This window comes from Oncorhynchus nerka, linkage group LG15, assembly GCF_034236695.1.
Source record: "Oncorhynchus nerka isolate Pitt River linkage group LG15, Oner_Uvic_2.0, whole genome shotgun sequence".
NCBI classification, from domain to species: Eukaryota; Metazoa; Chordata; class Actinopteri; order Salmoniformes; family Salmonidae; genus Oncorhynchus; species Oncorhynchus nerka.
The window spans coordinates 53,657,797-53,729,885 of record NC_088410.1 but is presented as its reverse complement, the minus strand read 5'-3'; the positions used below and the strand labels follow the sequence as shown (position 1 = coordinate 53,729,885).

General features: G+C 41.2%; 1 long non-coding RNA gene across 1 annotated transcript; it reads left to right on the top strand.

The window, feature by feature from the left end:
- The first annotated feature begins 60,214 nt into the window (after positions 1–60,214).
- Positions 60,215–62,675, top strand: LOC115143649 (uncharacterized). Its single transcript, XR_003865683.2, has 5 exons — positions 60,215–60,294; positions 60,411–60,497; positions 60,751–60,787; positions 60,899–60,971; positions 61,178–62,675. It is a non-coding gene; the product is annotated as an uncharacterized LOC115143649 (long non-coding RNA).
- Positions 62,676–72,089: the final 9,414 nt, after the last annotated feature.

Sequence of the window (72,089 nt, the reverse complement as noted above, 5' to 3'; positions counted from 1 at the left end):
TACTTACGAGAGCCATGTTTCTTTCCAACTCTCCCATCAATCAATAATCAGGCAGTGGAACAAAGTAATTCGACAAAAAACGTTCAAAAAAATCAGGGATGTCGAGCAAATATTGTTTTTCCTTTTCTAGAAACCTAGCATCAGCTACAGCGATGATGGTGGGAGGTTTCCCACAGCAGTTTCATTTGACAGCAAGCTAATGGCATTTATATAAATCAATCAAATGTATCAATCAGATGGTTAACAAGCAAATATATTTGCCCTCGCATCTGAAGCTGCCGGATAAAGCTCGCCAGTTAGTAATGCTAGGATGCCAGCTAGCTAATGTTAGCTGCTGTCAATGGACTTTGTCTGAAATGTACCATTATGTTTCACATGATAAACAAACTACACTCATGCCTTTTCCCCCAAAAAATCTATGTAAATATACACTGACCATACAAAATATTAAGAACACCTTAACGACACAGACTGACCAGGTGAATTCATGTGAAGCTATGATCCCTTATTGATGTTACTTGTTAAATCCATTTCAATCAGTGCAGATAAAGTGGAGGAGCCTTGAGACAATTGAGACGTGGATTGTGCATGTGTGAATCCAGGCTGCATCACATCCGGCCGTGATTGGGAGTCCCATAGGACGGCGCACAATTGGCCCAGCATCGTCCGGGTTTGGCCGTCATTGTAAATAAGAATTTGTTCTTAACCGACTTGCCTAGTTAAACAAAGGTTAAAAAAATAAAATAAAAATTGGGCTTGACAAAAAATATAAGTGCCATTGAATGGGGTATGGTAGTAGGTGCCAGGCACACCGGTTTCTGTCAAGAAATGCAACACTGCTGGGTTTTTCACACTCAACAGTTGCCCGTGTGTATCAACAATGGTCAACCACCCAAAGGACATCCAGTCAACTTGACACAGCTGTGGGAAGCATTGGAGTCAACATGGGTAAGCATCCCTGTGGAATGCTTTCGACACCTTGTTGAGTCCATGCCCCATCTTGTTGAGTCCATGTCGCAACTCAGTATTAAGGTGTTCCTAATGTTTGGTATACTCAGTGTCTAAAAGACATGAATACCTTCAAGTTGATCGTTTTATTCTAGTACTTCAGGCCGAGGATTAACATCGTTACTTTGTAGAAATTAAGTCTTGTCTCCTCTTCAAGCAACTTCCTGAGATTTGATTGGAACAATCCAGCCAACTGTTGAAGCATTAAGCGGCTGTGGTTTAGGCTGATTGTCTGGAGTAAAAGGTCCTGCCCCCAGAACTGAAGATCTCATACAACGCTGTGTACTACTCCCTTCACAGAACAGCGCAAACGGACTCTAACCAGAATAGAAAGAGGAGTGGGAGGGCCCGGTGCACAACTGAACAAGTGGACAAGTACATTAGTGTCTAGTTTAAGAAACAGACACCTTACAAGTCCTCAACTGGCAGCTTCATTAAATAGTATCCACAAAACATCAGTCTCAACGTCAATAGTGAAGATGCGACTCCGGGATGCTGACCTTCTGAGGCACCTGTTTCTCAAATTAATGGACAAAAAATGTCACTTACATTTCTAAGTGACCCCAAACTTTTGAATGGTAGTGTATATGTGATTGTATTCTATATATTCTACATATTGACGTGTATCAGACCTGGGTTCAAACACATGCTTAAATAAGTAATAATGCATATTATCTGTAAATTTGAGTATATTAAAATAATGTGGCCGAATCAACTACCTCTATTTGAAGTATTTTCAAGTAATTTCATATAAATACTATTTGTAACTACTTTTAAATAGTTGTTTCCAAATACATTTCAAATACCCCCAGGACCAAACACATCTGGGTTCAGATGCATGGAGTACTTACATATTTATATTAGAAAATACACTTGTCTGTGTATTTGAGTATTTTCAAATACATGCCAATATTGTATTTTCAAGAAATGTTTTCAAATACTTAATTTCAAATGTATATGAAAGTAATTGAAATACAATAAATATTATTTGTAACCCAGGTCTGACATGTATAATATCTATTTCCTACTCAGATCTTGAAATAGCAATAACATTGTATTTTGACATTTTGGTAGCCCTCCTTTACTGTTTTTGAAGCACATTCTGTTGTTGGCACATCCCACCTAAAAATGTAGAATTACCTATTTACTGTACGTAGAAAGGAACCACCAACGTAAAACAATATCTCTACCTGTAAGGGCCAGAGTTATTATTATTTGTAGTAGTAGTAGTAGTAGTAGTATTAAGTGGAGGGTAGCTAAGTGTGCCTTTATTTGCCCATCTGAACTGTTGTTTCCAGCCCAAGAAACCTGCTTTGTTCCCACCCTCTAGCATGTATCCAGGCTAACGTGCTAAGGCTTTTTGCATCTGGCATTTAGTGTATACTTGCACATGGACCGGGCCTCTAGCTGACATTTTCACCCATTACTCGTCATTAAGAAAACACTGTTTTCTCTCTGCAAGGTGCTAGGCAAATACAGCACAGTGAAATAAGAAAATATGTGCTCTCTCTAAAGCAATTTCCTCAAGCACAGCTTCACTCTTGAAGTGGCGCGATGGAACTTATTAAAGAAAGAGAATTATACTCTTCGATGCTTTGAGAAGGAGATTTGATTGACATGGGTTATTTAAAAAACATTGTTGGGTATATCGAGTTGTCAGGGAGGTCATTGAAACGAGTGAGGCGGAAAATGAGAAACAGTTTGTTTCACTTTGACAGCTTGTTTGTTTGTATTCACAGACAGCAGATGGGTTGTGTTAAAAGGCCTTAGTGGAGTTGGAGTCTGACTTTCCTATGGAGGCACTATGCAAAAGTCAGCGAGATTATTTCTGTTAATATAAGGCTTCACCTGATACTATGAATCAGGTGAACGTCAGGACAACAATTTGATAGATTGATACAGCCCACCAGGCAGGTGAGACGCCCAGGTCCAAGGCTGCTTCAAACTGGCCTGTAAACACTTTGTCTCCTTCAGTGGTCATCCATCATCGCCCTCCTGCAGCACAGCACTATGGGAGCCTCACACACGCCATGGTAACCTGGCCTCTTCTTCATGCCCATTCAAAACAAACAACAACAATAACAGTAGTCAACCCCTTGGAGCAAGAACAATAACCCAAAACATGTCAGTGGGCAACAAGAGGCTAAACAGAGGGCATGTTCCTGCATATTGGAACACTGGCAGCATTTGACCGTTTACCCCCTTCAGACTAATTGTACAGTCCGTAAAATGTACAACACATTTGTGCTGCCTCTTTCGATTTAGCCGTGAGCAGCGACAGTAGTATGATGATGGTGTTGAAATGGTGGTGCAAGGGCCTTCATGAGACAGTAGTCTCATGTAGGCCCTTGCACCACCATTCCATCCCACCCTAGTTCACTGTGTTATGATCATTGCAGTGTGTAAGTGATAGCATTTGTACATATGGGGGAGCCCTCTGGGCCCTTCGAGGCCCCTATGCTGCCACTCTATTCCACCCCTGCTTGCAGGGCTCTTCTATTCTCCATGTCTTTGGGCCCTGGGCTGTTGTGACTCCCTCACAGGGTCTTATTGGACAATATCCAAGGAATCCATTCTGGGCTTCTCAGCTCCAGCAATAGAAAACAGATGGCGACCAGCACAATAAAGCCCTAGCCAGCAGGAAAGAGAGTGGGAGAGAGGGTGTAAGTGGGTGATGGAGAGACGGAGAGAGAAAGAGAGGGAAGAGTTAGTGAGAGAGGAGGTTGAGGGGGCTGGGATGGTGCTGTGGTAAAACCACTTGTGGAGCAGGCCAACATAATTTGTCTTTGTTTCATTTTTGGACTTGCAGGAACCCCTCGCAATTGGAGATGTTTAGTGAAAATGGCAGCCACAGGAAAGAAGGTAAAAGAAAGGACTTCTTTCAGGACGCTCGTGATTGACCGCTAACTTGTGAGGGGACGACCTGCTCTGAAAAGCTGACTGCTACCCAGGGAGTTAGCAAAGGGGGCTGTGCATGTGCTGTATAACTGGGAGGCGGGCCTTACTGCTGCACCTTCATTCATAAACTGCTCTAATGGGGAGGAAGCTTGCGGATTACAGTAGCGCCTTGTTATCCCAGTGGAGTGTTGGAGCACTACACACCTCACTGACACTCATTTTAATTTGAGACGTAATTAGATGGGGAGGAGTTGTTGGACTGCTGGCTACATTTCTTGCTTAGTCTACGGATGCAGATGACTTTACCTGCATTCTAACTGTTCTAATAGAGTTTGTAGGTCGTGTCTGTGAAACATAGGTACATCTTGGAGACTGCTGTTGGACTTCTGATCTGATATGAGAGTCTGAAGAACTCGTCCCCACGGCATAATACACAATAGACATCAGTCTTTAACAGGAAAAAGGAAGTAGTGAATCAGAACAGGCTCGCCTTTCCAATAGGAATAATAAAAAAAACATTTAGGACTTTTCTGGCACCAACAATCACATACAACAACAGTCTTTAGGTCCTCATAATGATACAGACAGTGTAACAGGTAGGAATCAAACCCATCACTGGCCTCTGCCACAGGCTTTTGCCTCACCTTCGGGATGAAGGTTCTTGTCAGACAAACGCTAAAAGAAGGCGGAGGGCATCCAAGCTCCCAACATCTGGAATGGGCGTGTTCAAGCAGAGGTGCTGATTCCAAACTGAACAGCCGATCATGTTCACTGGTGCCCATGTGGGGTAATGTCGTTACAACCAATTTACACAACACGAAAACAAATATCCGATATTTAGAAATTCAGTCTACTCACAGCCAATGAGCCAGCAGCCACTCACAATCAGCACTTCACTTCATAAGTTATTTGCAAATATGAACTTCCCCAAGCTTTCGAGAAAAACGTGAGCGAAGTCTTGAGCCGAGGGGTTGGATGACAACATAGTGGGGATCCAACATTGACCCTGTGGTGGTGGGGGTTACACTAAAGAGTCCTCCCTGAATTGAAGAATTCCTTAACAGGCTTGCTGCTTGCCTCCTTTTAGCTGATAATTTTAAAAACATTTGCAAGCTATTCTTAAAACAGTTCCAGCTGGAGTGCAAGCTATTCTTAAAACAGTTCCAGCTGGATTACAAGCTTGGCTATTGCTCAGTCAGGTTAAGGTAATAATGAGCTCAGATCAGATCCTATAAACAATTTGAATGTATTTGAATCACTCACTTTACAAAGTCCTTCCTGGACTTAGAGAAGGGCTTTTACGACAGGCTCTCTCCCAGGTCCCGGTTGTAACACTGCACTGTCTTGTTTTCAACCCCACAGATCCTTTTCATGTGAACATCTTTCTGTTTGTTTATTTATTCTATCGCCAAATGATTTTGATTATGGAGAACTGTCCGTTCTCGGGTGAGTTCCATTTTCCTACGACGTATGGCTGCAGCACGATGCCCCATGTGGAATGTGGTTGTTAAACACTAAAATAAACACTGTGTCATTGGGTTTGCCAAGCTATTACAGCCAATTTTATTGCTTAGGTTGCATGCGGCATGTACAGTCACCTCATTATTTTGTCACTGGTGCTGGGGTATATGTTGGTGTATATTACCAGAGCACTCTCTTTCTCTTGGATTTAAAAGAGCTGTTTTCTTTAGTGTAAGTGAAGGTCAGCAGAGTAAATGTCTCTGATACTCACCTACTGCAACCATGTTTTGCAGTATGTGTCATAGGTGATTCAGACAGGTCCTGACTGAAAGCAGCCTTCAACGCTCTAATCTCATTCCCTTGTCAAACACAATTTAGAGCAAAACAGACAATGAGAAGTAAACAAACCAACATTCCTGCACTGGAAATCCGGTAATTAATTCAAGACAGCGCTCTCCTGTGAGACAAACAACCTGTAGGCTTTAACACAGACGTGTGCTTGGTCAGGGTGAACTGAACACTGAGAGAAATAAAATAAAAATTTAAGAGGTGTACAGGAAGTATTTTCCCTCTGTTTCACAAGAATCACTTTTCCTCATGGCTTCTTTTTGACATTCATATAACTTTTTCTCGTCTCTGTATATCTTTCCCTCTTCTAGAAAAGTCTCACACGTTTAGAGGCATTTAAGTGTACTTTTCATCAATAATGGGGCGACGGGCCTAAGTAAGTAAGTACGTAAGTAGGTAAGTTTCATCAATGGTGCAGAGTTACCCTCCAACTTTACAACTTTCTGAATGTTGTTAAACTGTTGGGGTTGTTGTGCAAGAAAACGTCATTGTATAATAGGCAGCCATTTGTTCAATTCTTGGTAGTTACCTCTGTACTCTCCTACAATCTGGTTATAATGTCAAAACAGGCTTATTAAAAGCCTAATGGCGTAAGGGGCATTCATGAGGCCTTTATAAACAGCAACAAATGTCCACCGAAAGAAATGTTACCAGTTGTATTTAGAGTCCTTAATAAGTGCAAAGTGCCCACAACTCTTAATCTGTCTGCCTCCAAAATCAATTCATTTAGAATCTTTACCTCCCTTTTCAGGGTGATTTTCACATTGAGCAAGGCTTCAGAGACAGCTTCTGTCACCGGGCACTTCAAGTTAACCAGCAGCCAAACCAGAGCCCTTCCCCTGGAGCACGTGTCAAACACATTCCACAGAGGGCCGAGTGTTTGCGAATTTTCGCTCCTCCCTCGTACTTGATTGATGAATTAAGGTCACTAATTACTAAGGAACTGCCCTCACCTGGTTGTCTAGGTCTTAATTGAAAGGAAAAAACTAAAACCAGCAGACACTAGGCCCTCCGTGGATTGAGTTTGACACCCCTGCCCTAGAGAATCCTGCAGGTAACTCAACACACCACATGAACTAAACTTTGTCACCCCTGGCCTATTTGCCACGGATTATGACCAAGCAGGCCCTTGCTGTTCTCTTCCCTGTTTGCTTTCAGAGAGGCAGATTAATGATCCTCCTATGAATGACTTGCCCCATGAAATAAAGGATACACTTTCACTTCAGCAAAGAAAACAAGTAAAAAACACTGCTTTTCCCTGTCATGATGTCATTGTCCGTCTTCTCGGCTTAAGTTATCAGGGTCTTTTTATGACCCGATTGGCGAAGTGAGTGCCTACCTAGGCCCAATAAATCCTGACAAGGTCTGTAAAATAATTGGATGGCGTTTTTACTTCATGACAAAGAATTTTTGCCACCTACTGTTTTTAAACTCATGGAAACAAGAGACTTGGACCAATAAGGAGAAGAAAAGTTGTGTGACAGGGATTGTGTTCTATTTGTATTTTATTAGGAATCCCCAATATCTTTTCGGTGCTGTTAGCAAGATGCTTGGAAAGCCTCACTCAGCACAAATCTATGTGTCATGGACAGTTTTTATTTACATGATTACTTTGTTAAAGGAACTACCAAGTCGTTGTTTCTTGGACTAAGTTAATATTGTTCATATCTGTGACTTACGTAATCAACAACAACAAAGTGTGGTGAAGAAGATGCAACAGTGCCTCTTCAACCTCAGGAGGCTGAAGACAATTGGAATGTCACCTAAAACCCTCACAAACTTTTACAGATGCACAATTCAGATCATCCTGTCAGGCTGTATCAACGCCTGGTAAGGCAACTGCACCGCCCACAACCGCAGAGCTCTCCAGTGGGTGGTGCGGTCTGCACAACTCATCACCGGGGCAAACTACCTACCCTCCAGGACACCTACAGCATCCAATGTCACAGGAAGGCCAAAAAGATAATCAATGACAACAACCACCCGTGCCACTGCCTGTTCACCTGCTACCATCCAGAAGGCAAGGTCAGTATAGGTGCAACAAAGCTGGGACCGAGAGACTAAAAAATTGCTTCTATCTCAAGGCCATCAGACTGCTAAACAGCCATCACTAACACAGAGAGGCTGCTGCCTACATAGAGACATGAAATCATTGGCCACTTTAATAAATGGATCACTAGTCACTTTAATAATTCTACTTTATTAATATGTATATATCTTGCATTACTCATCCCATATGCATATACTGTATTTTATACCATCTATTGCATCTTGCCTATCCCGCTCGGTCATTGTGCATCCATATATGTATATGTATATATTCTTATTTCATCCCTTTATTTAGATGTGTGTGTATTATGTCGTTGTTGTGGAATTGCTAGATTACTTGTTAGATATTGCTGCACTGTCAGAACTAGAAGCACAAGCATTTCACTACACTCGCAAGAACATCTGCTAACCATGTGTATGTGACCAATACAATTTGATTTGATTTGAGGTGAGTATCATATTCTAAAGGTAATTTGGAATACATAAGAAAGGCAAAGTAATATTTGACATAATTGCAATTCCCTTTAAATGGATTAGCTTCTTCGGGATAGGGGGCAGTATTCGGCAGTTCGGATGACTGAGGTGCCCAAAGTAAACTGCCTGTTACTCAGGCCCAGAAGCTAGGATATGCATATAATTGGTAGTATTGGATAGAAACCACTTGGAGGTTTGTAAAACTGTTAAAATAATGTCTGTGAGTATGCCAGAACTGATATGGCAGGAAAAAAACAGAGGAGAATCAATCCAGAATTGTTTTGACTGTAGTATTGTGGCACGCGTGGATGAGGGCGCGCACTTTGTAATTTATCTCCGGTATTGAACATACTATTCTCCGTCTTAAATTGTATTGTTTATATAAATATTATGGTACTTGAGGATTGATTAGAAACATTGTTTGACTTGTTTGGACAAAGTTTATTGATAACTTTGAATGCATTTTGAACGAGGGAAACAGGTGGATTACTGAATCAAGCGCGCCAACTAAACTGACTTTTTTGTGATATAAAGAAGGACTTTACCGAACAAAACAACCATTTGTTATGTAGCTGGGACCCTTGGGATTGCAAACAGAGGAAGCTCTTCAAAGGTAAGTGATTTATTTTATCGCTATTTCTGACTTTCGTGATGCCTCTGCTTGTTTGGAAAATGTTTTTAATACTTTTGTACTCGGGGCGCTGTCCTCATGGTATGCTTTCGCTGTATAGCCTTTTTGAAATCTGACAAAGCAGCTGGATTAACAAGAAGTTAAGCTTTTAAACGATGTAGGACACTTGTATTTTCAGGAATGTTTAATATTACGAATTTTGTATTTTGAATTTCGCGCTCTGCAATTTCACCGGATGTTGTCGAGGTGGGGCGCAATCCCAAAGAGGTTTCAATGACAAGACACCAAAACAACTCATTGAGAAAGTGAGAACATGACTCAAATTTAACATCACTTGCAATTCTATTGTGTGCGGGGGTTGTTTGCAACAGTTGAATACGCATCAACTATGGAGAGTATTAGTGTCTCAATGATAGCCAGGAGATAAAGTTTCCGACTGTTTGACTTCCACTAAGGACTTCCACAGAGAACATTTGGCACTTGGGACATGGACTTTACAACAACTTTACAACAGTTTGGGGAAAGAACATATATGAAGCACAATGTGCACTCCTCCTAATGATTTTGAGGCCGGGCTTAAGCTTACCCATGATACTCCAAGCTCTTAAGATATACTGTATGTCGGAGCACATTTGTGTGTATGCTTGTATTTGCCTTGAGGCGGAGAGCAAAAGCCCTCTAATGTCTTTCTAATATCTTTCTCTTGACAGCACTGCTCAGAAAGATAACAGTGACCTCACATCCACCAATGGTCCTGCCCTAGCCTCCCAGCTTTCTATTTCCCAACTTTCCAGAGATTTTTCTCCAGTTAAAATTTTGAACGGTTGACCCAAAGAAAACAAAAAGCCCCTGCGTTTACAGCCTGGCCCATTTAACAGCTTCCTCTGTTCGTATGGTCAGCCATCCTCTTGCTCATAGCATTCTTGCGTCGGACCCGGGGAGGGAGTTGAGAGAGGCAGGAAGCGGTTCTTTCTCTGTCACTCTCCTGCGCTGCCCGGCCATGTTGTTGTAATGGTTAATTTACGAGTGGAGTGGCCCTTGAACCTTGTGTGCTGACATCACTCACCAGGTCCGTTTTACGGCACCTAAGCGTTGTTTATATGATGGGGATGTTTTACTATCAAAACCCACTATTAGATGAGAAAGAGGCCCTTGGCAGACTGGCGTTTTACTAGTTGCAGTTTAAGTTTTCAGTGATTTGGGGAGAGAATTAACAACATTTCAAATGGGCAGAAACGAGCAGTAATGGTAGGGTTTGTAGGGGCCTGGCGAAATGGAGTAGGTGGGGGCAAGACTGGATAACAGAGCTGGTTGATTGTCCTCTTCAGGAGCTGAATTGTCAGGCATGAGCGTAGGGGAGCTATTGCTGCTGCCGTAAAGAGTCAGATGGGACACTCAATGAAAACCAGGCTGCTGCAATAAAACAGCTGCAAAACAAGGAGCCACTGAACAGACCTGGCCCCCTACTAAGACTCCAATGGCACAAAACTCCCCAGTCCCACTGCACAAGCATATAGGACTTCAACAAACAGTAAACACACTTACCATCATTGAGATGGCAGGGAGCACAAGTAGCATTCTGTGAGAACATGTCAGACAGAGATCAGTTTCAGCAAAATGGTGAGGCGAGGATAGAACCTGACTCAACCAATTAAAAGAGGCAGGGACTTGGTCAACAGCACCCCTTGCTGTTCCAAATAAAATACAGCAAAAATGCAAATTCGGTGATAATGTAACAGCATCTCAACATATATAGTGTAAAACACATCTCGATGTATAACACTCCACCAGACATCTTATTTGTTCAGACAAATCATCTAACTTTAAAGTCAGGCCATTTATTGTGTATTACCTTTACCTTAGCCTAAGTATAGGTTTTTAACCAAATAAGTAGACACTTATAGCTTCTAATTAGCAGTGAGTGAGTGTTACAGACCCCTGGGTAGGCAGGCAGATCAACAGGTTTCCCTTAGCCTGTAAATTGGTGTTGAACATTCGGGGAGTGATTATATGTTAGCACAAACTTTAAAGATATGAGGTCACCACTGTGTGATGTGTGTTGGGGCCTGGGAGGTGGTGCCAACCAAAACATTGCTTCCACTCCTTTGCCCGTCTGTGTTCCCAGCAACTCACAAACACGTGCCCAGGCCTGGCTGCATCCAGACTGCTCAAAACGGACTGTAGGATGTATCATATGCCGTTGTTACACAGCCTTGGAGTTGATGTACATAAACATCATATCCCGTTTAACAATAACCTGAAAAATATTGTATCCCGGTAATGCGAAATCCTGGGAGATACTGATCTAAGACAGAATACTGTGGCATGTAAGCATCCATTTGCTGTTGTTTTTGCAGTCTGCGCAGGCTCAGTTTCAGTGGGGTGTGATGATGTTTTAATCTGATGTTTTAATCTGATTGCCAATCAATCACTTCAAAAAGTAGGCTCCCTGTGCAGTTCGATCCAATTTATGACATTTGGTAGGCCATATTATAATTTATGACATTTGGTAGGCCATATTATAATTTATGACATTTGGTAGGCCATATTATAATTTATGATATTTGATAGACCATTTGTTTGTCAACTATAGTTTGATACATGCAGCTTAACTTCTGTCATAACTTGTTGCCCCAGAGGACTAAATAAAGTAGTGCTCACCAGAATAATGTCTAACAGCGATGGAATAAATGCATTAATAATCTAGTTAACACCGGTAAAGTTGTCTGTTTCATTGAAAGACCGGGGAGAAAACGCAATAACTCCAAAACATTGGGAAGATTGGTCCTGTGCAAAATGTCAACAGTTTGATCGGTTTTAAGGAAATGAAAAGCTGAGAAGCCTACAAAACACATTTCTGATAAGACTTCAGTTAGTCTTGGGTGCATATTTTATGTGTTTGAAATACTGTCTGCTTACATAAGTGTTACACGCGCATTCACATTTTATGAAGAAATACTGAAAGATATCAATCATATTTCTCCTCTTGTTCCCGAGAAAAAATAAAAAATTGTTGTATAGTTCTGCAGGAGTTCATATTATATTACTCTACATGTGAGATGTTATAGGCCCACAGTCAGTGTCCGTATTTCATTTCAAATGTAATTTAACCCATATACTTAAATGAGGAATATTCTGTTTATTCATGGGTACAGGGATACTCATGAGCGGGATATCAAAGGTGCATGTAAACAGCTTATCCTGAATAAGACTGTATACACTGTGGCATGTAAACGTGGTCAGTGTTTTTTGTTGGCCATGTTATTCATGTCACAGGAGCAGATTCCTCAGGGGACTATGTGACCGTGTGACCCCAGGCCCACCAGTGGCCCATGTGTCCATAATGGCAGTGTTGCTTTTGGCTGGGGTTCTGCTATGCTTATTATCAAGGGCGTCTCTGACATGTCACAGTTTCCCCACCTAGGCATGACCTGCCCTCAGCCAGGAAACACTGAACAAATGCAGCAGGACGTGTGTGTGCGTGCGTGCATGCGTGTGTGTGTGCACCAATACATTTGTGTGTGTATGCTCCACCAGTAGGCATGGCCTCTTGCGAATGACTCATATTTTCTCCCTGTAATTCCCGCAGCCCCTCTCTTGCTTGCCTAACCAGACAGCAATCTGTCACCCACCACTGCAAGAGCAAAACAACATCTCTCTCACCCAGTTACACAGGACCACGTCATGTGTATGGACAGCAACCTCAATAACTCTCTCACAACATGTCCTCTCAGCCCATATGCTTTTAAATCATTGCTAGGCCCTCAGTCCTCAGCCACCATTCCTTTCTATTGTCCCACATGGAGAAAAAATGCATGTAAAATATACAGAGCATTTGGAAAGTATTCAGACCCCTTGACTTTTTCCACATTTGTTATGTTACAGTCTTATTCTAAAATGGATTAACTAAATGTTTTTCCTCATCAATCAACACAAAGCAAAAACAGATAAAAAAATAAAATAAAAAAATAAATACCTTATTTTCATAAGTATTCAGACCTTTTGCTATGAGACTCGAAACTGAGCTCCGGTGCATTCTGTATCCATTGAACATCCTTGAGATGTTTCTACATCTTGATTGGAGTCCACCTGTGGAAAATTCAATGGATTGGACATGATTTGGAAAGGCAAACAACTGTCTATATAAGGTCCCAAGGTTGATGGTGCATGTCAGAGCAAAGATCAAGCCATGAGGTCAAAAGAATTGCTCATAGAGCTCCGAGATAGGACTGTGTTGAGGCAGAGATCTGGGGAAAGGTACGAAAACATTTCTGCAGCTTTGATGGTCCCCAAGAACACAGTGGTCTCAATCATTCTTAAAAATGGAAGAAGTTTGGAACTACCAAGACTCTTCCTGTAGCTGGCCTCCCAGCCAAACTGAGCAATCGAGGGAGAAGGGCCTTGGTCAGGGAGGTGACCAAGAACCCGATGGTCACTCTGATAGAGCTCCAGAGTTCCCCTGTAGAGACGGGAGGACCTTCCAGAAGGACAACCATCTCTGCAGCACTCTACCAATTAGGTCTATGGTACACTGGCCTATGGCCCACTTGGAGATTGCTAATAGGCACCTAAATGACTCAGACAATGAGAAACAAGATTTTCTGGTCTGATGAAACCAAAAATTAACTATTTGGCCTGAATGCCAAGCGTCACGTCTGGTGGACACCTGGCATCATCCCTGTGGTGAAGCATGGTGGTGGCAGTATCATGCTGTGGGGATATTTTTCAGCGGCAGGGACTGGGAGACTTGTCAGGACTGATGGAAAGATGAACAGAGCAAAGTACAGAGAGTTCCTTGATGAAAACATGCTCCAGAGTGCTCAGGACCTCAGACTTGGGCGAAGGTTCACCTTCCAACAGGACAATGACCCTAAGCACACAGACAAGACAAGGCAGGACTGGCTTTGGAACAAGTCTCTGAATGTCCTTGAGTGACCCAGCCAGAGCCCAGACTGGCAAATGTGATATTTTTTTATACATTTGCTAAATTTTCTAAAAACCTGTTTTTTCTTTGTAATTATGGGGTATTATGTGGAGATTAATGAAGGGAAAAAAACAATTTCATCAATTTTAGAATAAAGCTGTAACGTAACAAAATGTGGGAAAAGTCAAGCGGCCTGAATATTTTTTTTTTTCGGGGTGTGAAATATATATATATATTTTTATAAATTACAAAATATATTACTGAATTTATTTATAAAGATATGTCAAATGTATATCACAATATGTGTTAAATTCATAAGAAAATATATTTAATGTATTTCAAAATACATTCTGAAATACTTGAAAGAATGCATTTTAGAATATGCTTTCATATGTATTTATCAATATATTTGAGAAATATATTTTCCAATGTATTAAGAAAAGTTTCATAGAATATATTCCAAGATGCATTGAAATGTATTTGTATTTTACCACCTTTTTCTCCCCAATTTCAATCTTGTCTCATCGCTGCAACTCCACATCAGGCTCGAGAGGCGAAGGTCGAGTCATGCATCCGCCGATGACCCGCCAAACCACTCTTCTTAACACCCGCCCGCTTAACCCAGGAGCGAATGTGTCGAAGGAAACACCGCTCAACTGACAACCGAGGTCGGCCTGCAGGCGCCCGGCCCACCACAAGGTGTTGCTAGAGCGCGATGAGCCACATAAAGCCCCACCTGCCAAACCCTCCTCTAACCCGGACGAGGCCCACTCTATGGGACTTCAGTTCACGGCCGGTTATGACACAGCCTGGGATCAAACCCAGGTCTGTAGTGACGCCTCATGCACTGCGATGCAGTGCCTTAGAGCGCTGCACCACTAGGTATGCCCAGAAATATATTTTATCTAAAAGAAAATACCAAATCATGTTGTAACGAAATGGTGACTTTCTTAACAATGAAACTTTAATATGCTCTTTGGTGTCACATGTGCTTACGTCAGTCTCATTAAGACTGCAGAACTGGCAGTGTACAAGCTTAACCATTCATCACAGAAGACAGCATAACACAAATGCAGAAATCGCTCTGCTGTTCCCTGGTTGCCAAAATTCTAATAGTTAGCTTAATTTCAGTTTATGTGACGAAACAAGCAGTGCAGAGAATCATTGTACCATCTAAACTGCTGTGAAATATCTTTACAATAACCCCAAACATTGTTTGAAGTTGGTGTACAAAACCGAAAGTAAAATAAGCAAAAATTGAACGTAAGAACAAGGAAGCATAGAAATAGAACACATAGGCCAGATCTACCGCTGCTTAGACTCGCTTTGAATGAGAATGACGGATCTATAACAAACATTTTCTGTGTGAATTTGGACAGGTCGCCTAAAAAGTTACATGTTGCAACTTTAACTGGCATTACAATCCGTCTTGTGGAGGCCAAAAAGCACTAAAACAAAGCCATGCCCCCCAAAGCCACAGAACATCATAAAAATAATGCCTGAATGACACTGAGGGGCATTGTTTTTACAACTAATGCCGGTTTGCCTGAGGCTGATGCCGTGCAGGTGTTTGTACACATGCATATACACACACTCTCATTCAAATAAACACATACAAGAACACACACATACATGTAATAGTGCCAGACATGCACACAAACATAGACAGTTGGCATTGCTGTTATAATTTTAGTTGTAATTTTTTGGGTAATTTTAGTTGTAAGTGTTGGGGTGTAGTTGCTGAGCGGCTTCACTGCAAGTAAGTATATTATATTATATTCAGATATTCAATAAAAATAAATAAAAAGCCACACCCCCAACAAGCCACGCATCCAGTCTACAATATATTTGTATTGTACCTGACACACACCAAAATCACTAACATGCATTTAAATGACAACAAATTTGATAGATTATCAGTCATGTAATGGCTCTATGTCTATCATGTGCATATCACAAATGAGAAAACAGACTTGCCAATAGCATTGCAACCAACATTCAACGGGCACAACTTAATGTGTACTGGGTCGTTGCACGAAATGAGTGCCTTTTGAGTCCCGTTGATATGTTTAGTGGAAGTGATGCACCAATATTGCATTTTAAAAGCCTGTTATATGAAATGAAGTGCCCTTTAATATAAACCACATGGGGAATTTAATAAATCAGATTTTCAATATGAAAAAATACTTACTAAATTGCCAAAGTTCAGCATTTCCCTCCGTGCACCCTCTGTGGCTTCTAGTAAAATTTCAAACCACTAAAGAAATACTCCAAGTTTTCACCATCATTGTAAATTGATGTTTGTTGCTTAAGTAAAGTTATTTCAGAAGATTATTATTTCTTTAATGTGGTTAGTGATTAAATTATGTCTGGTCAAGGTCAACCCTGTTACGTAAACTGAAATGTCATTTTCTTATGGTAAAACTACTCCTTTTAAAATATTTATTTCAGAAGAAACATTGACCATCTAATAGTCAAATCATAGTGTAAAAGCAGGTGAGTTGGATCCACTCTTTTGACCATGTTCTGGTGTTTAGTAGTGAAAAACTGAGCAGGTCGAGCGTAACACGTCAATCCTGTTACCCATACATAGAGAGGCTAGAAATGTTTTAACAATTACATTTTTTTTGCAAATCTTGCATTCAATTACCCCTCGCTGTGGCACAAATCTTCCATTCCCCCTGCCACAAGGGGCTGAATGAACTAGTAATTACCAGTTGGAGGGCCATTCAAGTGGATTTTTCACAGATGTGATAAATTCCCACTTCCCACTTGGTTACGAACGCACCATAACACCGCAAACTATCCACTGTAGAGCTGTATAATACTACTCATTGGAAGCACTAGATCTAGACTTGAGCTTTGTACGATGTATAGTTTTTGCTTAAATTAATAAAAAATCATATTTAAATAACCCACTAAAAACAGCCTAGTGCCCGATTCTTTTAATTATTTAATTACGTTGAAGAGAAGCACTTACTATAGTAAAAAAATTAAAAATAATTAGTAAGTAAAACTGAAAATCTCGTAAGTTAAACTGAAGATCTCGTACAACGCTGTGTACTACTCCCTTCACAGAACAGCTCAAACTTGCTCTAACCAGAATAGAAAGAGGAGTGGGAGGCCCCGGTGCACAACTGTGCAAGAGGACAAGTGTATTATTTTCTAGTGTGAGAAACAGATGCCTCACAAGTCCTCAACTGGCAGTTTCATTAAATAGTACCCACAAAACACCAGTCTTAATGTCAACAGTGAAGAGGTGACTCCGGGATGCTGACCTTCTAGGCAGAGTTGCAAAAAGAAAGCCATATCTCAGACTGGCCAATAAAAATAAAAGATAAAGATGTGCAAAAGAACAAAGACACTGGCCAGAGGAACTCTGCCTAGAATGCCAGCATCCCGGAGTCGCCTATGGCTGATTAGAAATGTATAAAAGGGATAGGATTCAGGGCTATATGCTAACTACGAGCACTACAGGAAAACTAACAGTTAATTTACTCACAGAGTGGTGGCCAATGTTCGTTCGGCTCTTTCCGAGCAGGGTTCGCTCGACCCGAGCAGGGTTCGGCTCTTCTTCCCCCAGTGGTCGTTAGGCAAAGGCTGGTCCGGTATTCAATTGCAAATCGCCGGCTGTCCCTCACCGACCCGGCTACGAGGTAGCGTTGGGTGTAGTCTCTCGCAGTTGCGTTGGGCGTGTTGCGAGGGACACAAAACATTGAATTAAAACATTTACTGGCAAACAATTGGAGTCACACTCACACGTTCGAAACAAGCACTTTCCTTTGGTAGTGCTATAGAGAGCATTGTGATTTGTGTCTTGTTCCCACAGCAGGCAGACAGGAGCAACAAGGTGTCTGTCGATCGAGAGGTCCCCGGTCCAAATGGCACGCTGAAGGTGAGTTCCAGTTCCTTTTATCGATTGTTCTGGGCCGTGTTTAGCAATTTGTTTGTGGAGGGAGAAGGTGATAAGAAATTGTCAAAACTGTCTCAAATCAATGTTGTACACCCCGATCTGAGGGATCACAGCACACCATGCAAGCAAGCAAATAGTTCATGGAATTCAATTTCACACTTGAGAATGTCAGAAATTCAGTAAAAGGAACTTGTTTTAAACAACACACAGCACATGTGATTAATAAAATACACTCATAAAGAGGCATGATATAAAACAATAAGACCTGCTGATATGTAATATAAAAAGACAGGCAGTGTCTAGTGTAGTAAGAGTCAGTGTCACTTGTGACATACAGAATGTGTTTACAGAAACATTTATGGAGTCAGCACATGGAGACTTGCAAGATGCTGTGATGAAGTCCATACTGACAGACGGGCTTGATACTGATGTCTCTAAATGGCACTCAGCATAAACATTTTACGAGACAACTTTTACTTGTAATTCCTTTTTCTATTATTGAAATGAATGCCATCAGTCAATGTGGGGAGAGAAAAGCCTTGTGCACCAGGATCAGTAAACTCCTGTTGTATAAGGGACACCACATAGGTAGGACCACTCTGACATGCTTGCCAAGGTAGCGCCATTAGCACCAGACAAAATGCCTGTAGGCACAGTATCTGCATCGGCTGGGAATGACAATGAAAGGTGAAAGGTCCACATTGTTATATTAGCAGAACACTGCTTCTATGGTGTTATGTTAAGGGTTGTTTATTCTCCATGGACCTGTCACATTTCAAAACACTTAGTTTAGAATATCTACATAACGTAATATTCAGCAATTTCATTCTTCTCACATCACTCTGTAGGCTACTGACCTTTTCAAAGCTTCCTCCGGCATCTGCCTGTAATTATTGAACTCAACCTGCAAGTTCGTTTGTTGTGATTGAGTCGAGGGAAACAGCTGCGGGTAAGTTTCTGACAGATGGTTGTGTAATTGCCACCAGCATTTCTTGAGGAGCAAGCCAAAACACGAGGCCAAATCAGCAGTTCCCCTTTAAATTAAGCCAAGGTTTTGGCTTTGTGGCCCAAAAAAATGATCTCTATTGATCAATACGTAAAGAGTAATTTCAGAAGCCGAATAAAGAACCACTTTGGCCACACTGTAGATTCGATGACATTGCCATGCAATATATTGTCAAGCATTACATGCATTTTAGTAGATCATTTATTCTGGTATTGCCACTATGTAGCTTGTTTCTGGTCACAGGTTCAGGAATGGTTAAAACAAATCACAACATTCACTTTAAATTAACCTTACAAATAGCGGTTTTGGGCAATTTGAAAAGCCATATAGTAAGTCAATAAATAATATAATAATGCTTGTAGGAAAGGTTTTCATCTTTTGCTCTCAATCTGTGGATACTATTCGATTAGAAAGGTTAAAAATGTATGGAAAACATCACAGCACAATTGAAAAATATATGGCCCATGAAAACCAAACGATGGTGGTCTATGGTGAGGTGGTCTATGGTGAGGTGGTCTATGGTGAGGTGGTCTATAGTGAGGTGGTCTATAGTGAGGTGGGATGGCTGAGGGGTGGGATTAAAGTCCTTATGTTTGGAAATGTATTATTGTTATGTGACTGCTTCATGTAAAAGTACCATGTATGTATAATGTGTATGTAAAATGTGTACGTAATATATATATGTAAAATGTATGTATATGTAGCAGGAAAGCTGTAAAAAAACACAAAATATATTTGTCCTCTGAAGAGGGTGGTGGTGGATGGGTTAATAAAGAAATTACCAAATGTAAGAAAATAAAAAGGAGGGCGTGCTCATTCTTCTGGTCATTGTGTGTTAAAGTATGGTACCTAGTTTTGTGAAATACCCTATCAATTTGTTACTTATTCTTCTTCCTACTCCTACATAAGATGACTAGCACGAACAAGTCGGTGGAGGCTGTCACGAACAAGTCGGTGGAGGCTGTTAAGCCGGGTTCGAGTTCATGACCTTGCCCACAGTCATGCGGTTTCACCATGTCTTTGAATGATACTCACGCGTGTTCTCTTGTACAGTGCATTCGGGAAGTATTCAGACTCCTTGCCTTTTTCCACATTTTGTTACATTACAGCCTTATTAAAAAATGGATTTGAAAAAATCCTCATCAATTTACACACAATACCCCATAATGACGAGTCAAAAGTTTGGACACACCTACTCATTTGAGGGTTTTCCTTTATTTTTTACTATTTTCTACATGTAGTAACCAAAAAAGTGTTAAACAAATCAAAACATATTTTATATTTGAGATTCTTCAAAGTAGCCACCCTTTGCCTTGATGACAGCTTTCTACACTCTTGGCATTTTGACTGGTAATGTATGTTTATGAAATACATTTTACGTGACGTATTTTTTTTCCGTATGGGGTAACATGCTCCTACTGTGCCAATCTACAGGGGCTTCCATGTTATAAAAAAAAAATGTGGTACACATTCTTGCAGTGGGCTGAAACCAATGGTAACCCATACCCCCGGTACCTCACCCGAGGGCTATTTAAACCCCTAATAAAGACCAGCTTGCCCGTCCAATGGGGCCTCTCCTTCACACCTTGGGACAGACTGCATTTTGATTGCACCTCACTCAGTCCTTTAGAAAAATACACAGAGACATCAGATTACGCTCGCGGCTCTCTCTCTAATAAAGCAAACCAAACAAGAGGCCAAAATGTCAAAAGAAAAGCAAAGACGTCAGGAGCCCGATATGGCCAACTCCTGAAAAAGGACAGGGTTGGAAAATTCTTATGTCTCACGCCATTTACCGGGAAACATGTTTAACACGGTGTCTGTATTTCAAAGCCATAGGATCAAGTACAATGCTTCAATGCAGGGGGTGCTAAGGGGATGGCCAAGAGACATTAGTGAAACTCAGACCTGGATTTCATTGCATTTTTCCCCGTCGGCGGTGCACTCCGTGTGGATGAAATCGTAATTAAATGCTAGTTTAAGCAATTAGAAGCTTCTTCTTGACTGTAAGCTTCAACGCGTTCTTACCAGAGCTTCTCAATGTAAATGTTCACATAAGATTGAATGTCAGTGCAACAGTAAGGGTCAAGGCAACTAGTTGTACAGCAGTTATATTGAACGTCTTCTGTGTGTCATTTCCCTCCTCTTTGACCTGTCCATTCTTTAATTGAAAAAAAAACACCCTCACACTCTGGTGCTCTGAATCAACCTGCACAGCATTAGACTTGTTCAGCAGTGTAAGACTTGTTCAGCATTTTACTCAAAATCTATCAGGATCGGTACTTGAAGGGTTTTAGGACGAGCTCTCATGAGTGTAATAACACTGTCATAAATATGGTATAATAATGCAACTGCTGCAAGGTCATGGCAAACAACACACAGAGTTATGTCGTGTCATGTCAAGTTAAGCTGTGTTATAGCTGTCCACAGTAAGCTTTTCACACGCAGCGTACAGTCACATGTGAAATGACAGCCAGATTCAGGGTTTTGTCATCAGTTTTCACAACTGCTTTTAACATCTCCGAAGGTCAGTCCTAAAATGTGTAACTTAGGGGAGCTCCAGTGAAGTTTTACCGTAGCCTATTTAGCTTGTCATAGATGTTGTTTCAGTGCTAAACGTCCTCCATGTTACGCTCAGGAAATTGCCATCTCTGACAGCGTATCCGCCTCCACCCTCCTCACTTAGTCTCACCTACTTCTCAGAGAGGATTTATTTTTTCTAGGCCTAAGCGGCAAAGACATTGACACTAATTGGCCTTCGGTTTATTGTTTCATCAACTGTAAGTCAGTTGGATAGAATATACAGTGAAATGTGCCATCATTTCGACCTCTCATTAAATTCTTGCCACTACAACATACAAACAGAAGCATTAAGTGCTTGACTTACCGCCTTAGTGGAACAATGCCACCAATTCGTGATAGCAGAGTTTTTGTTTACGATGTACGAAAATAACGTAGATGTTGTATAATCATTCTACATCTTTATTGCTGTGAAAACATACATGTGTGTGAAAAGGATATGCAAAAAAAACAGGGATTTTCTCATACATATGAAAATGCGAAAAATGTTAGTACTCGTCTGACGTTAGTACTAGTAGCTAGTAGCCTCGTCAAGGATGCGTCAATGCAATATTGGCACACAAGATTTTATTAAAGACCAACGAAGCAAAAGTAAACCTTGAATTTGGTGGTTTAAAATATCCATCTGTTGGCCAGGGTTGACCTATTTTAAGAAATGCCATTTGTTGGTGGATATAAAATCTAAGATTTTTGACAGGCTGATGCGGAATTTTGCTCCAGGAAATAATCACTGTTATCTGGTGAGGTTAGTATAGAGCTAACATGTGCCAGGTTATCTGATGGGGCGACCTACAATGTAGAGTTCTACCACGTGCAAGTAAATTTACTATTTTAATTTAAACTGTTTTTAATGCTTGCAAGTATGCCCCCCATGGGTTTATACTGTGTTTTTGAGGAGTGACAGAGCCACCACTCATTTGTGTGTGTGTATATTGGTATACATGTGAGACCCATGTTTTCTTTGCCTGGCATCCAATGGGATGCGGTAAGGGCAGGGTGAACAGGATAAATGAACCTACGCCCACTCCGAAGAATTCCTAACCAGGATCGGCGCCTCACAGTGACACCCTTTATTTATGGCTGCTTTCTTTCCCGAGGTTTCTCACAGGAACAGAAGCAGACCAGGAATCCAATGTTTCCTCTCTTGTCTTCATTAATCACTCTTTATTAAGCCACACACCCAACAAAACAAAAAAAATTCTAGGGGAAAGAGCTGTCTATTTTCTGAGAGAAAGTGTTTCGCTTTGTCATCAACCAAAGTTTTGAACTAGCCATAGTTGATTAATGGATTGATGTAAAATGTTAAGAGACTTGTAATGACAAAGCATAGATGATTAATGAACACATTTTCTTCCTAACAAACCACCAGGCTTGAAGGATGTAGATTTTTCAGTACACACTTTAAGGGTTACACAGTGTTGATTTCAGAGATATTTTTACAGGGGAGCTACAAGGGCGTTGAAGGAGTAGTTCCCAGTTCCCTTTCAGTGGGTCAACTCAGTACAAAACAGCTATGGGGAGTTTGTTTCAGGGAGCGTTTGATAGTGATGAGTGGAGGTCGTTTGACCGCTGACCCATTACGGATGCAGGCAATGAGGCAGTGATCGCTGATATCTTGGTTGAAGAGAGCAGAGGTGTATTTAGAGGGCAAGTTGGTTAGGATGATATCTATGAGGGTGCCCGTGTTTACGGCTTTGGGGTTGTACCTGGTAGGTTTATTGATAATTTGTGTGATATTGAGGGCATCAAGCTTAGATTGTAGGCTGGCCGGGGTGTTAAGCATGTCACAGTTTAGGTCACCTAACAGCACGCGCTCTGAAGATAGAGTGGGGCAATCAGTTCACATGTGGTATCCAGAACACAGCAGGTGGCAACGGTGAGAGACTTGTTTTTAGAGAGGTGGATTTTTAAAAGTAGAAGTTCAAATTGTTTGGGTACAGACCTGGATAGTAGGACAGAATTCTGCAGGCTATCTCTGCAGTAGAATGCAACACCACCCCCTTTGGCCATTCTATCTTGTCTGAAAATGTTGTAGTTAGGGATGGAGATTTCAGAGTTATTTGTGGTCTTCCTAAGCCACGATTCAGACATGGCTAAGACATCCGGGTTGGCAGAGTGTGCTAAAGCAGTGAATAAAACAAACTTAGGGAGGAGGCTTCTAATGTTAACATGCATGAAACCAAGGCGTTTACGGTTACAGAAGTCAACAAATGAGAGCACCTGGGGAATAGGAGTGGAGCTAGGCACTGCAGGGCCTGGATTCACCTCTACATCGCCAGAGGAACAGAGGAGGAGTAGGATAAGGGTACGGCTAAAAGCTATGAGAATTGGATGTCTAGGATGTCCGGAACAGAGAGTAAAAGGAGCAGGTTTCTGGGGGCGATAAAATAGATTCAAGGTATAGTGTACAGACAAGGTATGGTAGGATGTGAATACAGTGGAGGTAAACCTAGGCATTGAGTGATGATGAAAGAGATATTGTCTCTAGAAACATCATTGAAAACAGGTGATGTGTCACGAATACCACCCGAAGGTGGCTCCCCTTCCTGCTCGGGTGGCTCTCCGCGGTCGTCGTCGACGGTCTATTAGCTGCCACCGATCCCTTTTTCCTTTTCGTTTGTTTTTGTCTAATTGTTTTCACCTGTTCCTTGTTGGGGTTTTGGGATGGGTGTTATTTAGTTTGTTTTGCCCGCTGGTGTTTGTGCGGGCTTGTTGGTTTGTTACGTTTGGTGATGCATCGGGATTGTTTTGGGTTTTCGCTGTCCAGTGTTTGTAACTAGGTTTGCGTTTGTTTAGCATCAGTGGTTTAGGGCATTCAGCCATGTTTTGGACCTGTTACGTTTTGAAGGACATTAAAGCGTTTTCCCCGTTCACTTCGCTCTCTGCATTTGACTCCTCACTCATCACTCACCCGACGTTACATGATGTTATCGAATATGTGGGTGGTGGAACTGAAGGGCTGGATAAGGTGTAATGAGCAGGGCTAGAGGCTCTACAGTGAAAGAAGCCAATAAACACTAACCAGAACAGCAATGGACAAGGCATATTGACATTAAGGAGAGGCATGCTTAGCTGAGTGATCATAAGGGTCCAGTGAGTAGTGAGGTTGGTTGGGGTCACGTCGATTCAGACAGCTAGCCGAGCCATGGGTAGCATGCTAGCAGAAGATGGAGGTCTGTTTTTAGCCACCTCGTGCGTTTCCATCTGTAGATCAGTGGGGTTCCGTGTGGTAGAGGGGACCAATCCAATTGTCAAAATAGTTATAGTTATAGTGGCCCAAGAAGATTGTTCGATAGATCTGTTCAGATAGCAGCCGATGTGCACAAGACAGATAACTATTAGCGGGCGGCAGATGGGCGTTCAGGTTACGTCTCGATGGAGGGGCCAGTTGAATAACTCCCTCGGGCAGATAACGTTGGTATTCCAGTCGTGAAGGCCCGAAGGGGCTCCGCATCAGCAGTAAAACGGGTCCCGATAGGTGATTGTAGCCCAGGAGTGGCTGATGGAACTCTTCAGCTGGCTAGCTCCGGGATAATTGGTGTTTGCTTCGGAATCGACGTTAGCCAATAGTCAATAGAATGTCAAGAGTGTAAAATGCTGTCTTCAAGGCAAAGGGTGGCTACATTGAAGAATCTAAAATCTAAAATATATTTTGATTTGTTTAACACTTTTTTGTTTAATACATGATTCTATGTATTATTTCATGTCTTCACTATTATTCTACAATGTAGTAAAGAGTAAAAAATAAAGAAAAACCCTTGAATGAGTAGGTGGGTCCAAACATTTGACTGGTACTGTATATATATTTTTAATTGACCATATTCAATTATAATTATAATTGCGCATATGTTGATGTCAGACGTCCACCTACCCCAATGACATGTTGCTGATGACTGGGATGAATGCAGGAGCAGATTTCAGGAGCAGGACAAGACACCCTCTTTTTGACTGATGTATGTGATAGGCCTTTCTGGCTGATATAAGAGCATGTATGTGACAGGCCTTTCTGGCTTATATGATTATGATGGTCATAATGCTTCTTGGCAGTTTCATAAAGTGTATTTTCATAGTTCAAGTAAAGTGACACAGGGTGGTCATAATTCTTCATGACAGTGTCAGAAAGTGTATTTTCTACACGTTATTTAAAATATGATGAAAAATCATGACTGTAAAGAATTAATTTCAACAACAACAAAGGATTTAAGAAACAAACTGTCAAGCGAAAGGAAACTTCTTGGCACATCATTTTTGGGGGGAATAAATGTGGGTTTTAACACTTATGTAGGTGTCATGACCAGCCATAAAATAACACAATATACAGTACATCAGAACAGGCGTAAATATATGGTCATGACAGTATTATGACCATATGATGACAAGTTAATGTCAGCTGTTATGACATACAGTGTTATGACATTGGGTGTCAAGTAAAGTGTTACCATATCTTTCAACTGTGTTAGTGTCATGCATATTTCAAGGATATAAGACAATGAACTTGAATGTTTTCTTATGATTGTGCAGTTTGATTTCAATTATAATATATTGTGAGTATTTCAACAGTGACAAATGTTTGGTTGTTTTGGTTCTGTACTTCACTTTGGATTTGAAATGATACAATGACTATATGATTAAAGTGTAGATTGTAATTTTAAATGTGAGGGTATTTTCATCCATTTCAGGTGAACTGTTTTTGAATCGTAAATAATGATTATTATTTCAGGATTATCTGTAATCATGGTACCATTCACATGAATGTAGAAGTGTTTAGAAACATATTATATTCTTATTTACATTAAAATTGACTCAAATGACAATACATTATTTACCATTCATTTCTATTGTGCACAAACTGATCTGAAACAAAACAAACAGAAAATGCATTCAACAAATTTGTAGTCAGATTTACACGAGTCCCAGATGCAGACACAGGAGGCAGACAGATCGAATCTCAGATCTTTATTGCAAAACAGGGGGCAGGCAAACGGCAAGTCAAGGGCAGGCAGAGGTCAGTAATCCAAGGCAGCATCAATCAGGGACAGATCGGCAGGCAGGCAGGCTCAGGGTCAGGCAGAATGGTCAGAACTGTGAGGATTAGAAAACAGAAACTAGAAAACAGGAAAACACGCTCGTAAGACTTGACACGTCAAGACAACCTGGCAACAGACCAACAGAAAACGCAGGTATAAGTACACAGGGGATAATGGGGGGAAATGGGAGACACCTTGTGGGGGGTGGAGACAAGCACAAGACAGGAGAAACAGATCAGGGTGTGACACACAAGCTTGATGTAGTCATTGCGTGCTGTGAATATGGGACCAAATACTTGGATGACCAAACCGATATGGATGGAAATACTTTGAAATTAAAGCTGTCAGTCGGCACTTTAAGCTCATAGTCACTGTTTCATTACAGATCAAACGTGCTGGAGTACAGAGCCTAAACAACAAAAAGGCAGCTTTCTAAACATAGCCAGGGACAAGTTAAGATAAGTTAGCACTTGCTTTCGTAGCAGTTTGTATGAATTTGAATGGTTACGTACAGTACATGTTAAATGGCTACGAGACAGAGATAAGGCAACAGAGATACGGAAGGTACCACTGAAGGCCCCAGTAGTCAGTCAGGCAGCTTAAAGCGGATGTGTGTCACCATCCAGGGTCTTGTTACAGCATAGTGGCCTGACAGGGATATGACAATAAATAAATTATGTACCTTTCATAACCAAAGCCGTGTTAGCATGTACTGCACATGTTGCTGAACAATCCAACCATTTTGTTAGTGTCATTGATATAAATGGAAATTTCACATACAATATCTAGTTCATAAGTGTAGCACATTGGGATGTGTGTAACTTAATCCTGACACTCCTCAGCCGTGACCCGGAGCTACAATTGCGCTGGGATTGCTGTTGAGTAAGTTTGAGGGGTGAATGTAGCACATGGGGATGTGTGAAACGTACTCCACAGCCTGAAGTGTCCCCATTTGCACCAGCGAATAGTTAGATTTCCTCGTGGCGCCGACTGGTAAGACACTACAGGAGGGTGGACACGTGTGCTAGCAAGGCAGAGGTCCCGAGTTTGCACCAGGTATAGGCCGAATCGGGAGGAATTGGTACTACCTGTGGTGGTCTGGCAGAATGTTGCTTTCTAGTGATCGTACTCCCTCTCCATATGAAAGTAACTTGCTAACTAAGCTAATTAAAACACTCATGTAAATGTGCACATCAGCCAAATTATACACAACCAATACGGCCTAGTAGTCTAGTTGCAGTGAAATTGTGAGGGGCATTTTCTTTGCCAACTTTTTCAGTCATTCTGCAGCAGAATGAAGTTGTCTGACAAGTGTACAAAAGTCTGTAATAAGTCTTTACAATATAACTAGCAAATGTAGTTTGGAAATCCAGAGGGTTTTTCCATTTTTCTTGGAATAGAAACACCATAATATTAATCAAATGAATTAAGCAATATAGTCCCATATACTTTGTTCTTACAAAAAAAGTTTTAAATTCTCTAGTTCAGCCACTATTGAAGGCTATCAAATGCATCTCAAAGATGCCCTCTGGTGGTCAAACTAGCACTAACTAGCATTAATGGGAGCAGTGGCTGACAATTAAATAACGTGCCATAGAGTTCTGCGGCACCATGCATGCTGTGTTGCAGTACACTGCAACTTTTAAAGGACAAACCACTGTAATATCATTTTAAAGTATGCAAAGGTGTCTGTAATAGAATAAATGTGTCAAAAACAAATGTAGACACCTCCCAAAAGTGGTGCTGCGGTCTAAGGCACTGGCACCTGGTTTGACCCCAGGCTGTGTTGCAGCCGGCTATGACCGAGAGACCCATGAGGCGGCGCGCAATTGGCCCAGCATTGTCCTGGTTAGGGGAGGGTTTGGCCAGCCAGGATGTCGTTGTCCAATCGCGCTCTAGCAAGTCATTGTGGCGGGCCGGGCGCATGGACACAGACTTCAGTCACCGGCTGTCAATCAAATCAAATTTTATTTGTCACATGCACAGAATACAACAGGTATTACCGTAAAAGTCTTACTTACAGGTCCTTAACCAACAATGCAGTTCAAGAAATATAGTTAAGAAAATATTTACTCAATAAACTAAAGTAAAAATATATATTTTTTAAGTAACACAAGAAAATTACATAACAATAACGAGGCTGTATAGAGGGGGTACCGGTACCGAGCTGTATGGTGTTTCCTCCGACACATTGGTGTGGCTGGCTTCCGGGTTAAGCGAGCAGTGTGTCAAGAAACAGTGCTGCTTGGCAGGGACGTGTTTCGGAGGACGCATGGCTCTAGACCTTTGCCTCTCCCGAGTCTGTACGGGAGTTGCAGCGATGGAACAAGACTATAACTACCAATTTGGGAGATAAAGGGGTAAAAAATAAATACAAATGTAGACATTAATAAATGCATTTCTATAGCTTCCAAAATCTTTTTTTACAATTGAGGAGGAGAACCAAGATGGCTGCGAGGGGGCGTCAATACAGTGCCCAGTCAGTCTTCCAGGGTTTTTATACATCATTGGATCCTACAGATTTACCGTGGTTCCGGTGTTTTCTTTGATTTCAAGCTGCTTTCAAACACCAACTTCTATTGTACACCATACTTACAAATATAGTTAGGACTTTGAACATATACTGTAGTTTCAGTACCTGATAGCTTATTAGGTAGAGTAGGGAACTATAGAACAATCAGGGACTTGAGGGTGTGAGGTCAAATCCTGTTGAAGGCACAATATTGAGAATTTATGAAATGCTGAACCATACTGCACCGTTGTTCAAATAATTTGTTTTTATTTAGTATAGTATAAGCTTGTCTTAAGCATCCTTAAATGCCATAGTCTTTTTTAGAAAAATAGTCAACTTAAAGGCAAAAAAGGGAAGCATGATGTAAGATGCAAACCTGGTATTAAAACAGACTATAGGCTATAGCTGCACCACTGAGTTCTTATTGCTGACCAACAGATGTCACTAACGAAGCTCCGAGTAATTAACTGTTTTTGGCACAATTTGGTGGAAGCTACAAAGCATTCAGAAAGCCTTGGTTTCCCATAACTACTGCCTGAAAGCTAGCCAGCTCATAGTAAAGCTAGGATGAATAGAGGACAGATAGCTAATGCAATAGTGGCTGTCAGTGCACTGGCTGGTCTGGAGTTAATCTGAAATGTACCATTATATTTCACCAGTGGTGTAAAGTACTTAAGTAGTACTTTAAAGTATTTTTACTTAAGTAGTTTTTAGGGGTATCTGTACTTTACTATTTATATGTTTTTCTAATTTTACTTTTATTTCACTACATTCCGAAATAAAATAATGTACTTTTTACTCCACACATTTTTCCCTTACACCCAAAACTACTTGTTACATTTTGAATGCTTAGCAGGACAGGAAAATGGTCAAAGTCACACTTATCAAGAGAACATCCCTGATTATCCCTACTGCCTCCGATCTGGTGGACTCAAACACAAATGCTTCATCTATAAATGATGTCTGAGTGTTGGCACATCGGCTATCTGTAAAAAAAAAAATACAAAAAAATTGTGCCATCTGGTTTGCTTAATATAAGGAATATGAAATTATGTGCTTTTACTTTTGATACTTAAGTATATTTTAGCAATTACATGCACTTTTGATAGTTAAGTATATTTAAAACTAAATACCTTTTGACTTTTACTCAAGTAACATTCGTATTTTACTGGGTGACTTTCACTTGAGTCATTTTCTATTAAGGTATCTTTACTTTTACTAAAGAATGTGGGTACCTGTATTTCACATGATAAACTACTGTCATGCATTTTCACACACAAAAAAAAACCTTCAAGTAGATAGTTTTGATTTTATTTACCTCATCTCTTGCTTGTGTGGGTAACTACTTCCTGAGAATTGATTGATGGAACAATCCAGCCAATGGTGAGGCGGCCATGGTTTTGGCAGAGAGAACTGAATGAGCTTATGAATTTTGGGGTAAAGTGACAATGACAGAACTCAGAGAATGCACAGATTCAAAATCTGCAAGTGTATTTTTTGATTCACTGCAGATTATCCATACTAAATGGATTTGTAATAATTCAGAAAACAAATTGTAACTTGACATTTGAATACATTCAATAAGACTTGCATGCATAAGTTTGCGACCATTGTTAAATCTTTCACACATGATACAAGCTTGTGAAAATAAATTACACATTTGCGAACCACGAATCTCAATGTGTGACCACAAAATTCTAAATACAAAACTCATGTAGTTCTGTCATCCTTATAATCTCACATGAATAGATGCATTAGTTATTTGCATTAATGAACACAAACATCAGTGTTGAAGTAATGCATAAAAGTTGAGAAACTACTGTGGCAACACAATTCTTCCATCCTTGCACAAAGAGGAAAATAGCAGCAGTTATTCCAATACAAAAAGCATTAATATATGGAGGACCAGACCGGCTATAATTAGAATTTTTTATTTATTTATTTATTTATTTAACTAGGCAAGTCAGTTAAGAACAAATTCTTATTTACATTGACGGCCTAGCAAAAGGAAAAAGGCCTCCTGCAGGAAATATATATTAATATAGGACAAAACACACATCACGACAAGAACTTAAAGTAATAAATAAATAAATGCACATGTAAATAGATAAATATATGAATAAAGAAATTGACATATAAATAGATAAATAAATAAAAGCACAAGTACATAAATAAATGGGTGAATGAATGCACATAAACATATAAATCATTATTTAAATAATGAATCCCACTTTCTTTTCTTTTATTAATTTAAATTGTTTCTTCATGTATTTATTCCTCCAATATCATAATGAGGGGGTGTCAAGAAAACATATGTCGGTAGTGTCTAAAACACCATTGATTGATCAATGCCACGGCGCGATGCTCGATTGCATTTGTCTGGGCTGCGTTCACAGTATGTTGGTGGTATCTAACATGTTCAATGTTTAAAGGCCATGTTTCACATTAGCATCCCCTAAACAATAATGTGTAGCGCAAATAGCTATGTATCAATATGATATGTCACCTTTGGGGTGGAAATTGGTGATAAAAATCTGTTATATGCTGCTGTGCCGCACACACACACCATAAAAACACGCAAAAAGAACATTGTCCTTGCTTGAGGTAAAAACAGGTGAACAGTTTTGGAACCCACCCATTGACTGTCTGCCTGCACCAGGTGGCTGTGTTAGGAGTGGGTGGCTTTTGAAATAAGGCAGCCATCATTTTTAACCTAGAAAAGACCAAGGGATGGGTGTAGGCAAGGAGTCCACACAATTTCCTGTCCTACATCCCATACTCCCCACCTCCCCTTACTAAAAGCATCCCAACTCCCTTTACCAAAGATCGAGCCCTTTTGCCCGGATCAAGGACTTGATATCCCTTGCTGCCCAGTGGGACCTGTTCTCCAATCTCTCCTCACAGCACTCTTAGCCACGACATCAGCCTTCTCATTACCCTCCAGACCCACATGGGCAGGAACCCAAGCAAAAGCTTACCACCACTCCCATCCTCTCCACTCCCATTAACAGCACCATCATCTCCACAAACAAGTCTCCCCTATCTGACCAGCCCGTCTTCACACTACTCAACACTGAAGCCGAATCAGAGCAAATAACCACTCTGAGTGGTTTCACCTCCTCCACCCATCTCAAACCTATAATCACGGCCATCAACTCGGCCGCATACACGGACACAATCAGTTAACCACTTACATACTCTTACATTTAAATCTGGGATATACACCCCTGCCCCCACCCTACCACTGACTGGATCATTTGAACCATCTGTATATATCCTTAAAAACAAATAAAAAGATAATCTATATCTCACCACACACTTTCTCAAGTCCTTACCCCATTCTTTTCTGCCCTCAATCATGTCCACATCTACACTTGATTTCGGAAACAACCACAGAGGAACTTTCCCCAATGCAATTGCCGGCCCTCTCTCTCCCCAGTCCATATTCTACCACCTTCTGACCAATTGTCCACCCGTACGTCCTCTGCTTACCCACTTCTCGCTCCAAGCATTACCAAGTTGCCATGACCGTAGGATGTCCTTCTGTACTCAATTTCAACCTCGCCCAGTAAGGTAAGTTTGTCCCGCCTTATCCTCAGTGGCAGTCTCCCACTATCCACCTGCAATGCCTCAGGTGGATAGTGTCGTCCTGAAGCCATCCGCACACAATCTCAGGGCCCTTGACTGTATCCTATCCAGGTGCTGAAGTATTGTTTTGGCTGCCGATCCATGTACAGTAGAAAACACCCATAATCAAAAGATGACCTGATCAATGCCTGGTACATATACAACAGTGTTAGTCTATTCGACCTCCCATCATATCCTGCTACTGTCCTCATGAGGTTCAGAACCTTCCTACACTCAATTTCATTATACTGAACATATCTATTCCACGTAAGCCTCATCAAACCACATACCTAAATACTTCAACTCAGACATCCTACCTACAGTTGGGAGAACAAGTATTTGATAAACCTGCAAAATTGGCAGTGTTCCTACTTACAAAGCATGTAGAGGTCTGTCATTTTTATCATAGGTACACTTCAACTGTGAGAGATGGAATCCTTCTTCCTCCAAACAGGGCGAGTGGAGTTTAGACCAAAAAGCTCTATTTTTGTCTCATCAGACCACATGACCTTCTCCCATTCCTCATCTGGATCATCCAGATCGTCATTGGCAAACTGCAGACGGGCCTGGACATGCGCTGGCTTGAGCAGGGGGACCTTGCATGCGCTGCAGGATTTTAATCCAGAACGGCGTAGTGTGTTACTAATGGTTTTCTTTGAGACTGTGGTTCCAGCTCTCTTCAGGTCATTGACCAGGTCCTGCCGTGTAGTTCTTGGCTGATCCCTCACCTTCCTCGTGATCATTGATGCCCCACGAAGTGAGATCTTGCATGGAGCCCCAGACCGAGGATGATTGACCGTCATCTTGAACTTCTTTCATTTTCTAATAATTGCGCCAACAGTTGTTGCCTTTTCACCAAGCTGCTTGCCTCTTGTCCTGTAGCCCATCCCAGCCTTGTGCAGGTCTACAATTTTATCCCTGATGTCCTTACACAGCTCTCTGGTCTTGGCCATTGTGGAGAGGTTGGAGTCTGTTTGATTGAGTGTGTGGACAGGTGTCTTTTATACAGGTAACGAGTTCAAACAGGTGCAGTTAATACAGGTAATGAGTGGAGAACAGGAGGGCTTCTTAAAGAAAAACTAACAGGTCTGTGAGAGCCGGAATTCTTACTGGTTGGTAGTTGATCAAATACTTATGTCATGCAATAAAATGTAAATTAATTACTTAAAAATCATACAATGTGATTTTCTGGATTTTTGTTTTAGATTCCGTCTCTCACAGTTGAAGTGCACCTATGATAAAAATGACAGACCTCTACATGCTTTGTAAGTAGGAAACACTGCCGATTTTGCAGGTTATCAAATACTTGTTCTCCCCACTGTATATGCTAACTGCATATTTACAGTCTAACATCTTAAACCTTCCTCCTAGAATACACCATAAAGCAAGAATTGGCCACAGATACCCTACAACCCCATGTTAGAGACCAATCTTCCACAACTTCTTGCATCTTTCACATCTCTCTTCCAAACAGCCCCATCATGGGCATACAAGTTCACACCTGCTCCCTTTTCCCACCTCCTTAAATCTGTAATCTATCATCAGGGTTGTCTTGTTTTTCACTCTTTGTACAAAATAATAAAATGCATTACGACAGATATTTACAAACATAGCTCTTTATTAGCTAGCTTTAACTGACATGTTCACGTGTCTCATACCATGATCAACTGACCATGACCTCACCACCTGGGTGGTCTTAACCAATCATAGTGCAGTATGATACGGCGGTAAAATGCATTAAATTACAATTCAGTATGTTTACACATATGAATATTACATCCCCCTCCTTTATTAAATCAAAAATAAAAATGTTTTACATATTCTAAGGGTTTCTTTTGAATACATGCTCTGTAGTTTGAACTCATGGTAAGTAACCATTTATACTGCATACTGCACCAACTGAATCAACATAACAGACTCTGAAACAACGATTCAGCATACTGTTACTTTTAGAACGAAGGATTCTCAGCAACTCAGCATTCACTGTAGCAATGACATCTTAACATTTCAAACAAATACAATACCAAAGCATTTCTAGTCAACTTTTTAATAACAAGTTTTACAGTCTGGAACTCTTTTAGGGCTGTGATCCGCCTACACCCTTTGACATTTCACAGGTCTAGGACAGCTCTGGGCTTGAACTCGCTTAGCTCTGGGCTTGAACTCGCTTCCTGGCCTTGTGTGATATGATGCGGAGCATGCTTCTGTGTAGGTCAACCGTTATTGTGGTGTTGCAGGTAAGTATGGTGTATGTTGTGCTGTGTGTGTGTTTAGTCCATCAAGTTTCAGGGGAACAGTTCATCTCGTCAGTGTGTTGTTCTTTTGTGTTCAGTAGGTGACGACGATTGCGGCGGTACACCGCTTCTTCTGTGGTGCGGACGTGATATGAACTTTCAGTGTCAGGTGGCTGGATGACGACTGTTGGCTTCTGGATTTTAACTGACTCTCCGTCTTTCAGTGGTGGCAGTGGTCTCGCTGACCTGTCTTTGTATCGCTTTTGTTGCTGTTTTCTCTGCGCATGTTTTTCATGCATTTTCTTGTAGCTGACGACCTCAGCTTGCAACTGTTGGTTGGTGCTGGGAAGGATTGAGCGAAGTCGGCGTCTCAACAACAGCTGGGCTGGTGATTTGAAGTTGTCAACTGGAGTGTTGCGGTATTCAAGGAGACTGAGGTAGGGGTCTCTCCTGTCTGCTTTTGCTTTGTCCGTGAGTGATTTAGCAATCTGCACAGATTTTTCAGCAAGGCCATTACTTTGAAGGTAATGTGGGCTTGCAGGGACATGTGAACTCCCATCCCTTTGTGAAGGATTCAAACTCATTTGATTTGTAACAGGGGCCTTTGTCAGATATTACAGTCTCTACAATGCCATGCCTGGAAAAGATTGCTGCAGATGTGGTGCTGTGAAGCTTGTCGAGTTCAAAGTATCTGCTGTAGTAGTCCACTGTTATGATGTAGTCCTCGTTGTTCCAGGTGAACAGATCGATTGCCACAACCTGCCAGGGTCGGTCTGGGAAACATTAAGGTAACATTGGCTCTTTGATGTTTAAGGAGTCGTCGCTCAAGACAGGTGCCATATTTACCAACAATGTCCTCTATTTGTTTGCACATTCCGGGCCAAAACAAAATGTCCCGTTCTCTCTGTTTGCACTTTTCCATGCCCATGTGTCCAGCATGGATCTTTGTCAAAATATCTTCTCTGAGACTGGCAGGAATGATGATTTTCTCTCCTTTGAAAACTATTCCGTTGATCTGTGATAGTTTATCACGATGGTTCCAGAACTCTCCAGAACGCTCTGTAGGCACTTTCTCCTCTCCTCAGGCCATCCATCCTGTATGATTTTCCTCAGCTGTGTGGGTTGTGAGTCCTTTTCTGTTTTCCTCGGATCTCCTTCAGCCCTAATTGGTAAGTTGCTGTACACAGTGTGCACTTGCATGTCCATGCCTTCACTGAGGTTGCTGTCCTTGTAGGTAAGACACTTCCTGGATAATGTATCTGTGACAGGGACATCTTTGCCTTTACGGTGAGTGATTGTGAAGTCATATTTTTGTAGTTGAAGGATCATTCTCTGTAGCCTTGGTGGGGCTCCGGTTAGCGGTTTCATCATGATTGACTCGAGGGACTTGTGGTCTGATTCCATAATGTCTTGTCATCCATATACAGTACGCACTGATGGAAACACATCAGAACAGAATGGCGTACAGCTCCTTTTCGATTTGAGTGTAGTTGATTTCACAGTTTGTGAGAGATTTGGAAGCGTAGCCGATGGGCTTTCCTTCTTGCAGTAGCACTGCACCTAGTCCATACTTTGACGCGTCCACTTGGAGTCTGAGCTCTTTGTTGTGGTCGTAGTAGGCAAGCATTGGTCCTGGTTCTCTCGTGATCAAGTCTTTCACTCTCTGGAAAGCAGTGTCGTGTTGCTTGTCCCAGAGGAACTCACTGGACTGCTTTAGCAGTTGACGCAGGGGTGCATTACCGTTGGAGAAGCTGGGTGCGAACTTGGCTAAGTAGTTGACCATGCCATGCACTGTTTCCAACTCTGCACGGTTCTTTGGTGGCTCCATTTCCTTTACGGCTGAGATCTTCTGTGGATCTCGCTTGATTCCATTCACTGTGAGAAGATGTCCGAAGTAGCTGACCTCTGTAGCGCCCAACTGTGCTCTTCTCTGGATTGAGCCGGACTCCTCTCTCGCGGGACCTATGCAGCATCAAGCGAAGGTTTCTGTCGTGTTCCTCTTTGGTACGACCATTGACAAGGATGTCGTCCACAGTTGCCACAACTCCGTCGAGGCCCTCGTACACTTTGTTGATCTTTCGCTAAAACTTGTCTTGGGCCGAGATAATCCCAAAAGGCAGGTGACGAAACCTGTAGCGTCCAAACGGTGTGTTGAACGTTGTGAGCTTAGATGACTCTTCTGTGAGCTTGATAGCCCATAGCCTGATCTGGTGTCCATGACACTGAAGTAGCGTGCTCCTGCCTTCTTATGTGTGATGCAGTCTCGTGTCGGTAAAGGGTAATGGTAGCCTTGTTCAAGTCTCTTGGGTCGAGATATACTCTGAGCTTGCCTGTGCCTGGTTTCTCCACCACCACTAACGCATCTACCCAATCTGTCGGTTCTGTAACCTTGGTGACTATGTCAGATTGCTCCATGCTCTCCAACTCTTTCTTCAGACAGGTGCCTTTTACTGTGAGCTGTTCACCACCATAACCAGTCAGTCTGCGCGTGGTGGGCTGTAGCTCGCACTCAGATGTCAAGGGTACTTATTCAGAGGAATAGTGTTTATTTGTGCACCAGTGTCTAGTTTGAACTTTAGCTCTGTGCCTTGTGTTCCTATCTCAATGTCAGCAAAGGTTTGCTCTGTCTCTGATATTAGATTTTTCTGTGTCACTGAATCAGTAAACAGTTCATCAGCATTTGCCTCTTTGATTGACATTTCATCTTCACTCCACTGCATGTACTGTATTTTCACAGTACACTCTGCACACTTTTGCAAAGTGATTCAATTTCCCATATTTAGTACACTGTTTGTCTTTAGCTGGGCAATTTCCATGTTCGCCATGCACTTTGTATCCACAACATCTACATGTTTTGGGGCGTTTAGAGTCTGTGTTGCTCTGTTTTGGAGCGTGCTCTCTGGGCGCCAGAGGTGTGATTTGATGTCTGCCTGACTGCATGCACTGCTTGTTCATGTGATGCCCTCGTGCTGCTGCCCGACATGGTTTTCATCTAAACCAGTGCTAGCTTGTGAGATCTGGCTATGTCGATAGCTTTGTCCAGCGTTAGCTCAGACCCAACATTCAAAAGTTGTGTATTCCAAATACAATACGGTCCCTGATGAGTCCTTGTTTGCAAAGTCACAGTATTTCACAAGTAGATGCAGCTCAGGTCACAAACTGTTCAAACAATTTGCTAGCTTCCTGTACTTTCTCATGGAATTTGTACCTAGCGTAAATCGTATTGGTCTTTGGAACAACATATACTTCAAAACGGTCGTAGTATGTTTTCAGTACCTTTTGATTCAACCTCGGTACGTGTCCATGTGTTGTAAACACAGGAGCAGGTAGCTGCATCTTTCCTCTTCTCCTCTATAATTCAGTGGACCCGTGAACATTAGCTCCACATTCTGTTTGAACTTATGCCATGCTTCGGGTAAGTTTGTAGACTCACAGTCCATTCGAGTTGAAGGAACTCCAGCGAAATACATCTTTTAGTCCTTTTACTCTAACACCATGTCTTGTTGTGCATGCTTTGTACAAAATAATAAAATACGATATTTCTAAACTTAGCTCTTTATTAGCTAGCTATAACAGGCATGTTCACGTGCCTCATACCATGATCAACTGACCATGACCTCACCGCCTGGGTGGTCTTAACCAATCAGCAGTATGATATGGCAGTAAAACGCATCCAATTACAATTCAGTATGTTTACACATATGAATATTACAAGGGCGAACAACACCGGACTAACCACACTTCCCTGAGGAGTATCATTGTCCACTTCAAACCCATTGACAATTCTGACCCCACCCACACCCGTATTACTCGATCAAACAGGAAGTCCATGATCCAGTTATACAGACGTCCGACAATGCCCAATGCACTCAACTTGATCAACAACCCTTCCCTCCACATGGTATCGTAAGCCTCTCAGTGTCAAAATAAACAACACTCATCACCCCTTTAATTGTCAGGGCTTTCGCTATCTCTGTACTAACTGTCACCAGGGCATCCATGGCAGACCTCCCTCGCCTGAACCCACACAGTACTACGCTCATCAAACTCCTAACTTCCAAGAGACACAGTGTATTCGGAAAGTATTCAGACCCCTTCCCAACTTCCACATTTTGTAACATTACCGCCTTATTCTAAAATGTATTAAATATATTTTTTCTCAATCTACACACAATAACTCATAATGACAAAGTGAAAACCGGTTTTTACATTTTTTTTAACAAATGTATTAAAAATTGAAAACAGATATCTTATTTACATAACTATTCAGACCCTTTGCTTTGAGACTCAAAATTGAGCTTGGGTGAATCCTGTCTCCATGGATCATCTTTGAGATGTCTTTACAACTTGAATTGAAACCACCTGTGGTAAATTCAATTGATTGGACACGATTTGGAAAGGAACACACCTGTCTATATAAGTTCCCACTGTTGACAGTCCATGTCAGAGCAAAAACCAAGCCATGAGGTCGAAGGAATTGTCCGTAGAGGTCCTCGACAGGATTGTGTCCAGGCACAGATCTGGGGAAGGTTACCACAAAAAAATGCAGCATTGAAGGTCCCCAAGAACACAGTGGCCTCCATCATTCTTAAATGGAAGAAGTTTGGAACCACCAAGACTCTTCCTAGAGCTGGCCACCCAGCCAAACTGAGAAGTTGGGGAGAAGGGCCTTTGTCAGGGAGGAGACCAAGAACCCGATGGTCACTCTGACAAAGCTCCAGTGTTTCTCTGTGGAGATGGGAGAACCTTCCAGAAGGACAACGATCTCTGTAGCACTCTACCAATCAGGCCTTTATGGTAGAGTGACCAGATGGAAGCCACTCCTCAGTAAAGGGCAAAAAAGAGCCCACTTGAAGTTTGCCAAAAGGCACCTAAAGGACTTTCAGACCATGAGAAACAAGAGTATCTGGTCTGATGAAACCAACATTAAACTCTTTGGCCTGAATGCCAAGCATCATGTCTGGAGGAAATCTAGCACCATCCCTACTGTGAAGCATGGTGGTTGCAGCATCATGCTGTGTGGATGTTTTTCAGCGGCAGGGATTTAGGAGACTAGACAGGATTGAGGGAAAGATGGTGCTTCAACAAAGTACTGAGTGAAGGGTCTGAATACTTATTAAGTAAAAGTTATATTTCATTTTTTTATTTGTAATATATTCGCTTAAATAAAAAAAAGTGTTTTTGCTTTGTCATTATGACGTATTGTGTGTAGATTGATGAGGGGGAAAAAACTATTGAATCCATTTTAGAATAAGGCTGTAACGCAGGGGTGGGCAATTCCAGTCCTCGGGGGACCTGATTGGTGTCACAGTTTTCCCCAGCTAACACACCTGACTCCAATAATCACCTAATCATGTTCTTCAGTTCAGAATGCAATCAGGCTCCCGAGGACTCGAGTTGCACACTCATGCTGTAAAGTGTCTCCTGACCCCTCCTGTCTCAGCCTCCAGTATTTATGCTGCAGTAGTTTATGTGTCGGGGGGCTAGGGTCAGTTTGTTATATCTGGAGTACTTCTCCTGTCCTATTCCGTGTCCTGTGTGAATCTAAGTGTGCGTTCTCTAATTCTCTCCTTCTCTCTTTCTTTCTCTCTCTCGGAGGACCTGAGCCCTAGGACCATGCCCCAGGACTACCTGACATGATGACTCCTTGCTGTCCCCAGTCCACCTGGCCATGCTGCTGCTCCAGTTTCAACTGGCCTGGGCCCTAGGACCATGTCCCAGGACTACCTGACATGATGACTCCTTGCTGTCCCCAGTCCACCTGGCCATGCTGCTGCTCCAGTTTCAACTGTTCTGCCTTACTATTATTCAACCATGCTGGTCATTTATGAACATTTGAACATCTTGGCCACGTTCTGTTATAATCTCCACCCGGCACAGCCAGAAGAGGACTGGCCACCCCACATATGCTCTCTCTAATTCTCTCTTTCTTTCTCTCTCTCGGAGGACCTGAGCCCTAGGACCGTGCCCCAGGACTACCTGACATGATGACTCCTTGCTGTCCCCAGTCCACCTGACTGTGCTGCTGCTCCAGTTTCAACTGTTCTGCCTTATTATTATTCGACCATGCTGGTCATTTATGAACATTTGAACATCTTGGTCATGTTCTGTTATAATCTCTACCCGGCACAGCCAGAAGAGGACTGGCCACCCCACATAGCCTGGTTCCTCTCTAGGTTTCTTCCTAGGTTTTGGCCTTTCTAGGGAGTTTTTCCTAGCCACCGTGCTTTTACACCTGCATTGTTTGCTGTTTGGGGTTTTAGGCTGGGTTTCTGTACAGCACTTTGAGATATCAGCTGATGTACGAAGGGCTATATAAATAAATTTGATTTGATTTGATTTAAAGTAAAAAAATGGGGAAAAAGTCAAGTGGTCTGAATACTTTCGGAATGCACTGTACATCATCCTACTCGCTATCATATTTTCCGTCAATTTACACATGTTGGATGTCAGTGCGATAGGTATATAACTGCCCACCCTAGTGGGATCTTAACCTGGTTTTACGAACGGCAACACCACTGCAAGTTTCCACTTAGCAAGTATCACCCCAGTCCTCCACACCTTATTATACAACCCTAACACTGCTTCCAACACACTGTCCGGTGCATGCTTAAACATCACATAACACACACTACACTATCTTCTCCAGGAGCAGACTGCTCGTAGCTCTCCAACGCCCTTGTCATCTCAAACATAGAGAACTCTGCAACCATAGGTTCTCCTGACTCCCCCTTTCTCTGTAAAAACATCTCCACGCTCTTTTAACTTTTCCCTACGTCTCCTCTTACTCTCATCACACAGGTGCTCACATCAATGAACTGGTGCAAACACACCACCTAAGACATTTGCCTTTTCTTTACGTGATACAGCTGTGACGTTTCCTTCTACCAACACTAGAATTCCAGCAGTTTTACACTTCCCTATCATTTTTTGTAACATTTTCCAAAACACACCAATTTTGGTCCCTCTACCAGTAGTGGAGCAAAATACCTGCCATGCCTCCCTTTTCGCTGTCTTAATCGTTCTTCTCGCTATCACTCTCTTCCTTTGATACATTTACATTTACATTTAAGTCATTTAGCAGACGCTCTTATCCAGAGCGACTTATACTTCATGAGATTCTTTTCTGTCAAGCCATTCTTAAGTACCCGCAGTGCTATATCTCTTTCCCACACCACTTTCGAGCACTCATCTGTCCACCACAGCACCGCCTGCCATCATCCTCCCCCATACCCACTGGAACAGTCACATCTGCATCTGATGTTATTACAGACATTACTGCCTCAGCGCACTCGTCCACAGACCCTTCCCTTGATAACTTTTGTCCTGCTCGCTCGCACAGGTACTTGAACATCTTCCAGTTAGCTTTCCCAAAGCACCACCCCTATGTCTCTACTCTGCACACACACACATATTGACCTTTCGTCTAACCGTAAAATTATTCCAGAACCACCTATGTGAAGCTCGCCACAATAAAGATTAGCCACAATAGTGGAATTTGCAGTTCGCCTTAAATGTAAAAGCATTGAAATGGATACAAATAGTGGAATCATGCCATATTTGGAATAGATATGTATCTATTTATAAACCCTTCACAGTTTTGTTATGTGGGTGTCACTGAGTAGTCTGATACCTCATTCCATGGACCCAAGATCCATAGGTAAGGCTGTACATTGCAATTATGAATGTTCAATAGACAGTAGGTTGAATGGTGAGCTAATGAGGCTCATTTCACAGTTGTGTCAAAGTACTGGCAATAAGAGCTAATATTTTGTGTAAACTCTTCACAGTTTTGTTCTGGACTGATCGGATTTCATGGACCCACAGTTAAGGTTCTGCAATAAGAGCTACAATGCTTTTATTATGCCGAAGTCGATGCCTCTCCTTGTTTGGGCGGTGCACGGCGGTCGACGTCACCGGTCTTCTAGCCATCATTGATCTAGGTTTCATTTTCCATTGGTTTTGTCTGGTCTTCTAACACACCTGGTTCCAATCCCATTCATTAAGTGTTGTGTATTTAACCCTCTGTTTCCCCTCATGTCCTTGTCAGAGATTGTTTATTGTTATGTTCATGTTTTATGGATTGGTGTGCCGACGGGTTCTCGTACCCACATTTAAGTTATTATGGACTTTGGTTTTGGAGTTTGTTTTAAGTTATTAAAATACTCCAATTATACCAAGTTTAATTATCCTGCGCTTGACTTCCCTGCCACCTACATACACGATGTGACAAATATTTGCGCAAACTCTTCACAGTTGTGAACATTTCATGGACCGAAGATCGATAGTTAAGGCTGTACATGCCCCAATGCAATTCTGAAGTCTAATACACCCACAGTGCGATTTCAACTGATAAAAAAAAGTCTAATTAACAAATGATTGTCTTTTGATGAATTTAACATTTTACACTTGTTAAGCATCAACTAGTCCAAATATGGCATGATTCCACTATTTGCATGTGTTTGCCTCAGTTTCAATGCACACTTTTATTTTGAAGGTAAACTGCAAATTATACCATTGGCTGGCTTGACATAAGTGGTGCCAAAGCAGGCAAAAGCAGTCCAGCAATGCATCGTGACACTGATCAACCAATGGTGTGTTTGATACGACACACAGACATACCACCCGATGATTTACACCCCCCCCCCCATCCACCCACCCCCCATTATCATATTGGAGGAAGAAATACAGAAATAAATATTTACATTAATTAAAGTATGAATAATTATATAATACATAGATAAAAAATTAAATACATACAGATATGTAGAGAAAATTAATTTTATTCTGTATTTTTGTATTTCCTTGCTCATTTATTTAATGATGTGTTGAGTGTTAACCTAGAAAGAAGAGAGGGGGAGAAGATGGCAGAAACTGAGGTTTTGGTTGAAACCGCTAGTGAGTTGGGTGAAGCTAATAGTACATAAAGTGAGAATGGGTGGGGGTTACATTGGTGAAGAAAAGGGGAAACGATAAGTAAAACTGTGGTGGAAAATAGGAATCCACTAGACTCGTTTTTTGTCAGAGTGAGGGTTTTGGATCAATTCTACTTGGGAAATCCATTTAACATCTCGAGAAAAATCTAGAATGTGTTGGAGAAAAGAAACTGTGGAGTCGGAGTCACAAGAAGTGGTCTTATTTTTTTTATTTTTTTTGTCTGTGGAGCAGAAGAAACGTGCAAAGACTCAAAAAGATATTGGAGTGGAATGTTTCCTGTATGGATTTGCATATCAGGGCTCCTATCAAGGGGGTTATTTATGGGATGGCGCAAGAAATAAAGGCAGAGGATATAACTGAAGACATTGATTAAGGGGTTGGTGCACGTTTCTCATACAAAGTTAGGATTCATGAGATACTCCGTAAGAGCTTTGTACACAAGCCCCTCAGTGTCATAAATGTAAAAGATTTGGTCAGATTAAGTGAAATGCTACAACTGTGGAGGTGAACATGCGCCTAAATTCCTGGAGTGCCCTGTTAGAGTGAAGGAGTAGGTGGCCGCAAGCTTAAGGAGTGTCCAACGTGTATCCTATCTGGAGGCGGTGAGAAGATTGGAAGGAAAGTGTGTTGGGGAAGAACTGAGGGATAGTGAAATGCTACATGGTAAAAAGGAGGACTTTGTATTATTTATTGCTGGTCATAAACTGTACAACACAAGCTGAGAAGAAGTGCTAGAGAATTTGAATCATTGTGAATGCAGCTGAACGTTTTTTGGCTGTGATTTCACAGCCGAGGCCGTGCAAAAAATCCTGTCTGTGAATGTTCCGCCATTACAGGTGCCTGTGTAGGGATGTCTTTTGGAGTGGACTGTGATTTTTTTAGTTGACATGTTTAATTTAGTCTTTTGTATGATGTCATTTCTCCCCTTTCCCAAAATGTTTTTTTTCGTTTCTTATTCAATTCCCCATCCAGCTGGTGGCGGTAGTGCATCATTAACATAGGATGCCAACCGCCGTTAAACCCCATCGAAGAAGAAGATAACGTGATGATTTATTTATTTATAATTTCATTTAATTGTAATTTATGGCAGGTTTGGTCCCCCATATCAATAGGCAAACAATGTAATCCAGTTGACTATCTAAAATGTGGTTTTTCTTATGTGTTTCTTTATCATCAGGCAAAATGTATGTACGTAACGTTACACTGTTTCAGACCGGGCAGCATTCGTGGTAAAACAGATTCCTTTATCATTAACTTTACTTGTGGGAGGAGTAGGGTCCGTATCAGGGTTACAAAACGTGAAGATTTCATTGAAAAAACACTCTGATTCCTGCTTCTTAGTTGGAATACTTACATATTGTAACTTTTGGAGGAGTGATGTATCGGCGACAATTGCAGTCCATCGTAAGGAACATTATAAATGTGTCAGCATCAAGAGCCACCCTCGGAAAGGTAATTGAAGGCTAATGTTAGCTAACGAGTGTAGTTTAACATTAGCTGGCTAATGGCTTTAGCTTAATGTGAAGTCGCAACATTTATTGGTAGCCAAATTAAACAACTCTAGCGAGCAAGTCACGCGCACTGTGATTGGACAGTAAGAATATATAGTTGCCTTACTCTATTGAGTGTTCCAAAAACATAAGATAAACATGATCTAACGTTAGGCTTTATCAGCTAACATTGATTCCAACCCAGGTGAACTTAAACATGACCAGACTCACTAATTTATACCGCGTTCAGAAAACTGGGAACTAAAAGTACCCGTACCCGTTGACTTATTCCACATTTTGTGTTGCAGCCTGAATTCAAAATGGATTCAATATTTTAAAAATCTCACCCGTTTACACACAATACCCCATAATGACACAGTGAAAACATGTTTTGAATTTTTTTTGCAATTTTTGAAAATTAAATTACAGAAATATTCACGTAAGTATACATAAGTATTCAATACTTTGTAGAATCACATTTGGCAGGTATTACATATGTGAGTCTTTCTGGGTAAGTCTCTAAGCGCTTTCCACACCAGGATTGTGTACCACTTTTTAAAATTATTATTCAAGCTCTGTCAAATTGGTTGTTGATCATTGTTAGACAACCATTTTCAAGTAGATTTAAGTCAAAACTGTAACTCGGCCACTCTAGAACTTTCAATGTCATCTTGGTAAACAACTCCAGTGTATATTTGGCCTTGTGTTTTAGGTTCCTGCTGATAGGTGAATTCATCTTCCAGTGTCTGGTAGAAAGCAGACTGAACCAGGTTTTCCTATAGGATTTGGCCTATAGGAGTAAAAAAATGTATCCTGAAAAACTCCCCAGTCCTTATTGATTACAAGCATACCCATAACATAACGCAACCACAACTATGTTGAAAAATATGGAGAGTGGTACTCAGTAATTTGTTCTATTGGATGTGCCCCAAACATAACACTTTGTAATTCAGGACAAAAAGTTATTGCTTTGCCTCATTCTTTGCAGTACTACTTTTGTGCCTTGTTGCAAACAGGATGCATGCATTCCTTCTATTCACTCTGTTAATTAGGTTAGTATTGTGGAGTAACTAAAATGTTGTTGTTCCATCCTCAGTTGTTTTCTCCCATCACAGCCATTAAACTCTAACTGTTTTAAAGTCACCATTGGCTTCATGGTGAGCGGTTTCCTTCCTCTCCTTCAACTGTAGTGACTGGGTGTATTGATACACCATCTCAAATCTAATTAATAACTTCACAATGCTCAAAGGGATATTCAAAGTCTGCTTTTTTAAATTTAAATTTTAAATACATTTTTAAATCTACTAATAAATCTTCTTTGCAAGGTATTGGAAAACCTCCCTGGTCCTTGTGGTTGAATATGTGTTTGAAATTCACTGTTCGACTGAGGGACCTTACAGATAAATGCACAGTGGTTCTTCCTTTAAAAGTTGTCGTACTGCAGCACTCCTTGCAAGCTACTGCAGAATTCTATGACCCGTTATTTATTAAATGTCAGCCATGGTTGCCATTAATGTTAGTGCTAGTTTGACCACCAGAGGGCATCTTTGAGAAGCATTTGACTTTAAATATTGGCTGTACTAGAGAATTTAACTTTTTTTGTTAGAACATAGTATATGGGACTGAGTTTAACTTGTTATGGCTGCAATCCCGATATCGGGATAAGTGTCATCAACAACCGCTGAATAGCATAGCGCTACATACAATAAATATTACTATAAATATTTATATTCATGAAATCACAAGTGCAATATAGGAAAATATAGCCTTTTGTTAATCCACCTGTCGTGTCAGATTTTGAAATTATGCTTTACAGCGAAAGCAATCCAAGCGTTTGTAAGTTTATCGATCGCACGATAAAACATTAAGTACACTTAGCATCAGGTAGCTCGGTCACGAAAATCAGAAAAGCAATCAAATTAATAATTTACCTTTCGGATGTTTTCACTCACGAGACTCCCAGTTACACAACAAATGTTATTTTTGTTCCATGAAGATTATTTTTAGATCCAAAATACCTCCATTTGTTTGTTGCGTTATGTTCAGAAATCTACAGGAAAGAGTGGTCACGACAACGCAGACAAATTCCAAATAGTTTCCATAATGTCCACAGAAACATGTCAAACATTTTTTATAATCAATCCTCAGGTTGTTTTAAAATATATAATCGATAATATATCAACCGCAAATGTCTTTCACAGTAGGAGAGGGAAAAGCAATACCTATCCAAAACTCATGTGACCACTTGACGCGATGTTATCGTTCTGGCTCAAAATAGAAGCCCCTTCCTGTTTTGATTTTCCACAGGGTTTCGCCTGCAATATCAGTTGTTTTACTCACAGACAATATTTTGACCGTTTTGGAAACTTTAGTGTTTTCTATCCAATGCTAATAATAATATGCATATATTATCAAATGAGACTGAGGAGCTGGCCGTTTACAATGGGCCAGCTCCTCAATACTCAATACTGCCCCTGCAGCCATAAAAAGTTAAGAAATGTAGCTTAATTAATTTGATTAATATTATGGTGTTTCTATTCCAAAAAAAACAAATCCGTTTTCTGCTAGGAAAATATGGCTCTGTACAACGGGACCGGTCCGGCATTAGGTTACTGTACTAGGAGCAAAGTAATCCTAACATTTCCACACCCTAATTATAGGTCAATACCCAAACCGAGATTCAGTGAAAATAAAAATCACATTGTTTTATCAATACCAGGACCCATGCTTGTCCCAGAGCAGTGCGAAACGGTACTGAAATAGTTGACCGCATGTCATTTAGTGATATTTATTCCCATAGTAAATCGTTATGTATCCATAATGAAATAAACATCTGCATTACAATTTTAATGTAGGGTTAATAATAATATATTTGTAGGAGTTGATTCATTGGGGGGGGGGGGGGGGTGGCAGGCAATCTGGTTTTAGACTCTGTAAGATGGACTCACTGATTGTTGAAAATGATGAGCGATTGGCAATCAACATCGCTCTAATCACAGTCAGAAGACAGTTGAAGAAACTTGTGTGGACCGGTTGGGAGTAGGCCTAGGCTACTAAGGGACTGTGAGTGAAGAGCATAATGATCCTAACATTTCCAAATAAAATTCTGAATGTTTATCAAGACCAGTCCCCATGCTCTGTCATTCAGTGATATTGATGGCGCAGATGGTGCTGATAGTTGAAATAAACAAATGCATTTTGCTAGAGTATTTTTATAATTATTTTATTAACCTCTCTAGGGTACGTGGGGCAGTAGCTTCCCACCTGACCAACATCCAGTGAAATTGCAGAGCTCCAAATTCAAAAACAGAAATACTGATTATAAAAATTCAGAAAACATACAAGTGTTATACAAAAGTTTAAAGATTAACTTCTTGTGAAGCCAACCACGGTGTCAGATTACAAAAATAATTTACGGCGAAAGCATACCATGCGATTATTTGAACATCGCCCAGCAGACAAATCATTACAAACAGTAACCAGCCAACTAGAAGAGTTACAAGTCAGAAATAGAGATCAAATTAATCACTTACCTTTTGATCTTCATATGGTTGCTCTCAGAAGACATTCATTTACTCAATAAATTTTAGTTTTGTTCAATAAAGTCTCTCTTTATATCCAAAAACCTCTTATGTTCGCGTTTTCTTCAGTAATCCACAGGCTCAAACAGTCACAACAGGCAGACAAAAAATCCAAATTGTATCCGTAAGGGTCATAGAAACATGTCAAACGATGTTTATATTCAATCCTCAGGTTGTTGTTTTTTAGCCTTAATAATCAATAATATTTCAATCGGACAATAATGTCGTCAATATAAAAGGTAAACAAGAAAGGCGTGCTCTCGGGATTGCGTATGAAAATGCTCTGACACTAGGGTCCAGTCATTCAGACTGGTCTTACTCCCTCATTTTTCAGAATACAAGCCTGAAACAATTTCTAAACACTGTTGACATCTAGTGGAAGGCATAGGAACTGCAATTTGAGTCTTAAGTCAATGCATACTGTAATGGCATTGAATAGAAAACTACAACAAACAAAAAAAATCCTACTTCCTGGATGGTCAGCCTGCCAAATCAGTTCTGTTATACTCACAGACATTATTTTAACAGTTTGGAAAATTTAGCGTTTTCTATCCAGATCTACCTATTCTATGCATATCCTAGCCTCTGGGCCTGAGTAGCAGGCAGTTTACTTTGGGCACACTTTTCAACCGGAGGTGAAAATAGTGCCCCCTACCCTAGTTAAGGAAGTTAAGGAAAGTATAAATACTGTACAGTATCCAAGCTATTAGACTATCCTTTGTAAAGGTTGACGAGTCTATTCCCCTGCTAATAGCCAATCCTAGAAACATTGTTTGTAAGATTTCACAGCCTGCTACGCTTGTTTTTACTCCCTGTTTTTAGAGGGAGAGAAACCAAAAGCCCACTGCATGGCCGGCCAAACCCTCCCTTAACCTGTTCAACCTATGGGGGCGCTATGTCATTATTGGATAAAAAGACGTGCCCGTTTTAAGCGCAATATTTTGTCACAAAAAGATGCTTGACTATGCATGGAATTGACAGCCTTGGAAAGACAAAACTCTGACGTCTCCAAAACTGCAAAGATATTATCTGTGAGTGCCCCAGAACTAATGCAACAGGCGAAACCAAGATGAAGTTTCATACAGGAAATGCCCCAGATTCTGAAGGCGCTGTGTTCCAATGTCTCCTTATATGGCTGTGAATGCGCCAGGAATGAGCCTGCAGTTTCTGTCTATTCCCTGAGGTGTCTGCAGCATTGTGACGTGTTTGTAGGCATATCATTGGAAGATTGACCATAAGAGACTACATTTACCTGGTGTCCCGCCCGGTGTCCTGTGTGCGTAATCTGTAGGTCCATGCGCGTTCCATTTCTTCAGAAGAGAAAGAGAACTGCCACGATGGATTTTATCGTCGATAGATATGTGAAAAACACCTTGAGGATTGATTCTAAACATCGGTTTGCCATGTTTCTGTCGATATTATGGAGTTAATTTGGAAAAAAGTTCGCGTTTTAATGACTTAATATATATATATATTTTTTTTCCCTCCCCAAATGTGATGAACAAAACGGAGCGATTAGTCGACACAAATAATATTTTTTGTAAAAACGGAACAAGTTCTTCAAAGGTAAATTCTTTTATTTGAATTCTTTTCTGGTTTTTGTGGAAAATGTTGCATGGTGAAAGAGAGGCATAATACGATGCTAGGCTATCAATAATGTTACACAAATGCTTGTTTAGCTATGGTTCAAAAGCATATTTTGAAAATCTGAGATGACAGTGTTGTTAACAAAAGACCGGAAAATGCAGTCACTTACAACGCCAAACTTTTTTCCAAATTAGCTCCATAATATCTATAGAAACATGGCAAACGTTGTTTAGAATCAATCCTCAAGGTGTTTTTCACATATCTATTCAATAATCTATCAGTGGTGGCAGTTGGCTTCTCATCAGAAGCAAACGGAAAAATACTGCAGCTGGAGATTACGCAATAATTGTGACGGAGGACACCAAGCGACCACCTGGTAGATGTAGTCTCTTATGGTCAATCTTCCAATGATATGCCTACAAATACGTCACAATGCTGTCGACACCTTGGGCAAGCGACAGAAAGCCTAAGCTCATTCGTGGCCCATTCACAGCCATATAAGGAGTCATTGGCATGAGGCGGTTTCAAAAAATGCGGCACTTCCTGATTGGATTTTTATCTGTTTTTTTTTCTGTAACATCAGTTCTGTGGCACTCACAGACAATATCTTTGCAGTTTTGGAAACGTCAGTGTTTTCTTTCCAAAGCTGTCAATTATATGCATAGTCGAGCATCTTTTCGTGACAAAATATCTTGTTTAAAACGAACGTTTTTCATCCAAAAATTAAAATGGCGCCCCTAATATCCAAGAAGTTAATCGGTATCGGCGTTAATAAATCATAATCGGTCGACCTCTAGTGTCCTCCCATGAACACCATTCTTGTTTAGTGTTTTTACGTATCGTAGAGTCATCAACAAATGTTAGCGTGTTCCAGAGATTTCTGTAAGTATTTAGCTGACACTCTGGGATTCTTCATAACCTCATTGTGCATTCTGTGCTGTGTTCTTGCAGTCATCTTTGCAGGATGGCCACTCCTAGGGAAAATAGCAACAGTTCTGAACTTTCTCAATTTATAGACAATTTGTCTTATTGTGGACTGATGCTTTTAGAGATACTTTTGTAACCCTTTCCCGCTTTATGCTAGTCAGCAGTTCTTAATCTTAGGTCTTCTGAGATCTCTTTTGTTCGAGGGATGGTTCACATCAGGCAATGCTTCTTGTGAATAGCAAACTGAAATAAAAAAAAATAATAATAATTTAAGAGCAAGGCAGCTCTAACCAACATCTCTTATCTTGTTTCATTGACTGGACTCCAGGTTAGCTGATTCCGGATTCCCAATGAGCTTTTGGGGAAGTCATTAGCCTAGGGGTTCACATACTTTTCCAAACTAAACTGTGAATGTTTAAATTATGTATTCAATCAATATAGACAAAAAAAATACAATTTCTGTATTACTAGTTTAAGCACACTGTTGGTCTATTGTTGTGACTTAGATGAAGATCAGATTGAATTTGATGACCAATTTATGCAGAAATCCAGGTAATTCCAAAGGGTTCACATACTGTTTTATTGCCACTGTAGTTCATTCCTCCTGAGTTCATCACCAGAGAGAGTTAGCCTATCTTCCAGCCAGGTGCCAATCCATACAATCCATACAATTGCGACTCCACTTTTTGTCTCTATACTGATGATTTGCCTGTTTGATTTCCTTGCGGAGGGAATGCCTACTCTGTTTGTATTCTGCCATATTCCTAGTCATCTTGCCATGGTTAAATGCGGTGGTTCGTGCTGTCAGTTTTGCGCGAATGCTGTCATCTATCCACAGTTTCTGGTAAGGGTAGGTTTTATAGTCACACTGGGTACAACATCTCCTATACACTTCTTGATAAACTCAGTAACCGTCTCAGTATACACACTACCGTTCAGGGTCACTTAGAAATGTCACTTAGTCTGTGTTTTTTAAAGAAAAGCATTTTTTTGTCCATTTTAAAATAACAAATTGATCAGAAATTCAGTGGAGACATTGTTAATGTTGTAAATGACTATTGTAGCTGGAAACGGCATATTTTTTTAATGGAATATCTACAAAGGCACATTATCAGCAACCATCCCTCCTGTGTTCCAATGGCACGTTGTGTTAGATAATCCAAGTTTGTCATTTTAAAAGGCTAATTGATCAGTAGAAAACCCTTTTGCAATTATGTTAGCACAGCTGAAAACTGTTGTCCTGATTTTTAAAGAAGCAATACAACTTTAGACTAGTTGAGTATCTGGAGCATCAGCATTTGTGGGTTCAATTGCAGACTCAAAATGGCCAGAAACAAAGGACTTTCTTCTGAAGCTCGTCAGTCTATTTTTGTTCTGAGAAATGCGAGAAGTTGCCAAGAAACTGAAGATCTCGTGCAACGCTGTGTACTACTCCCTTCACAGAACAGCGCAAACTGTCTCTAACCAGAATAGAAAGAGGAGTGGGAGGCCCTGGTGCACAACTGAGCAAGAGGACAAGTACATTAGTGTCTAGTTTGAGAAACAAGTCATCAACTGGCGGCTTTATTAAATAGTACCTGCAAAACACCAGTCTCAACATCAACAGTGAAGAGGCGACTCCGGGATGCTGGCCTTCTAGGAAGAGTTGCAAAGAAAAAGCCATATCTCAGACTGGCCAATAAAAAAATATTAAGATGGGTAAAATAACACAGACACTGGACAGAGGAAGATTGGATTAAAGTCTTATGGGCAGACGAATCTAAGTTTGAGGTGTTTGGAAGAACATTTGTGAGATGCAGAAAAAATGAAGAGATGCTGACGCCATCTCAAGCTTGGTGGACGCAATGTGGTGATCTAGGGGTGCTTTGGTGGTGGTAAAGTGGGAGATTTGTACAAGGTGAAAGGGATCTTGAAAAAGGATGGCAATCACTCCATTTTGCAACACCATGCCATACCCTGTGGATGTTGCTTAATTGGAGCCAATTTCCTCTACAACAGGACAATGACCCAAAGCACAGCTCCAAACTATGCAATAACTATTTAGTGAAGAAGCAGTCAGCTGGTATCCTGTCTATAATGGAGTAGCCAGCACAGTCACCAGATCCCAACCCTATTGAGCTGTTGTGGGAGCAGCTTGACCTTATGGTATGTAAGAGGTGCCCATCAAGCCAATCCAACTTGTGAGAGGTGTTTCAGGAAGCATGGGGTGGGATCTCTTCAGATTATCTCAACAAATTGATAACTAGAATGCCAAAGGTCTGCATGGCTGTAATTATTATTACAATTTAAAATCATTATTTATAACCTTGTCAACGTCTTGACTATATTTCCTATTCATTTTGCAACTCATTACATGTATGCTTTCATGGAAAACAACAAGTCATTTCTAAGTGACCCCAAAAATTTCAAGCGGTAGTGTACATCTATATTAACCTCTTGCCTCTACTTGGGACGCTTGCGTCCCAACTAGAGCTCTGGAAATGCAAATGCGCTACGCTAAATGCTAATAGTATTAGTTAAAACTCAAAAGTTCATTAAAATACACATGCAGGGTATCAAATTAAAGCTACACTCGTTGTGAATCCAGGCAACAAGTCAGATTTTTAAAATGCTTTTCGGCGACAGCATGAGAAGCTATTATCTGATAGCATGCACCAATACACTACAACAGAAAAGCACAGCAGGGGACGTAAACAAAATAATTAGCATTTCGGCGTTACACAAACCGCACAATAAAATAGAAAACAGTCATTACCTTTCACCATCTTCTTTGTTGGCACTCCTAGATGTCCCATAAACACTATTGGGTCTTTATTTCGATTAAATCGGGCCATATAAAGCCAATATATCGTTATATGTAGACTGTGTGATAAACTAAAAAAACAGCGATTTCACAACGTAACGTCATTTTTTAAAATTCAAAAAGTAGACGATAAACTTTCACAAAACACTTCGAAATACGTTTGTAATGCTACTTTAGGTATTAGTAAACGTTAATAAGCGATAAAAATCATCCATAGGCGATGTAGAAATCATTAGCTGTCGTCTTGGAAAAAATTTCAGGAGAGAGCTCTTCCGGAATGATCTGGGCGGAGACCGGAGGTAAGTCGTGCCCCTCTTTCGGTTCAACCAAGAATCAAAGATGATTCAATTCACAAGACTCTAGACAACATGGGGATGCTGTGGGAGTTGAATGCTCGGTCTTATCTAATTTGGCTCACTGTTAACAATTGCTGGAAGTGGCGCAAGGATATTTATTTCCATTTTCTGTGATCAGGTTTTCCTGCGCTTTCCGATGTAACGCACGTTATGTAATAGCCACAGTCGTGATTTAACCAGTTTTAAAAACGTCCGAGGGTTTCCTATCCACACATTCTAACCATATGAACGTACTATATTCCTGGCATGAGTAGCAGGGCGCTGAAATGTTGCGCGATTTTTAACAAAATGTTCAAAAAAGTAGAGGGTCGACTGAAGAGGTTAATCACTGAAGCTTCGCGGAACACATCCCAGTCAAAATAATCTTGAATCGTGGATTCTGATTGGTCAGACCAGTGTTGAAAGCACGGGTACTTTCTGTTTGAGTTTCTGCCTATAGGAAGGGAGGATCAAAATGGAGTCGTGGTCAGATTTGGCGAAAGGAGGTTAGGGGAGGGCCTTGTATGCATCCCGGAAGTTAGAATAACAACGGTCGAGTGTTTTTCCAGCACGAGGACTACAGTCAATATGCTAATAGAATTTAGTTAGCTCTTCCCTCAAATTTGCTTTAAAGTCCGCAGCTGTAGTAAATGCAGCCTCAGGATGCATGGTTTCCCAGTTTGCTTAACTGAACTTAAAAAGCTGTTGCATAAAGCTTAATTTATTTTTCTTAATATTTTCACTGCATCGGGGCTTTACAGCCTCAGTGTGTAGGTACACGTTTATTTTAATTCAAAACAGCATTTGTAGGGACTAACCGATGAGCAGCAGGTACATCTAATCAGGGTTGCTACTCATCTTCCAATCAGGGATGTGGCTTTTCTGGTCTACCTGTGTACTTGTTAGTCACAAAGAAATACAGAATTATAGGGTATGGGAGCGGGTATGAAGTGCAATTCATGAATCAATTAACTTACGTGTCTGCTGACTTGGATACATTATATCAGTTCATGAGATAGCTTACCACAAAGGACATCAGGCTCAGCAGTTCATAAATATGTGGGGATAACTCATAAACGATATGGACAGTGTTCTTGTATACCAGTCTACATTTAGCTTATAGGAAGGAGGTGATGTCAAATTCTTTGTTTAAACAGTGTGGAGATACAGAATTGTATTTATATAGCCTCATGGCTTTAGTTACCACATGCCTTGGTATTTGATCCAGACCAGGGAAAGAAAGGTATGCATGAGCTCATCAGAGTTGGGTGATGAATTGCGCTGCCACGGCCCTCTTCATCAAACATGCCCACCACTCCACTGACTTCCTGTCAAAGCCACTTTCCTGCCACTAATTCTGTTGACATTGGGAAGCAGGGGATGACATAAGCTCCAGGCCTGGACTCAATCAAAGCTAAACATTCAGGAAGCTAAACATTGCATGAAAATGGTGTCATGTTGGGGGGGGAAGCACACGAATGCAGATTCCTACTCACACTGGTTTAGGTTATTTGGATCCAAGAAATTGTAAGTGAAAATGTAGAACGGAGTTCCCCAACTAGCGTGTGAATTTTAATTGGCCCCCAAAGATTCAAGCAAAAAAACAAAACATATATGGAATCGTGTAGTAACTAAAGTTTTAAACAAATATTTTGTATTTGAGATTCTTCAAAGTAGCCACCCTTTGCTTTGACTGCTTTGCACACTTAGCATTCTCTCAACCAGCTTCACCTGGATTGCTTTTCCAATAGTCTTGAAGGAGTTGGCTGCTGAGCATTTGTTGGCTGCTTTTCCTTCATTCAGTGGTCCAACTCATCCCAAACCATCTCATTTGGGTTTATGTTGGGTGATTGTGTAGGCCAGGTCATCTGATGCATCACTCTCCTTGGTCAAATAACCCTTACACAGCCTGGAGGTGTGTTGGGTCATTATCCTCTTGAAAAGCAAATGATAGCCCAAACCAGATGGGATGGCGTATCGTTGCAGAATGCTGTGGAGGCCATGCTGGTTAAGTGTGCCTTGAATTCTAAATAAATCATGAGTGTCACCAGCAAAGCACCATCACACCATCACCTCTATGCTTTACAGTGGGAACTACACATGCGGAGGTCATCCGTTCACCTACTCTGCGGCTCACAAAGACACGGCGGTTGGATCCAAAAATCTCCAGTTTGCACTCATCAGATCAAAGGACAGATTTCCACTGGTCTAATGTCCATTGCTTGGGTCAAGAAACGAGCAACTCTTCTTCTTCTTGGTGTCCTTTAGTAGTGGTTTCTTTGAAGAAATTAGACCATGGAAGCCTGATTGGGAGGCTGTATCACATCCGGCCGTGCTTGGGAGTCCCATTGGGCGGTGCACAATTGGCCCAGCGTCGTCCGGGTTTTCCCGGGGTAGGCCGTCATTGTAAATAAGAATTTGTTCTTAACTGACCTGCCTAGTTAAATAAAGGTGTAAAATGTACATACATACATGCATACATACAGTGGGGCAAAAAAGTATTTAGTCAGCCACCAATTGTGCAAGTTCTCCCACTTAAAAAGATGAGGCCTGTAATTTTCATCATAGGTACACTTCAACTATGACAGACAAAATGAGGGGAGAAAATCACATTGTAGGATTTTTTATGAATTTATTTGCAAATTATGGTGGAAAATAAGTATTTGGCCACCTACAAACAAGCAAGATTTCTGGCTCACAGACCTGTAACTTCTTCTTTAAGAGGCTCCTCTGTCCTCCACACGTTACCTGTATTAATTGCACCTGTTTGAACTTGTTATCAGTATAAAAAACACCTGTCCACAACCTCAAACAGTCACACTACAAACTCTACTATGGCCAAGACTAAAGAGCTGTCAAAGGACACCAGCAACAAAATTGTAGACCTGCACCAGGCTGGGAAGTCTGAATCTGCAATAGGTAAGCAGCTTGGTTTGAAGAAATCAACTGTGGGAGCAATTATTAGGAAATGGAAGACATACAAGACCACTGATAATCTCCCTCGATCTGGGGCTCCACGCAAGATCTCATCCTGTGGGGTCAAAATGATCACAAGAACGGTGAGCAAAAATCCCAGAACCACACGGGGGGTCCTAGTGAATGACCTGCAGAGAACTGGGACCAAAGTAACAAAGCCTACCATCACTATGCCGCCAGGGACTCAAATCCTGCAGTGCCAGACGTGTCCCCCTGCTTAAGCCAGTTAATGTCCAGGCCCGGCTGAAGTTTGCTAGAGAGCATTTGGATGATCCAGTAGAAGATTGGGAGAATGTCATAACCAAAATATAACTTTTTGGTTAACTCAACTCGTTGTGTTTGGAGGACAAAGAATGCTGAGTTGCATCCAAAGAACACCATACCTACTTTGAAGCATGGGGGTGGAAACATCATGCTTTGGGGCTGTTTTTCTGCAAAGGTACCAGGACGACTGATCCGTGTAAAGGAAAGAATGAATGGGGCCATGTATCGTGAGATTTTGAGTGAAAACCTCCTTCCATCAGCAAGGGCATGAGGAAACGTGGCTGGGTCTTTCAGCATGACAATGATCCCAAACACACCGCCCGGGCAACGAAGGAGTGGCTTCGTAAGAAGCATTTCAAGGTCCCGGAGTGGCCTAGCCAGTCTTCAGATCTCAACCTCATAGAAAGTCTTTGGAGGGAGTTGAAAGTCTGTTGCCAAGCAACAGCCCCAAAACATCACTGCTCTAGAGGAGATCTGCATGGAGGAATGGGCCAAAATACCAGCAACAGTGTGTGAAGATTTACAGAAAACGTTTGACCCCTATCATTGCCAACAAAGGGTATATAACCTCTAGTGACTCCCCATCCCGCATGAGGGAGCGTAATCGACTGACACTAATTAGCATAAAGCAACGGACATAAATATTCCTAGAAAATATTCCTATTCATAAAAATCACAAGTGAAATATATTGAGACACAGCTTAGCCTTTTGTTAATTTAATTAAATCGTTTACCTTTGATGAGATTTGGATGTTTTCACTCAGGAGACTCCCAGTTAGAAAGCCAATGTTCCTTTTTTCCAAAAATATTATTTTTGTAGGCGCAATAGCTCCGTTTGTTCTTCACGTTTGGCTGAGAAATCGCCCGGAATTTGCGGTCACGAAAACTCTGAATAATATTCCAAATTAGCTCCATAATATCGACAGAAACATGGCAAACGTTGTTTATAATCAATCCTCAAGGTGTTTTTCAAATATCTGTTTGATAATATATCCACCGGGACAATTTGTTTTTCAGTAGGACCGATTGGAATAATGGCTACCTCTTGTATTTTACGTGAGAAGGGGAGTATCAGGTGACCAGTTGCGCAATGTAGCCACTTACGGGTATTCTTCAACATAAATGCGTAAAACTACGTCACAATGCTGTAGACACCTTGGGGAATACGGAGAAAAAGTAATCTGGTTGATAGCCCATTCACTGCTCAATAGGGACGCATTGGAATGCAGCGCTTTCAAAACATGAGGCACTTCCGGATTGGATTTTTCTCAGGCATTCGCCTGCAACATCAGTTCTGTTATACTCACAGACAATATTTTTACAGTTTTGGAAACGTTAGTGTTTTCTATCCTAAGCTGTCAATTATATGCATATTCTAGCATCTTGTCCTGACAAAATATCCCGTTTACTACGGGAACGTTATTTTTCCAAAAATGAAAATACTGCCCCCTAGTCACAAAAGGATAACAAAGTATTGAGAAACTTTTATTATTGACCAAATACTTATTTTCCACCATAATTTGCAAATACATTTAAAATTTAAAATCCTACGATGTGATTTTCTGGGGGAAAAAATCTCATTTTGTCTCTCATAGTTGAAGTGTACCTATGATGAAAATGACAGGCCTCATCTTTTTAAGTGGGAGAACTTGCACAATTGGTGGCTGACTAAATACTTTTTTTGCCCCACTGTAACTAGGCAAGACGGGTAAAAACAAATGATTAATTACAATGACGGCCTACCACGGCCAAACCCGGATCACACTGGGCCAATTGTGCGCAGCTCTATGGCACTCCCAATCACGGTCGGATGTGGTACAGCCTGTATTCGAACCAGGGACTTTAGTAATGCCTCTGGCACTGAGATGCAGTGCCTTAGAAAGGTCAAAAACATATATTTGTTGCGAGTTGGAAAGGGGGGTTTTTCACACCTAGCGCTTCTATTAGACAATTATTTCGTAAAGGTTGAATATAGTCTATTGTTCAGCTAATAGTCCATCCTAGAAACATCGTTTCTAGAATTCACATCCTGCTACAGTACGCTTGTGAAAAATAAAATGCCGCCAGCTGTCAATGCATATCTAAGGGGCTTTTATATAATTAATATGCGGGCTTAATAGTAATAATAATACTTTTCCCCCTTTCCACTTGTTAAAGCCTGGATTGTTACTCCCATCTCGCTCCTCGCCTTTTTCCACGTGTCATTCTCCGCCTGAGTGGCTCGCTTGTGGGCGTGTTGGCAGGATATGGCAGCATCTTCGGTTGTGCGTCAAGAAGTCTACTTAGCAAGTTTGTATGAAGTCTAGTTATTCACAGGCAAATATTAAATTGCTCTAAACCGCTCTGGTACAAACAAACACTTTGCTGCCCTGTTTTCAATCGTCCACATGGCTGGGAGAACCCATTCAGGTAATAAATACATTTTGAAAATGTAAAAAAATATATATTATTAGTTACAGTAACTAGCTACAGTGCATTTGAACTCAAATGAGCTGCTAACGTAGCTAGCTGATTTACATACGGCATAAATGGCTAGCTAAGATAATTACATTTGACCAGCTACCTAACTTAATTTTAGCTAGCTATCTTGATATATTTAACACTGTAAAATACATCTGTAGGTAGCTAGCTAACAGCCATGGAGGACGGTGAAAGGATAGCAGGCCCAGCTGTGGGAGAGCATGCTATTCTGGATAGAGCAGGTACTTTTGTGTAGTTCCAGTCCTTAGAAGTGAGGATAGAGAAAATCATATTCAGTGCTGTCTAATTTGCGTATAATGAAGTCTATTTCTTTTTTTTTTTTTTTGTCCTCTGATAGAGAGAGCTGTGAAAGCCTGTTTGCAGATGAAGAGTTGTCCCAATGAAGAGCAGCAGTTCTCAGTCCTGGTCCTGGGGACTCAAAAGGGTGCACATTTTTGTTTTTGCCTTAGCACTGCACAGCTGAATCAAGTGATCATGTCATTATCAAGCTTCAAGTGGTTTTTATGTATTCATTTGTGATGCTATCCTTGATATGATTCTGCTATTGTCACATGCTAGTCATGTATCTATCCAATGTTATAAGGAATATTATACTTTAGTAATTCACAATGATCTGGTAATGTAAAAGTCTAATGAGATTATTTTCTATTGTTTGTCCTCGTGTGCCTGTTTTTCAGCATAAAGTACTCTGTAGCCAAGTAGTGTGGACACCAGGTGAGACTACACACACACACACAGATTCCTGTCACACACGGTCTCTTTACCTTATTTTCTCCAATAACGGTCTCTCCTTCACTTCATCCTTCTCCTCCCTAAATCCTCTAGCTTATATCAACTGTGTTGGTGAACCTCTCCCGCATCTGAACTGGCTGACACAGAGGGCACAGCATGATCATAGGTGAGAAGTCACTTGGTTGGATCAACAGGAAGTATTATTAAAGAGATACTTTACATTGAAATACAGATAGAGATGTAGTAGTCCCAGAGTTAATGATCCAAGGTCAGTTTTGCATTTCACCTCCTGATGATTATCATGACCCTGTTAGACTAAAAAAAAAACAGGCTTGATCATGCTCTCTCTCTCTGTCCGTCTCTCGCCTGCAGGTATGTTTTAATGTGAGAGAGGAAGCCAGTCCCGTCATCGCCACCTCACCCACTCTTAAGATGACCTTCGGGCCGACTGTGTCACGCCCTGGTCTAAGTATTTTGTGTTTTCTTCATGTATTGGGTCAGGCCAGGGTGTGGCATAGAGTTTTTGTATTGTGGTGTGTTTTGTTTTGGGATTTTGGAATGTGTGTATAGTGGGATTGTAGCTTAGTGGGGTGTTCTAGGAGAGTCTATGGCTGTCTGAAGTGGTTCTCAATCAGAGGCAGGTGTTTACCGTTGTCTCTGATTGGGAACCATATTTAGGCAGCCATATTCTTTGGTTGTATTGTGGGTGATTGTCCTGTGTGTCTTGATGTCCTTGGTTGAGGTTAGTAGACACTTGTATAGGCTGTTTTCGGTTTTCGTTTCGTTTATTGTTTTGTAGTGTTAGTGTTTTGTCGTGTGTTACGTTTGTTTATTAAAGATGAATCGCAATAGACACGCTGCAGTTTGGTCCGATTCAATTAATGTCTTAGTCCCCTCTCCTCGCGTCCCTGGATAGTCCACCCTCGCCGCCGACCATGGCCTAGTAGTCCTCACCCAGAAACCCACTGGATTGAGGAGCAGATCGGGACTGAGGCAGCTCGGGACTGAGGGGAAGCTCGGGAGTGAGAGGAAGCTCGGGAGTGAGAGGAAGCTCGGGAGTGAGAGGAAGCTCGGGAGTGAGAGGAAGCTCGGGAGTGAGAGGAAGCTCAGGCAGGTTGATGGATCTACCAGATCCTGGCTGGCTGGTGGTTCCGCCAGATCCTGGCTGACTGGCGGATCCTGGCTGACTGGCGGATCCTGGCTGACTGGCGGATCCTGGCTGACTAGCGGATCTGGCAGATCCTGGCTGACTGGCAGATCCTGGCTGACTGGCGGATCTAACTGATCCTGGCAGACTGGACATCAAGACACACAGGACAATCACCCACAATACAACCAAAGAATATGGCTGCCTAAATATGGTTCCCAATCAGAGACAACGGTAAACACCTGCCTCTGATTGAGAACCACTTCAGACAGCCATAGACTCTCCTAGAACACCCCACTAAGCTACAATCCCACTATACACACATTCCAAAATCCCAAGACAAAACACACCACAATACAAAAACTCTATGCCACACCCTGGCCTGACCCAATACATGAAGAAAACACAAAATACTTAGACCAGGGCGTGACAGACTGGGGGCCCAAGGCTGGTTAGGAGACACTATGTAATTGTGATGAACTGAGAGAATATTAGTGTAGCACTGTAATTCATTAATTATCTGCGGTCTTCCCTGCTCCTCTGTTCTTATCTCTTTTTGCCTTTGTCTTCTACACCTCTCTCCCCACCTCTTTCTTCCTCTTTTTTTATAATGCACATGTGCATTGAAGTACAGATTGAACTTGTATTTATAATATTTATAATGCAAGTATTATGCATTTATAACACCTGGATAATGAACTTTCAATAAAGTGTTTCACATTCTCCACTGGTTGAAATTAAGTATCTCATTCAAGTACTATCCTGTGTCCTCAGATTAATGTAGATGAAGGGAGTTAGATTTGCATAGGAAGTGTAATGTACAGTTTTTTTTTTTTTTTTTCCCTGTATATATGAATTACAAATCAGCCTTTACTTAAATCATGTTTCTAGTCTATTGCGTAGTTACAATGTGTAATCATTGATGTCCCAGGAGCAGGAGTGGTAAACACTGTTCAAGTGTATAATTGTAATACATATATGCAGACACAGCATCATTCAAAGAATGGAACCGCACCTTTATTTGCCAAGGGTGAGTACATGATCAGTGAATATATTAAATGTACAGGCTACAATGTGTGGTAAAAAACTACATGTATATAGGACTTGCATCCTTGGCATAATACATTTATTATATTCTACTCAATCCATAGGCTTCATTAACGCCATTCAGACTTGAAGTTGGTACAACAGCTATGATAGCTGAGGTTCATAGATTCTGAACTAATATTCTTACCAAACGTTTTAGGGTCCATACATAGATTGGCTACATACTGTAACTACACATCCATAGGCATACAGTTATTTTTATCCTCCACTACACAATAAGCAAGTAAATAGTTAGCTAGCTACGTTACTTCAGCTGCATTGCAAGGCAAATATAAGCAAGGCAAGCTTACACAATCGTACATTCAATTTGCAGTAAATGCTTTACCTAGCTAGATTCTTTACATCCACTGTTTCACAAGACGACAGCCTGGTTTTCTCAGGAGTCCCTAAAACATTAAACACAAATTACAATTTCATACTCATGTCATAACACTAGCTGGCTAATGATAGCTAGTCAGCTAACTTGCTAAATAGCGATTTTTCATGAATGAACTTTATGACAAAAATATGCACATATGTCTCTACGTTCCACAGATTCCTCTCAATTGTACATTTTTTACTTGACTCGTTATAATTACTTACATTTTCTTCCACCGTAATGTTTTGTCAGTCATCTTTGCTGAAGAAAGGCACCAGCAATGGGTGGCTCATATCAAATTTGTCATTGAAACCACTCTATGTTTGGTGATGTAAAAACCTTGGGACCCAAATGCATAATGGGTGCTCTAACTCACCCTTGTGGTGGTCTGGAGCAATGAAGCCGTGACGCTGGGTACCTCTAAGTCCCGTGGTGAAAGCTCACAACTTTTAAAGGAGCAGCAGCACTGTAGATAAGATGACAAGTTGTAACTTGATACAAACATGTGACTAGAACTTAAATCATGACATAAGTAGAGGATTTCAACTTCCCAGGTATGGATGTGTATCTCAAGTTGGGATTTGGCCCTTCAGGGCCAGAGTCTGTCCGTCCCTGTCAGGTATAGTGTTAACTCTCTTTGTTTTCTCCTCTGTAGGATGTGTCTGGTGCGGATGAGGCCGTGAGGGGAAGTACATGTGCCGCTACATCGTCCACTCAATGTGGGAGGATGTGGAGCAAAGGAGCAAGACATGGGAGTATGTCCCTTAAACTCCCTCATGTCTTTAGCGGTCTAAAATCTGGTTCCGTATCTTTCAAGCGACTAAAAGTAGCAGTGCTACTCTAGGATCAGGGCCCCTCTGCCCATGTAATCTTATTCATTATGACCTAAAAGGCTAAACTGATCCTATAATCGGACAGCTAATAATGGCTCCACTTAGCCTTCTGATTGGCAAGATGGAGTTTCCACCATTTTGCTTGCTCAATACTCATGCAGTAATTTCAAATCAAGACTACATTACATATTGGATATCTCCATTGAATCAGTGTGCTGAAAAGGTACCAATAAAAGGGACAGAGGGTTGGGCGGTATCCAGATTTTCATATTGTGTAAATCCCGGGATGAAAGAAGGATGTTCTTTCATCCCGGGATTTACAGTATTACCGGCTTAGTACACATGGTGCGCCAAAAAACAAAAAGGCAATTGGGCGTCTATTACCAGAATGCTAACAAAATTAGCACAAGTAATAGTGAAGTTCCATGGAGACTGCTAACGAGTGCAAACGAAAATAAAGTAATTGCAAAGACGGGCAATACAGCTCATAAAGTTATACATACACTGCATGATCAAAAGTATGTGGACAGATGCTCTTCGAACATCTCATTCCATAATCAATCAAATCAAAATCAATCAATCAAAACTGGAACTAATGAAAACAGCCAGAGACCATTATTCCTTCTCCACCTAACTTTACAGTTGGCACTGTGCATTGGGGCAGGTAGCGTTTTCCTGGCATCCGCCAAACCCAGATTCGTCCGTTGGACTGCCAAATAAGCTAGTTTTATCACTCCAGAGAACATGTTTCAACTGCTCCAGATTCCAATGGAGGCGAGCTTTACACCACTCCAGCCGACGCTTGGCATTGCGCACGGTGATCTTAGGCTTGTGTGCGTGTGGCTGCTCGGCCATGGAAACCCATTTCATGAAGCTCCCGACAAACAGTTATTGTGCTGACGTTGCTTCCAGAGGTGGTCAAAATTGACACCCCTGTTTTCAATACCTCACCTTGCGAGCACTGGAACATAATTTTTTGTTTTTGTTTGAGAACACATTGGGAGGGATCTTCGACCATTCCTAAATACATAATTCTTCCAGATTCTGTATATCCTTTGTCTGGGCTTATGGACTGCCCTCTCCCATTGAAAACCTGTGGTTTGAATGGGTTTCAAGTCGGCCGACTGAGATGGTCAACGGCATCATGAACTTTACCCAGTACCATGACATTTTTAGCCAAAACCCTGGTTGCCTCTGCCAGGAGGCTGAAACTTTAGTAGGCTATTAGACCCCATCATAGCGCTGAGACTGCATTTGTGAAGGTGGTAAATTACCTTTTAATGGCGTCAGACCAAGGCTCTGCATCTGTCCTCGTGCTCCTAGACCTTAGTGCTGCTTTTGACACTATCGATCACTGCATTCTTTTGACGAGATTAGAAACTCTAATTGGTCTACAGGGACAGGTTCTTGCTTGGTTTATATCTTCTCTGTCGGAAATATGTCAGTTCGTCTCTGTGTATGGTTTGTCCTCTGACAAATCAGTTGTATTTTTCGGCATTCCTCAAGGTTCCATTTTAGCACCACTATTGTTTTCACTATATATTCTACCTCTTGGGGATGTCATTCGGAAACACAATGTCAACTTTCATTGCTATGCGGACGACACACAGCTGTACATTTTGATGAAACATGGTGAATCCCCACACATGGGGATATTTTTTTGTAGCCTAGGGTTCAGGTTTTTTTGTGGCTTTTTATAAATTCTACATACACATGACTGGAGACTTTGGCAGAATCGTTTTTAATACTGCACAAATGATCGAAATGACAGGCTACTTTGACACTGACAAACTGAGAATCTGAGCTCAATAAAAACAACCTTGTCTTGAATCCATCAATTGTCTCGGTGTGTAGAGACTCGTATTGTAGGCTACAATATGAAGTGGAAATCATTGTCTTTCCAATTTCACTGACTCACACAATGATGTGCATTTCACTCGCCGGTGATGGCCAATGATGTGCATTTCACTCGCCGGTGATGGCCAATGCGGTTGTGCCAAAAGCGGATCTTTCTCTTGTTTTACTTTGTAAAACATTATTTGGAAGTTTATCAAATATTTTGGATCCTAAGGTAGACAGATTAGTATTATCTTTTCACCAGGGTTTTCCCACGATTGTATTTTAAATATTGTGAAAAAACTGTTTTGTCTGCATGCTCTTCACTGACAGATTTGCCATGCATTCCAGACTATAAGCTATGCCTTGTTATTGGGCTACACACCATTGACAGCTTGGCTATTGTACTAAAGAAGCTATTTCACTTCACCTATGTGCTAAATTATAGGCCTTCTCATGATGTCATAGGCTATTCTGAATTATTTCATTTCTGTCCTGAACAGAGAGCAGTTATTCTATAACTTTGGCAAATATATTTACATTTATCAGGGGTGCTGCAACTCCTCCTCCAGAACCCTTCAAGTGGCTATGATTCTATAAGTAAATAAATGGTAAAGTGCAATGCTGGAGAGATGAGAGTTGCTGGTTCATTTATATCAGAGCAGAGAGAGGGTGAGAGGCCATATAAAGTCAATATCATTCTAGTTCTGTGAGATACAGGTGTGCTTCTCACATGGCCACGTGTTGGTCTCAAACACAGGTTACAATGTTGCCCTAAAAAAAGTGTATCTGCTTTCTCACATTAAGTTTTTTTCGGAGGGACAGTGGAATTATAAAATAGGCCACAATTATAATTATCCAATTAACTTTCATCATTTTATTAGAATCTTTAATTTGCAAAAAGTGGAAATTAGTTTTCATGCCACGAGGTTCCAGATCCGGCCAAATAGGTTCTGGAACGAAACAGACCAAAATGGAGAGTCCTGGCAGGATCCGGCTCAAATTAAGCACTGGGTAACTAACACCTCTCCTTTATAAGCTCCATCCTGAAACATGAAGCAGCTCTGTGCGACCTGTGTATAGGCCTACACTATTGTACATGGAAGTTCCATACCACGCCAGGAACACCTTAAGTCAAAGATCTCCGTGCTCCATGCTTCTGTCACCCAAACAGGCCTGGTTAAAACCTGTTTTCCGTGGAGGGATGTAAACGCCCGTTGACGTGACCTCATTCTCGACGCCGGTGGGGGAATGACAACTCAAACGGTAAAGATTGATGATGACTGCAGGAGCTGGGCCCTCGCTGGAAGCTCAGTCCTTTGCCTTCTCCCAGAGCTTAACTACTCCTGAGCCCTGGCTGCCCGAGCCCCGCGTGGCAGTGCCCCAATCTGGCCTCATTTTCATGGTCTTCCACCCAACCGTCCTGAGGGCACCACTGGGGCAAGCCTATATAACTCCAGAGGAGAGGGTTCCTAGAATGAAGGGACCCCTTGTTAACACTGTGAGGAACATGGCACTGAGCGAATGGTTTTGCCGATGCATATTCTGTTCTTTACCTGTAGAATGGAGCTACACACTAGTGTAAGGCTGACACACACAGGCTGTTTTGTAGAAGCAGAGCTTCTTTTTGTTTTGGATTCAGACTTAGGGATGAGCCTACTGCAAATGTTTTTAATCATCCACACTGCCAGGTATATTACAGCCTCTCACTGCTAGAGCCCCCAAAACCCATGCAGTTGTTTCAGATCTAATGTTACTAAAATAAAGGAAAAACACTAGCTGGGCTCTCCTCCATATGTGAAGCACCATATGTATAGCACAGCAAAGCTAGTTTCAGGTAGGCTGGTGCTTGGGAGGCCGGAGTTGGGGGGTTTATATCTGAGCAATAACCAAGTGAGATATGACACTCATTTCAAGCGAAAGGGCACCGGCAGGGCCTTCCCCTGCGCTCTCTGGGGTGATTAGTGAAGCATATTAAATATCTTGCTTGACGGGGCTGCGTCAGCCAAAACGGTTGTAGAAAAACGCTGCCAGATGTGGGTGATTATGCGCAGGTCCCCAATTATGCACAGGTGCATGACCTCATGCCATACTGATAGCCAACACAGACATGGGTGGAAGCCTTTAAACTGATTTTGAATAAAAAAAGATAATTTCCCCAAAAAATCTCCAAAAGACCAGGGCCCGTATCCAGTAAGTGTCTCAGAGTAGGAAATTGGTTATAAGTGCTGAGAATAGAGACATTTTACTCCTATTCTGGGTAAAAATGAAAGCTATGCAGTATGAGTCCTCTAGTTATTTAGTCCCACCTAGTCAACAGATATTTAGTAGACCCCATGAGCTGTCCTAACCAGCTAAGAGTAACCAGCAGGTGACTTCATAATATAAAAATGCAGTGGTTATTAAAATAATGTTTTGATATTTCTATATGATCCATGCAACGCTAGCTCTTGTGCTTTTGACAGTGATGAGGCCTGTTTCACATGATATGCCTAATAATCAAGTTTTTCATTAACCTCTTGAAGCTAGGGGGGACTATTTTTATGTTTGGAAAAATAACGTTCCCAAAGTAAACGGCCTATATCTTAGGACCAGATGCTAGAATATGCATATAAACAGATTAGGATAGAAAACCCTCTAACGTTTCCAAAACTGTCAAAATTGTGTCTGTGAGTTAAACAGAACTGATATTGCAGGCTAAAACCTGAGGAAAATCCAATCAGGAAGTGCCCCTGTTTTTGAAACCTCTGTTGTTATGCATCCCTATTGCCCATTTAAAAGGATATCAACCATATTCCTTTTTCTATGGCTTCCCTAAGGTGTCAACAGCCTTTAGACATAGTTTCAGGCTTTTATTTGGAAGAATGAGCGTGAACGACCACATTGTGTAAGTGGATAGGTGGGGGCTCTCAGAGTGAGTTGTGCGCAAAAGAGAAAGGCGGCCATTGTTACTCCCGGTCCTAGTGAAAAGCCAACTGTCCCGTTTGATATATTATCGAAATGATATTTGAAAAACACCCTGAGGATTGATTATAAAAAACTTTTGACATTTTTCTGTGGACATTATGGATATCATTTGGAATTTTTGTCTGCGTTGTCGTGACCGCTCTTTCCGGTGGATTCCTGGGCATAACGCACCAAAATAACGGAGGTATTTGGATATAAAAAATATCTTTATGGAACAAAAGGAACATTTGTTGTCTAACTGGGAGTCCCGTGAGTGAAAACATCCGAAGATCATCAAAGGTAAACGATTAATTTGATTGCTTATCTGATTTTCGTGACCAAGTTACCTGATGCTAACTGTACTTAGTGTTTTGTCGAGCGATCGATACATTTACACAAACGCTTGTATTGCTTTCGCTGTGAAGCATAATTTCAAAAACCAAGACGACAGGTGGATTAACAAAAGGCTAAACTGTGATTTGCAATATTGCACTTGTGATTTCATGAATATTAATATTTTCTAGTAATATTATTTGACTGTGGCGCTATGCTATTCAGCGTTGCTGATGACAATTATACCGGATCCGGGATGGGTGGTTCAGAGAGGTTAAATTATTTAGTTACCTACATCATGTTAAAAACTTCTTGCGGATCAGTGGGACGCTAGCGTCGACAACTTCCGGTGAAATTGCAGAGCGCAAAATTCAAATGACAGAAATAGTCATATTTAACATTCATGAAAATACAAGTGTCATACATTAGTTAAAAGCTTAACTTCTTGTTAATCGAGCCGCTTTGTCAGATTTTAAAAATGCTTTACGGCGAAAGCACACCATGCGATTATCTGAGGACAGCGCCCAGCACACAAAAGCATTAAAAACATTTTCCAACCAGGCAGATGCACCAAAAAAGTCAGAAAGACTGTTGACTTCTAGTGGAAGCCCTAGGAACTGCAATCGGGGAGACTGTCCCTTCATATAAAAAATGACAGCCATTGGAATCAATGGTGGGCTGAATATCTTTTTTTCTGGATGGTTTGTCCTTGGGTTTTCGCCTGCCATTTCAGTTCTGTTATGCTCACAGACATTATTTGAACAGTTTTAGAAACTTTTTAGTGTTTTAATAATCTACCAATTATATGCATATCCTAGCTTCTGGGCCTGAGTAACAGGCAATTTACTTTGGGCACGCTTTTCATCCAGATGTCAAAATACTTCCCCCTAACCCAAAGAGGTTAATTCAAGTTATACCTTTGGAGTGCAACATCACGTTGTTAAACAAGATGCCTATATTGGGCATGCCTATAAGTTGGGCAATTTAAGGCATCTATGAGTTTCGAATATAATGATAGATCTTTTAAACGTTGTATGCAACATTATCGGCAAGTGACTTCATGCCTACTGTGCTGCCAAAGTGATTTAGAGTTGTTGACGTGTGTGTAGATATAACGGTAATATTGTCAAATCCACATTTAACAACCATCAGAATTGGTTAAAGAAAAGGTTTATGGATACCGTTTCTGACACCTAGGTGGCAACATCTCAGCTTGGAAGTCGGCCCACCAGCTTAACCTTGACAAAACGGAGCTGCTCTTCCTCCCGGGGAAGGTCTACTCGCTCCAATACCTCTCCATCATGGTTGACTACTTAATGGTGTCACCCTTCCAGAGTGCAAAACACCTTGGCGTGACCCTGGACAACACCCTGTCGTTCTCTGCAAACATCAAAGCAGCTCCTGCAGGTTCACGTTCTACAACATCTGTAGAGTACGACCTTTCCTCACACTAAACCAGCCACAACAATGCATTTCTATCCCGTGCATTTTTCAGCTAAATGAAAATTCTATTCTCTATCACGCAACTCTCATTTATAATAAGTATTGTTTGTAATGAGAGGGATATACAGTGGCAAGAAAAAGTATGTGAACCCTTTGGAAATACCTGGATTTCTGCATAAACAATAGTAATACATTTTATAGTCAGCTTAAACTAATAATACACCAACAATTATACGTTTTCATGTCTTTATTGAAAACACTGTGTAAACATTTGCAGTGTAGGGTGTAAAAAGTATGCGAACCCTTGGGTTTAATAACTGGCCGACCCTCCTTTGGCAGCAATAACCTCAACCAAACGTTTTATTTAGTTGCGGATCAGACCTGCACAACGGTCAGGAGGAATTCTGGACCATTCCTCTTTACAAAACTGTTTCAGTTCAGCAATATTCTTGGGATGTCTGGTGTGAAAATGTTCTCGAGGTCATGCCACAGTACCTCAATTGATCTTCAATTGGCAGACAGATGCAGTGGTTGCTCAACTAAAAGTTTTGCGATTATGCTGCGTGACTTAGAGGTCATTTGTGGTTTAGTACGTACCCTGCGTCAATACTTCATTGCTCCAGACCAGTGCAAGGGGGAGTTGGAGCACTGATTTATGCTTTTGGGTCCCAAGGCGCTACTGTGTCTCTAACTGACAATGAATGGGCAACATAAACCAAATTTGAAACTGATAATTGTACACAAATTCAAAATTGAATTTCAAGAATGATGAAGATGAAGGTGATTGAATTTATAACAATAGTGTAAGGATTGCTATTCTTCTGTCCTGCAGCGCACATTTATTTTGTTACTACTCGTCAGTATTACTTACTAAAACTGTTGTTACACTAACATTTTTATTCTAAGAGAAACTTAGACTGCAATTAGGGTGTGGAAACGTTACGCACCTCCCTTGTGGCGTTGCGTTCTAAGACACTGCATCGCAGTGCAAACTGTGTTGCTGCAGATGCTGGTTCAATACCCGTGCCAGCCGCAGGTTTAGCCCTATCAGCAGGACAATAAGACTCTTTATAGCCCGGATACTGTAGGTTCGATGACATTGTGACCAAAGAGAACAGACGAACTGGACATTGTTTTCATCATTCCAGCTTCTTTCTATTGGTGCTACACGTTCCAGGGTTAGGACTTGAAAATGAGCCAAAGCTGAGAGGATCACCAAAACAAAAGGCATTTTGGTATCAGTGCATTTTCTTTAACAAACTATATAGCCTATCAATGTGT